Source organism: Pavona decussata, unplaced genomic scaffold (genome assembly GCF_977016875.1).
Source record: "Pavona decussata unplaced genomic scaffold, jaPavDecu1.1 SCAFFOLD_36, whole genome shotgun sequence".
NCBI lineage: Eukaryota > Metazoa > Cnidaria > Anthozoa > Scleractinia > Agariciidae > Pavona > Pavona decussata.
The window spans coordinates 482,501-549,394 of NW_028145458.1; the positions used below are offsets into that span (position 1 = coordinate 482,501).

Genomic DNA, 66,894 nt, shown 5'->3' on the forward strand with positions numbered 1-66,894 from the left:
CTCTTGTTCTTGTTCTTATGTGAATGTAAATACAACAAATAAAAATTCTTAACACTCGCATGGCTCGCATGGCTCGCACGGCTCACACCTTAATTGGCTCGCATGGCTCGCTGACTCGCAGATTTTTATCACTTGCTGGATAGTTAGCACTATCCAGCGAGCGCGGGATAAAATTATCCGCTCTATTATTTTTGTTTAGATTCCATCCACTGGATAAGGATTTGTCGGCTGGATAACGTTATCCACCCTTTGTACAACTGGGAAGAGGATTCAAGAAGAATATGAATACTTACCGGAACCTACGGCAACAAAAACTCCAGTTGTCTCAAATATCTGTAATGAATCGTCCTTATCAAGCCCCTTCTCAGCTTTTGGCCATCTTTTTCCCGCCTTTGCCATGTCCTGACATTGCTTCGGGAACTCTGCATCTAGTGTTTCCACCCCTACTCCAGCCCACACCAAGCTTCGATCGATGGTTTGGGCAAATTGTCATGGTACTACATTTGACTGGCTTTGAAAACTTTCCAACTCGACACAAGATAAGGTCGAGTTCATCTACAGGACCGGAGAACTTATGGGCGGATAAATGAGTATCAATACTTTTAGTACAAGAGACTAACGGAATGATTTCGCTTGAGCTTTTCTTGCCATGACCACAGATCGCCTAGAGTCCATTGGCAAGAATTTTAAAAGAACAATACGCCTCCATGATTTACACTACACTACTTGTAAACAAAGTTTTTCTCACCATTAATTAACGATCACGTGAATGCCCATAAACATTAGAAACGGAATATATATTATGTTATGTAATATTTTGTACATGAAAGATGATAAAATCGTATTTTTGTATTTTGACAAACTTCTATTGGAAATAATTACGTCGATATTTTAAAAGTAGAACGGTAGAAAAGAATATGCAAATTCAGACCTTGTCCATTTCAATCAGTCACTTAGTCTGATTCACCCTGCTATAAACATTCTTATAAACAAGCAGTCTTATGCTATTTTGCCCGGCCAACCTCCTTAAGAATATTGTAATTCTTCGTGCTAACTTATATCAAGAGATTTTAATAGATACTCGAGGACGAATTTTATGAAAGCGGGAAACCGGAAGTGATGACCATTTAGGACATTTTGTCTCGCAATTATTATGGCACAAATACAATACAATACAATTCAATACAATACAATAAAAATAAAACTAACCTTAATTGAAAAAATTGTTACAATCTTCTGACCAGTTGTTTTGAAACTGGAATAAGAAACTCCAAATGGGAAAGATTTCGCCTTGGGAGTTGTAAGCAAAAAATTATGCTCGTATTAAATCGATGCTAATTATGTAAAAGTGATTGCGAGAAAAATTGCAGTTTTTAGCCAACTGTGAGTGTCAACAGCGCCATAAAAACTCATTTACCAAGGGATTTCTTTTGATAAACTTCAAGCCCTATGTTTTAGCATAAACCACAGTAAAATTCAAGTCAATCTGTTGTATCGGTCCGGGTGAAACTTTCGATTGTTTATACGGTACTTTTTGACTCATGAAAACCCCGTCTTTTTGAAAAATCTACCAGAAATTAAGAGTTTATTGTAAAAGCCTGAACATCTCCCTGAGATACAAAGAGATATCATACCTGAAGATACTAAAATCAAAAAGATTAAATACAGCTTATTCGATTTTCTAGAGATCGACAAACTTGCATAATTTTAAGCTATCAAATTAGCATATTTACCCTCTCTGCAGAAATGTCAATTTCTCCCCAACGAAATAAATATTTTTCAAAACAAACTGCACAGGGGTTCTTCTAACATGATAGGGTATTAAACTTGAAAGTATGAGCGAAATCGATTTTTTGACCGTTGCCACAAGTATTTGATGTTGTCTGGTTTTTACTAACATTCGCTCTTAAATGAAATAAAATTTGGTAATTTTTAACAAGTCTTGATCTCTTAGGCTTAACACTCCGTGTATTCGTGATTTTTCGGCCAAAAAAAGTTAATGAGTACAAAAAGTGAAGCAATTAAACAAACAGTTTACAAAGGATTGACATTCGTATCTTCATCATGCCACGCCTTTTATTCTTGGTTTAGCACCTATATAGCTCGGTAGCGCTCACGCAAAGTCATTGTGCGTAGGTATACAGGAAAGAAATGCATACAAATTTCACTTTTCATTGCACACTTTAAATAGCAAGCGAACGTCCTCGAATGGGCTGTCCTAAACTTTTATCATTGATAATGGTCATAGTTTAGTATCTGCTTCACAAACTCAGTATATTGTTACAAGGATCTTGTACGGCGTATAGCAAAAAAAGTACTGAATTTTCATCCTACCAGCTTATATGGCTCAAATATGGCTAAGACACATATGCGTCAAATGAGTCACTGATTGTTAATTGATGAGTAGAAATTGAAATGTTAAAAATAGTAAACACGTGAGTCTGATATTGTTTCAAGTTGACCTATTTGCTTGAACCCTTGTTGCAACCTTTATTCCTCACTGTTGCCTGGTAAAGCCACCTGTGACAATACAATGCTACTTTTGTAGGGAAGACACTCTTTTTGAAAACAAAAATTCAGAAACTATCGTCCCCTGTCAGCCATTATTTAAACCAACTTTTTTTTAAATAACACGTCACTGATCGCAGAATGCTTTCTGTCGCCATGTTCCTTTTTTCGACATCACGCGTCATCGCCAGATGTCCAACAAGGAGTGAAAGATCGGTCAGTCTCAGTCCCTTAAATTTATTGAATTTACATAGAATAACAGCTTATAGGAATATCAATTTTAAAGCTGTAATGGTCATAGTCACTGTTTTTTGTCTCTTGTCCGTCAGACTTGCTAGTCTACTTTCTTCTTGCCAATGGATTTTGGATCGTCCGAAAGTGAAATTTATTCGTCTTACAGTTTATTAAAGATGTTATTTCAATGATATGTCCGACTTTTGTCAATCCATAATAACAATGTGTTTTAAAACAAGACTATTACGAACTGGGTTCAATTCAGTTTTGAAATGAGCGTTAATTGTTTACTATAAATGGCATGACGTTTACTTACATTATAATTTTTTTGCGAAAATTAAGCCGAAATTCACGCAATGGTTTTTTTCTTCTTTTTGATATAAGTGGTGCAGATGCATGTAAATGCCATCAAAATTTTGACGGAATGCCCGGCTTTTAGTTTTTCTTTTTTTTTCCACGTATAACTTACGACACCTTCGGTAAAATAATTGCGTTTCCCTACGTATCAACCTTAGTTTGATTTCAGTTTGTTTCAAGGTTCAATAATATTAATTAATATTTAATTTGCCAAGTATGTTGTTCCTTGGCTGGTTAAGCCTGTATCTGCTGAGCAATCACGCTAAAGGCTGGTTTCCATATGATCGCTAATCGCAGATCGCAGATCGCAATAAGGTCTGCGATCACGATCGCAGACGATCGCAGAAGATAGAACCATGCTCTATCTCCTGCGATCGTCTGCGATCGTGATCTCAGGATCGCAGACGATCGCAGAAGTATGTTTCCATATGATCGCAGACGATCGCAGACCTCATTGCGATCTGCGATCTGCGATCCGCGATCATATGGAAACCAGCCTTATCTTCTGCGATCGTGATCGCAGGATCGCAGACGATCGCAGAAGTATGTTTCCATATGACCGCAGACGATCGCAGACGGTCGCAGACGATCGCAGACCTTATTGCGATCTGCAATAAGCGATCCGCGATCATATGGAAACCAGCCTTAAGTGGCAGGCATTTGTACCGCTCTACAGTGAAGATCAATAAGTTGCAAGACCTTGCAAACACGTACTTCCACCTGATAAAATATCAAGCTTACCTCGTTATATCTTATACCGTATTTCAAAATTTCACTCATTGACTCATGACTCACAAATTATTAACTTATTACACTCTTTTAAATGCTTTGTTCTCCTCTTATGGAGCCAGGCTAGAGACGTGTAGAGGGATTTTCCTTTTTGAATCTGTTCTTGCATAATTCCCAGAATGAAAATTGAGATGAAAGTGATTGAACGCTATGTGACGTAAAAAAATGTGTGTCATCCCTTTCCTGGGGTGACACACATTTTGATAACAAAAATGTATAAAGTATAGAACCCTTTGCCACGTCCCGTCGCCATTAAATATACATTTGATATTTTTTTCAATAATACATGACGTCAACCGTGAAAAGCTCTCAGTCGCCATCTTTCCTGTTTTCTGCATCGCGCGTTAGCGCCAGATTTTAACAAGGAGTGGAAGATCGTTCAGTGTTAGCCCCAGCACTTTACTCATCTCATCCAAAATAACAACATGTAGGATTATTTTTAGATGCTGTAATTGCCGCAGTCATTACGTTTCCCTGTTGTTTATTCAGCAGACTAGTATTCATGTTTTGATCGTCCGAAAGTGAGATTCATTCCTGGAAAACAATTTACATTTTGCCCCTATCCAATGTTAATTTGCATATGACGCATTTCAAGAAAAAAATTGGGACTCAACATTAGCGAAGGAGAACGGAGAAGTGGGTTGGGATCGTATGGCGTGGAATTCAAATCCAGATAAATATGACGACAGCAAAATTACAGGAGGCTTATTTATGTCGAAGTTTTATTCGAACGCTCTTGTTTCCATTTGATATTGCTTGTGTAGCGAAATTTATACGTCAACAATGAAGTTTCGTTTTCCTTGGTTTTTGTTTTTCTCTTTTCATCTGTCAAAAATAATCACGTTTTGTTTAAGAAAATAATTGCTGACTATACACTGACGACCTTGCCGGATTGGTCAAGAGGTAGAGCCCAGACAGAGAATAACCCACCGTTCCTACCGGTAGTAGGTTGAGCTTGGGGCCAATCACCCCTTCTTGTAAAAAGTAACAGATTACGGAAACCTTAAATTCTCGAATCAATGAGTGTTATCTCGGGAGTAGTACGACGACTTGCCAAACTCCAGAAGATGAATACATCAAATGGGGCGACGGTGGCATGACGGGTACACGCCCAATTCGAAAGGAAGCCTGTACTCTGATCAAGTCATTTGCTAACCCCAAAAAGATGCTCCGCATAGGAAATTGGAATGTTAGGACAATGTACAGCGTGGGAAAAACAGCCCAAGTAGAAGACGCTGAAAAATGATCGGGCATATACTAAGGATGAAGGCAAATGAGAACCCAAGAATAGCTCTAACCTGGACACCAGAAGGAAAACGTAGGAGAGGTAGACCCAGAGAGACATGGAGAAGAACAGTTGAGAAGGAAAGAGGAGAACTTGGGTTCAATGGATGGACGGAAGCAAGTAACTGTGCCAGAAACCGTGACACTTGGAGAGAAAGAACGCAAGGCCCCATTTCCCTTAAAGAGAAAAGGACCAAATGATGATGATGATGATACACTGACGAAAAACTGCAGCTCGTGAATAACGAAATTGGTTTTCTGCAACAAAACCTGACAATTGACACTATCATCATCTTCCATAATTAATATGAGTTTCCTTTAAGACTACAAAATTGGAATTGAATGCTTTTTTTTTCAGAAAAAAATTGATTGACAATAATTCTGGGGCTATACACCCTCTCAGACCAGTCTAAAATGATCTTGTGAAATTAACTTTATTTAGAGTTTCCTCTTTAAGGCTGTAATTAGATATTCCTGTAAACGTTCCGAGTCGATTCAGAATTTCGGAAGTCTCGGCCTACAATAAAAATTGTAAGATCGAAATTTGATTGCAAGTTCTTTAGACAAACCCCTTCAAGCTTGTTTTCTGTTAGCCTCAGGAACCCAGAAAAGAATTTTTGGCAGTTGATCAATTAGTATTTAGGATAGAATAAATTGCCTTAGAGTGAAAAAAATGTGGCTTGCCGTTACCAGTCTTTCACGTCACATTTGAGGTTTTCGACGTGCGTTTTCAACGTGGCTAGGTATATTTTCACGTATGTCATTTACCTGGAAGCATATAAGCGTATAACTCTTGTTTTACCTCACGTAACGGTACAAAAATCTTGTGGAGCAAGTCTTTATCCATTAACAGAGGCACAAATTCGGGCGAAACGCTAAATTTGATAAATCCTATTGGATCTTGAAAACAAGTGCCATTCATGACTGCTGATTCAAAATGGCGGCCGTAAATTTGCAAGAAGAATTAAATCAAATTAAGTTTGAACGTCGAACCGCAAACGGGTAACCGCAAACCGCGGTTAGAAGTTCTCCGTAAACTCGGATCTAAAACTCTCTACTTGAAAAAAGGACGCAAAGAGCAAAACACCCGAGCAAAGCACTTATCGCGCACACGCCATCACGGAATTAGCCAGCTTTGTAAAACTCAAAGAGTTTAGGGGAAAGATATCTTTTCGTTCTCCTGCCTTTCTCCAAAGCGCTTAAAGGTTTTGAAGGAATAACAACAACTGATGCATAAAATCAACATAAAAATTATTTGATTCGTAGGACTTTTAGCCCGAACTCCCAGCATTTATGGCGCAGAGTCAAATCAAAGCTGCAAGTGAAAATGACGTCGCACCAGCTAGTGAGGAGACGTTGGATTTTGATGATGACACTTTAAGAGGTGAGAAGAAAAGTTTGATACTTTTACAAGAAGACATCAACAGATAAAACACCAAAATTTGGATATCCACCACCCCCCCTCCCTCCGACTAGTGTGGCGTACTATACATGCGGCGTGCTAATGCCGCCATCTTGGATCATGAACATCGAGGAAGGCTGGAGCGACTCGTCCCTGTTTACCGAGTTTTGTGAATTAAAAGCGCGTGCAAGAATTTATCCAAGGGTCAATTTAATAAAACTTCAACAATTGCAGTTTAAAGCTAGGCCGTTCGTTTTACACAGACGCACTGAAAGAAACTCAATGAAACGTATCGTTCAGCTCTTCTAATGTTTATTAGCTTGTTTTTGTTTTTAATTTCCACTTATCCATTTTTGCAGTTTAAATAACAGATTTTTTACTATCATTATTGAGTTCATTTTATGCATAAGCATGTAATGTCAAGGGCCTGAGATTTTTAGTTACAAGTTTTGAGTCAAAATTGGTCATTGGCATGCGCTGCAGCCTATCTACTAATACATTATCTTTTTAATTGCTTCATTTTAGCAATAGCAGAGGTTTACAAAAATGAGGGTAATGACAGTTACAGACAGAATGATTTCAACAACGCCATCTACTTCTACACGGAAGGAATTAAAGTAAACTGTAAGAATGAGGAACTGAAAGCCAAACTATACAGCAACAGGGCGCAGGGATATTTTTATTTGGGTGAGAACTTGTTCTTAACTTAAATTGGCTTATCAAAATATCAAAGGGTTTCCCGGGTTCAAGTCCCGCTTTGACCGCTAGCTGGAGTTGTTTCTCGGTAGTCCCGAGTTCAACTCCTCGGCCGCGCTTGTAAATAGCCAGCTGGTCTGCCTCCTGCCAGTTGGGATTTTTGACCATGTTATTTTCAATTTAAATGATACCTTTGTGAAGTTTAATGCTCGGCCCCACTAGCACTTGTGCTATAAACACTGCCGAGGGTAAATAAAAGTTATTTACTTATTTATTTATTTATTTATTTTTTTATTTTATTTTATATTTATCGAACCCGCATTTATATGCCAGCTTTCTCCTTATGCTTTATTCTTTCACAGGGAACTATACTGATTCCTTGAGTGATGCAAAAGCTGCCACCTCCTTACAGCCGTCTCGCGTGAAAGCGATCTTAACAGGTGCGAGTTAATAAAAATGGATATATTATTAGGATGGAGATAATTTTACAGTGACGTACTTCAACTGAACTACACAGCTAAATGGTAGATCTGTTTAAAAAATACGTTTTCTAGTTTTCTATGCAGATTAAGTACAGTCCATGTCATATAAAAGGACATATTAAAAGGATCAATACAAATGATTTGACCTCAACTTCCACAATTCCCAATTTTATCAGCGATAAGGCCATCGCCTTTTTCCTCCGTTTCCCGCCGTTGCACATTAAAAGTTTAAGAGAGCGTCCGCGTAAGAATCACAATGGAAGTCCATTTTTGTGAAAACTTAGTGTGTTACTTCACTGACTTATTTAAAACTGTTTCTGCGTATGAATTTTCGGGATGGGAATAGGTTAACTTGCAACATAACCTTGCCAATTTGGATAATGAGATTCCTAGTGCGGATGTCTCATATCTCAGTTATTGCTTTATCAAATAAGGAAAAATGATGCCGAGCTTACATTATTCTCTTTTATTAGGAGCAAATGCATGCTTTCAGCTGAATCAGTTTGAGGAAGCCATCACGTGGTGTGAAAAGGGATTAACAGTATCCTTGACTACAGATGCTTCCATAGAAAAGATTTGTCCTGTTCACACTTTACGATAGTCCGTCATTCTTGCTTTTGTGTGCGTACCTTTTTGTTCAAATCTCATTTAAAAAAGTAAATTCTTTAGTTTTTTCATGATAATTTCAATTTTGGCGTTGCTCTTAAATTTACCATGAACAAAATAAAGGAAGAAACAGAAAAGAAAAACAGGCAAAGAATTAACACACAAGTTCCATGAGAACTTTCCTCCAGTTGAAAGGATTTATAAGCTTTTGATAATTTTTGCAACCGGCGTGTTAAAATCTTGACGGATGGAAGATTGACAAGAATAACCAGAAATTGGTGGAACTAAGGAGGAGATCCGTCAATGAAAGGAACGAGCTAAAAGATACAGGCGGAGGGGAAGACGCAGGTGAATATAGTGTCTTATAAGCTATTAGGGAAACACGGGACATTGATAAAGACACATTAAGATGAAAGGAAGTTTTCAGTTTTTTGAAAGACTCGCGTACCAAACTAGAAAGAGTTGCAATAACTTTAAGCTTTCTCTGTGTAACAGAGAAACGTCTTAGGTAAAAAATAATTTCATAACCAAGACAGGCTATAATTTAAATATTTCTCCAGCCAGATTTTGGTGCTAAAATTTTTATGAAAATCACGTTCTATTAGAATATGAAAGGGAACCTTTGGGTGAATGCATCTGAATGGCCCGATTGCCATTGAAGTACGTATTGACGTTGGTGGCGTGAATGTCGCGCGAGCAGAGACTTATGCGAGGAGACATGGTTAAAGGAACGGTTTGTCTAAAACAATTCAACAAAACCCAAAATTAACAAATCCGCAGCCTAAAGGGGCATTACAATAACCAGACATTTCTTAAATGAACATTTCTATAGCTAGACGACATTCGTTTTCAGGCGTATTCGTCTCACTGAATTATCACTTTATATCATTTTTGGACAAGATGTCTTGCTGGTGACAAAAAACTTTGGTACGAAATTGTTCAAAATGCTTTTGTTCGTCACTTGTGATCATAAGTTATTGTGCAAGTCTTATTCGCCAAAAATGGGAATGGGGAGGGAGGGGAGGGAGAATTACCAGTATATATCATGGCTTTGAGTCTATTGAGTTCCCATTCTTTACGTCTCAAAATGAGAGAAAGAGCAGCATATTGAACTAAACTTGCTGACGGGAATTTAAGCTACTCTGAAAAAGATATTTGTTTGATGCTAGCCTTACATCTCGAAAAACAATATCCACTTATTGTTCAATTTGATATTTGTTCAAAGTACCGGGATCTTTATAAGGTAATGGAAGTATGTGTGAAATAATAATTATTTACAACTCATCAATACTTACAGAGCAAAAGCGATACAATTACAAAAGCATTTCTTTAATATTTTTCAAATTAAAAACAAAAGGATGATAGAATTCAAAAACGATAATTACAGATTTCGAGGGCATTGTATTTTTAAATTTTATAATAATCTCTTTATTAACATATCTCAAGCAAATTGCTATTTACAAGTTAAAAGTAGAAAAAAGAACTATTAAAACCTATTAACAATAAATTTCGATTAAAAAAGAGACTACTTTCAAGTATATTTTTTAACGAAAAACAAAAGGTCATAAAGTTACAATACTATCCTTATTTGTAATAAAAAATCATATGATCATACTCTGACTAAACAATATTTCGAAGTAAAACTAAGGTCCTTAAGGAAAAACAACTCTTTTTAAAACTATATGCGGATAATATTCGGTCACTGGAAAGAACAACAACTAAAATTACGAAAATTAAGAAAAGAAAAAAATCTAAGAAATTCTAGCGGTGACATTCTCAAATCTAATGTCTGTGTCCTGAAGGGGTACATTTCTTCTTCTTCTTCCTCTGGAAACCCTAAGGCAAAGGATAGCAAAGGATACTGGTGCTGGCGTAGTCCTCTCCCTTGTTAACGGCGAGTAGTTCAGCAAGTTTGTTGTGGTATCTCTTAAATTCCTCGGCCATTCCACCTGTGGTAGTAAAGACAAGTAGCGTGAAGGTGCCTTGCTCCACCTCCATCACTCTGCTTGCATATTGGCGCTTTTTTTTATTCTAGTGTTGCCTGTAGATTTCCTTGGGACTTAGATCTCTGTAAGAAACTGCATTATCGTGACAAACCCTGACATCGAAGAATGCAGTCCTTTGTCTCTCCCAGTAGCCGATAGTGCTAATATCTAAACGCGCATCCGGAGCTCTGTTGGCGCCTCTGTTCAAAGTCTCTCCAGTGATTTCCTGAAGGACCGGCTCTATTTCCACATCATTACACACCACGCTCAACATCTCTGCTTCCAAGTCGCGAAGCTTATTATGGCGCTGTATTATGAATCCGCCCCGCCGGCATACCATTGCACGATCAACGTTGATCTGGTCCCCGCACCCACAGACGTTCGGTGTGTCGGTGATTTCCCATTTATATCTTAACTTGATCGCATCCCTGAATTCTCTCTTATTTAGGTTGAAGTTCAGGTCTTTGATGGGAATTGCTGTCAACCAGTTCGATGCTCCCTTCTCTGGGCTAGCTCAACCGCTCGTTTGGTTCTTGTCGGCAGAGAGGTCTTCACCTGTTCTAACCTGTCATCCATGATTTGCACTCATCCTTCTCCTTATGCACGCTTAGTTGCAGTGTTCATATTTCCGACGCATCCGGCATCTGATGCACTTGTTCCACAATTTGCCTCACTAGGGGACCTGTGACACTGACTGAAAACTCATATTCTTTGATTGAGGCCCTGGCTGGATCTATAAGCCCAAGCCCTCCCATGCGCACAGGAAGCGCAAGGAGTTCGCGCTCGGCTTCGGTTATTGCGCGGTCCGTAATACCTGGTATGAGGGCTTCGGTTATCGCGCGCACTAAGGGCTCTAACAAGTCTGCAATATTGGACAGTGTCCTCAAGAAATACGTCCATCTCTGCCGTAGCCCAAATGTGAACGCTGCATAGCTCGCCTGAGGTTGTGATATGGCGTACTCTGCAAGTTTGGTGACCTGGTTTACCCAGTCTTCTACCTTCTCGCCGACGTATTCTTCAAGATATGACTTCGACCCAAGAGCTGCACCTAGATGCTTGTGGCCCTCAGTTGTGATCTTAATCGCTGTGTCGCCGTTTAGTGATCAACCAGCACTTTTTTGTATTAGGGAAGTACCCTAACGCCGGACCACTCTCTGGTAGCTCGTCCCACCATTTTCGACAATCTTTCAGCAAACCACTTCCCGTTGCGTCGTCAGCAAACCAACACTGTTTAGCTGCGCTTGTGACGTGTAGACGCGTTATCAGTGGCTGGAGACTTATGGCGTACATGCTCATAGCGAGAGGGTCTCCCTGTGTGGTGTCCTCTACTGATTTAAGTCCTTGGTCGCCTATAATAAAGAGTCTCGCAGGCTGTCTGTTGGTGTTAATCGCATGAGTTGCTGTGGTTGGACACAGCAGTCTGGTATTGTGCAGCGCAGCAGCTCTGTTCAGGGCATTAAAGGCATTAGAGGCGTCAACAAGAAGAACAGCGTCCGTTTCATCGGCGTGAAGATATTGTGCATTGCATGAATGGCAGCCTCACTCCCACTTTTATGGCCTGCGCACACCTGCAGCGAGCCGCTTGCGTCGACGACATCGGGTTTTGTTACTCTCATCACGCACTTTCCGATTATCCTCCGTATAACTTCAGCAATCTCAATCGGACGGACTGCGCCCTCTCCCTTGTCAAGTGGGATCAGACGATTGACTAATATTGCCTCGATACTAAGAGGGTCAATGTATTCCGTGCACAGCCGTCTGGTCATTCTAGCTACAGCTTTGCACAGGTCTGACCCAGATTTCTTGAAAGATTTGCACGCAAGCATTCTCCTAAAGCCATTGGCGTCTACATCTGAAAATCCTCCGGAGCCTTTAGTCCTTAAAGCAGCATCGTGAACCATCTCCCCGTTGATCTGGTAGTACATTGTATCTGGAACGTCTTCGATTGGTCCAAAGAGTAGTGAACCTAGGTGGGCTTCCTGTGCCACAGGGTGTTTTTCCCTAAGTTGTCTCATGACGTCGTCACTTAAGGGCAGCATACCTCCGCCGTCGTCATCGCTGAGGTATCGCAAGGCTGAATTGATTTGACCTGTCATGACGAGGTCTGCAAAGGCTTTTGCTTTATTAGGTGGATCAGCTCTAAGGGAATTGATGAGACGCCCTTGGATCATCCACCCTTCACGCACTAAGACATGGATTTCGCCCTCTCACGACAATGCCAGTCCTTTAGCCAAACACTCTTGGTGCTCTTTTGCCTTAGATTTCTGGCTCGGTTTTTTTGGAGCCCAACTGCGAGGAGGACAATAGCTGCTTTAAGAACAATGTGTTGCATTTCTGACCCATTGTTCCAATCGTTTATGTGCTGTGTTAATTTATCAATGAAATCTTTTCCTGTTTTCCCATAGGGGACAAGAAAAGTGTTCTTCCGCCATTTTGTGGTCTCGTTATAAGCATTGTCAATGGTTGACGTGACGACTATTATTGTTCTTCCATCACTATGTCAGCCCCAAATAAATGAAGATGGTGTGTTCATGGCTTTGTATTCCGGCAAGTCCCTGGCATACTGCCCGACGCATTTTCAAAAGTTCAATGATCACGCTTCTCTGTCGGCCCCTGTGGGAGTTGTGCTGCAGATGTATGTAAATCTAGTATCGACTGATTATGATTTTGGCTTCGCTGATCACCACTGTTTTGATTTCAATTGTCATGAAGCCCACCGCAAGAAATCATATTATTCGCAATATTAGACGCGGACTGAGTTGTGTCCAAAGCAGACTCGTTCATGCCAGCCACTATCGAAACATTTACGCTAATATCGATTAAACCCTCCTGATTCTTTTCCAGCCGTGAAGCTTGATCTCGCAGATTTTGCCCTTTAAAACCAAGATGTTCATATCCTTTCTCGTCCAATAGTTCCTTCATAATCTCGATATAACCTTTCTGCCTGCCATTGATATTACACGGTGCATTATCAGATGTAGACAAAGCCTATGCATGTCGTTTACACTCTAGAACGCCCCTGTTCATTTGTTCCGTCCATTTTACCTTTGGTTTCCTCGACATTGTGTCATCTGCTAACGCTCTGGTGGAATTTTCCCGTAGTTTCGTGGTTTAAAAGCATTTAAATCCCGAAAAAGACTCCCAGTTGCGACTATTAGTAGTGTTGACAATTATGTCCTTCCAATTTGGAGCGGAGGATGAAAGTAAAACGTAAAATAAATCTTAAGATTCTTAGAAGAAGACCGAAGACCAGTACGTCTGTCCGCCATCGCCAATCATGCATTGTATTACTTTCTTTGTCATTCCATAATAATAATAATAATAATAATAATAATAATAATAATAGGGAATAAGAGTGTGTTTAAAATCGGTTAAAAAAGTGTGTTTTGAATTTTGACTTGAGATTCAAAGTTTATCTAGAGTATCTTATTCTCTAGAAAACAGTAGATTTTGGCAAAATGCTTCTAGCTCTGAAGGAACTACCAAAGGTACGCTGTTGTTCGCGTATCTTTTTGTTTTTATAGACAAAAACGGTATCCTCGAAAGAACCGGGATTGGCCTATGGGCAATTATTTGAATTGAAAATAATTTGGTAGTTTATGAGTACAAAATGTATCAGAAAACCAGAGTGAAAGATCCTGGAAATATGCGTAATTCAACCTTCTAGTTCCTAGGAATAGCATAATTAAGCACTCTACAGAGGCTCTTGTGTAACGCAGGTTATGAAGTACCCACTAGTAGCCACAAAGAATACCTACGTTTTCTAAATTAGCTTCTCACTTAATTAAAACACACTTAAGGGTCGTTTACAAGATAGGTAAAACACGGTACGTTCCCGTTAAAAAGTGGTACGGTACCCATAACTTTTGTAAAGAAATACCCTTGAAACAGCATTATCACTATTCAAAGGGTCCGTACCATATTTTCACGAAGGGAAGCAGTAATTGGGAAAACTATCTACAGCCTGTATGATTTATTAAAATATGAGCGGCATCTACCAGTGGGCTTGTAGCACCACTAGAACATGTAGCTCTCAAAAGTACTCAATACGTCCTTGTGCTTTCCGTACATAGGTCTTTCCATGGAAGTTACTGAAACAAATCCCTTACTGGGAAGGTTCTAGACACGATAATATCTATGGTCTCCCAAGTTTTATAGGGGTGTTTTACGGTATAGACTTCATTTGATTCTTCCATTGTTAAATTCCCGGTATATTAAGTTAAGTGTATATAGACTCCCATAGCTCACATATCTAAAACATTTCAAGCGAGACTTCCCAAGTTTATCAAGAAATACCTGCAGACTATAACAGTCTGCATAACTTTTACTGGACTCAAATATTTTAAGCTAAAAAGTGGACATCATTTGCTCCTCTTCGAGTTTTATTTCGGGATTTCGATGATGAGCGCATATAAACAGTCAATCATACGAGCAGAGAGTGAAATGCCCATATGAAAAGCCTTTAAAACGTGTTCCTAAAATAAGTATTGTCCTCTATGTACATTTTTACAGACATCGCAACAGTCTTACATAAAATGATGGGTAAAAGAGATTCAGTAGAGGATAGATTCAGAGAAGAAAGGGCTAATGGCAAACTCGTCATCGCACATGGAAGAATGGGCAACTTCCAAAATGCCATAGAGTACCATGAAAGGCGTCTGAAAATAGCAAAAAAGTAGGCGATAGATCCGGAGAAGGAGGCGCATATGGCAACCTTGGCAACGCCTATCTGAGACTGGGCAACTTCCAAAAGGCCATAGAGTACCATGAAAGGCATCTGAAAATAGCAAGAGAAGTAGGCGATAGATCCGGAGAAGGTGTGGCCTATGGCAACCTTGGCAACGCCTGTCTGAGTCTGGGCACCTTCCAAAAGGCCATAGAGTACTACGAAAAGGATCTGAAAATAGCAAAAGAAGTAGGCGATAGAGCCCGAGAAAGTGTGACCTATGGCAACTTTGGCAACGCCTATTTGAGTCTAGGCAACTTCCAAAAGGCCATAGAGTACTACGAAAAGCATCTGAAAATAGCAAAAGAAGTAGGCGATAGAGCCGGAGAAGGAGGCGCATATGGCAACCTTGGCAACGCCTATTTGAGTCTGGGCAACTTCCAAAAGGCCATAGAGTACTACGAAAAGTATCTGAAAATAGCAAAAGAAGTACGCGATAGAGCCGGAGAACGAAAGGCCTATGGCAACCTTGGCAACGCCTGTCTGAGTCTGGGCAACTTCCAAAAGGCCATAGAGTACTACGAAAAGGATCTGAAAATAGCAAAAGAAGTAGGCGATAGAGCCCGAGAAAGTGTGACCTATGGCAACTTTGGCAACGCCTATTTGAGTCTAGGCAACTTCCAAAAGGCCATAGAGTACTACGAAAAGCATCTGAAAATAGCAAAAGAAGTAGGCGATAGAGCCGGAGAAGGACAGACCTATGGCAACCTTGGCAACGCCTATTTGAATCTGGGTCACTTCCAAAAGGCCAAGGAGTACTTCGAAAAGCATCTGAAAATAGCAAAAGAAGTGGGCGATAGATCCGGAGAAGGAAAGGCCTATGGCAACCTTGGCAACGCCTGTCTGAGTCTGGGCAACTTCCAAAAGGCCATAGAGCACCATGACAAGTATCTGAAAATAGCAAAAGAAGGAGGCGATAGATCTGGAGAAGGAAAGGCCTAAGGCAGCCTTGGCAACGCCTATCGGAATCTGGGCAACTTCCAAAAGACCATAGAGTACTACGAAAAGCATCTGAAAATAGCAAAAGAAGTAGGCGATAGATCCGGAGAAGGTGTGGCCTATGGCAACCTTGGCAACGCCTATTTGAGTCTGGGCAACTTCCAAAAGGCCATAGAGTACCATGAAAGGCATCTGAAAATAGCAAAAGAAGTAGGCGATAGATCCGGAGAAGGTGTGGCCTATGGCAACCTTGGCAACGCCTATTTGAGTCTGGGCAACTTCCAAAAGGCCATACAGTACTACGAAAAGCATCTGAAAATAGCAAAAGAAGTAGGCGATAGATCCGGAGAAGGAGGCGCATATGGCAACCTTGGCAACGCCTATTTGAGTCTGGGCAACTTCCAAAAGGCCATAGAGTACCATGAAAGGCATCTGAAAATAGCAAAAGAAGTAGGCGATAGATCCGGAGAAGGGAAGGCCTACGGCAACCTTGGCAACGCCTATTTTAGTCTAGGCAACTTCCAAAAGGCCATAGAGTACCACGAAGAGGATCTGAAAATAGCAAAAGAAGTAGGCGATAGAGCGGGAGAAGGACAGACCTATGGCAACCTTGGCAACGCCTATTTGAATCTGGGCAACTTCCAAAAGGCCAAGGAGTACTTCGAAAAGCATCTGAAAATAGCAAAAGAAGTGGGCGATAGATCCGGAGAAGGAAAGGCCTATGGCAACCTTGGAAACGCCTGTCTGAGTCTGGGCAACTTCCAAAAGGCCATAGAGTACTACGAAAAGGATCTGAAAATAGCAAAAGAAGTAGGCGATAGAGCCCGAGAAAGTGTGACCTATGGCAACTTTGGCAACGCCTATCTGAGTCTAGGCAACTTCCAAAAGGCCATAGAGTACTACGAAAAGCATCTGAAAATAGCAAAAGAAGTAGGCGATAGAGCCGGAGAAGGACAGACCTATGGCAACCTTGGCAACGCCTATTTGAATCTGGGTCACTTCCAAAAGGCCAAGGAGTACTTCGAAAAGCATCTGAAAATAGCAAAAGAAGTGGGCGATAGATCCGGAGAAGGAAAGGCCTATGGCAACCTTGGCAACGCCTGTCTGAGTCTGGGCAACTTCCAAAAGGCCATAGAGCACCATGACAAGTATCTGAAAATAGCAAAAGAAGGAGGCGATAGATCTGGAGAAAGAAAGGCCTATGGCAGCCTTGGCAACGCCTATCGGAATCTGGGCAACTTCCAAAAGACCATAGAGTACAACGAAAAGCATCTGAAAATAGCAAAAGAAGTGGGCGATAGATCCGGAGAAGGTGTGGCCTATGGCAACCTTGGCAACGCCTATTTGAGTCTGGGCAACTTCCAAAAGGCCATAGAGTACCACGAAGAGGATCTGAAAATAGCAAAAGAAGTAAGCGATAGAGCCGGAGAATGAAAGGCCTATGGCAACCTTGGCAACGCCTATTTGAGTCTGGGCAACTTCCAAAAGGCTATAGAGTACTACGAAAAGCATCTGAAAATAGCAAAAGAAGTAGGCGATAGATCCGGAGAAGGTGTGGCATATGGCAACCTTGGCAACGCCTATTTGAGTCTGGGCAACTTCCAAAAGGCCATAGAGTACCATGAAAGGCATCTGAAAATAGCAAAAGAAGTACGCGATAGAGCCGGAGAAGGGAAGGCCTACGGCAACCTTGGCAACGCCTATTTGAGTCTGAGCAACTTCCAAAAGGCCATAGAGTACCACGAAGAGGATCTGAAAATAGCAAAAGAAGTAGGCGATAGAGCCGGAGAAGGACAGACCTATGGCAACCTTGGCAACGCCTATCTGAGTCTGGGCAACTTCCAAAAGGCCATAGAGTACCATAAAAAGCATCTGAAAATAGCAAAAGAAGTGGGCGATAGATCTGGAGAAGGAAAGGCCTATGGCAGCCTTGGCAACGCTTATCAGAGTCTGGGCAACTTCCAAAAGGCCATAGAGTACCACGAAGAGGATCTGAAAATAGCAAAAGAAGTAAGCGATAGAGCCGGAGAAGGAAAGGCCTATGGCAACCTTGGCAACGCCTGTTTGAGTCTGAAAATAGCAAAAGAAGTAGGCGATAGAGCCCGAGAAAGTGTGACCTATGGCAACTTTGGCAACGCCTATTTGAGTCTAGGCAACTTCCAAAAGGCCATAGAGTACTACGAAAAGCATCTGAAAATAGCAAAAGAAGTAGGCGATAGAGCCGGAGAAGGAGGCGCATATGGCAACCTTGGCAACGCCTATTTGAGTCTGGGCAACTTCCAAAAGGCCATAGAGTACTACGAAAAGTATCTGAAAATAGCAAAAGAAGTACGCGATAGAGCCGGAGAACGAAAGGCCTATGGCAACCTTGGCAACGCCTGTCTGAGTCTGGGCAACTTCCAAAAGGCCATAGAGTACTACGAAAAGGATCTGAAAATAGCAAAAGAAGTACGCGATAGAGCCCGAGAAAGTGTGACCTATGGCAACTTTGGCAGCGCCTATTTGAGTCTAGGCAACTTCCAAAAGGCCATAGAGTACTACGAAAAGCATCTGAAAATAGCAAAAGAAGTAGGCGATAGATCTGGAGAAGGTGTGGCCTATGGCAACCTTGGCAACGCCTATTTGAGTCTGGGCAACTTCCAAAAGGCCATAGAGTACCACGAAAGGCATCTGAATATAGCAAAAGAAGTAGGCGATAGATCCGGAGAAGGTGTGGCCTATGGCAACCTTGGCAACGCCTATTTGAGTCTGGGCAACTTCCAAAAGGCCATAGAGTACCATGAAAGGCATCTGAAAATAGCAAAAGAAGTACGCGATAGAGCCGGAGAAGGGAAGGGCTACGGCAACCTTGGCAACGCCTATTTGAGTCTGAGCAACTTCCAAAAGGCCATAGAGTACCACGAAGAGGATCTGAAAATAGCAAAAGAAGTAGGCGATAGAGCCGGAGAAGGACAGACCTATGGCAACCTTGGCAACGCCTATCTGAGTCTGGGCAACTTCCAAAAGGCCATAGAGTACCATAAAAAGCATCTGAAAATAGCAAAAGAAGTGGGCGATAGATCTGGAGAAGGAAAGGCCTATGGCAGCCTTGGCAACGCTTATCAGAGTCTGGGCAACTTCCAAAAGGCCATAGAGTACCAAGAAAAGAATCTGAGAATAGCAAAAGAAGTCTTCGAAAGATCAGTGGAAGGAAAAGCCTATAGCCACCTTGGCGTCACTTATCACAGCCTTGGCACCTTCCAAAAGGCCATAGAGTACCATGAAAAGAACCTGACAATAGCAAAAGAAGTAGGCGATAGATCCGTAGAAGGATGGGCCTATTTTTCAATCGGAAAGGCTTATTTGCGCCTGGGAAACGCCTCTAATAGTAAAGAGTATTATGAAAAATCTCTGAAAATAGCAAAAGAACTAGGCCATAGATGCGGAGAAGGTGTGTCCTATTGCAATCTCGGCAACCTTTACCAATGCCTGGGAGAGTTTCAGGAAGCTTTCAAATGTCATCAAGCTGGTGTATATGTACTTGATATTGTCAGAACTACCATTACTTCTGAAGATTCTTTAAAAATAAGTTTTAGAGACCTACATCGTGTTGCTTACAGTGGTCTTTGGCAAAGCCTTTTGAAGCTGGGAAGAATCCGCGAGGCCTTGTGTGCTGCTGAGCAAGGTCGAGCACAGGCTTTGGCTGACACCTTAAAAAAACAGTACGGTTTAAAAACGTCTTCGCCAGCGTCACTTGAAGCTAAAGAGTTAATTTCTTATATCTCAAACAAGTTATCATCAAGAACGGTGTTCTTGGGGCACACGAAAAACAAAATCATTTTCTGGGTTATCAGCAAGGAAAGCAAGGTTGAGTTTCGAGAAAAGGAATTGGAACAGGGAAGAGGGCACGTTGATGCAGTCACTTTCTTGTTGAATACTACTCTGAAAGAAATTGGAGTTGGAGTCCGGGTTAGATGTGAGAATCGTTCACTCGATGAGCTAAATGATGATGATGTTGATGACAATGAAGAGGACGAGGATAAAGAAGGAGAACCATCACAATGCACCATCAATGCGTTACAACCATTATATGATGCAATTCTTGGCCCCATTGCAGACTTGTGTCAGGGTAACAAATTGATCATTGTCCCCGATGGTCCCCTTTGCCTGGCTCCATTCTCGGCACTTAGCACATCTATCCACATCCATACCGTACCTTCGTTGACCACTTTAAGACTGATCACAGATTGCCCCGAGGAATGCAAGAGTGTGGAGGAGGCACTGCTTGTCGGAGATCCATATCTAGGTGATGTCAAGTATCCAAAGTACAGGCAATTACCAGGTGCCAAAGGGGAAGTAGAGATGATAGGAGAAATTCTAAAGATCTCACCACTTACGGGAACAGAGGCAACCAAAGACGAGGTGTTAAAACGAATTACTTCAGCCGCTCTGGTTCATATCGCAGCTCATGGACGAAAGGAAACGGGAGAAATTGCTTTGGCACCAAATCCCGGATGGGAAAGGCATTACGATGGAAGTTCAAGATCCAAAGCAAAGAACACGGGTCCTAAGGAAGAGGACTATATCTTGAAAATGTCGGATGTCCAAGCTGTTAAACTGCGAGCAAAACTGGTAGTGCTCAGTTGCTGTCATAGTGGCAGAGGAGAGATTAAGTCCGAGGGTGTTGTCGGAATTGCTCGGGCTTTCTTGGCTGCTGGGGCTCGTTCTGTTGTGGCTTCACTTTGGGCAATTTCAGACCAGGCAACTATGAAGTTCATGAGGAGTTTCTACCAACATCTTGGAGACGGTAAAACCGCCAGTATGGCTCTTCACCAGGCTATGAAGTGTCTACGAGAGTCAAAGCAGTTCTATGCTGTGATGCACTGGGCTCCTTTTGTGCTGATTGGTGATGACATCCACTTGAATTTGGACGCAAAAAAGCAAAGCACTGAAATGATGCTTGAAAAAAGTAAGTTTTCCTTTTCCAAATTATGTGGTTGTTGGTGTTGGTGTTTTGTGAAAAACTTCATCTTGTTTAATATTTTGTTGTGTAATTATACACCTCCGGGACAAGTGGTTGTAACTAAAGTCTTCAAAAGCAACGTTGTATAGCGGGCGGGTGTTTTACAAAGAAAAAGTGGTGAAGTGCAAAACAAAGAAAGCCAGATTTAGCACAGGAAATGGCAATCCCACCTCCAACCAAAAATAAAAAAGACTGCTTCAGTAGACGAAGAAGTCTGTAAAAACATTCCCAGAACAGACGTTTCTGTGATTTGGCTACCACAGAGAAGTAGAATCGGTTGCAACTATTTCTGTTGATTGTTTAAAACTATGACTTTACTTTTCTTCCCCTGTGGGTGTCTAAAAGTAATCAACACTAAGAGATATCAAAATACTAATTACTTCCCATGTCTACAAGAATAAAAGTCAGAATAATCCATTTTTTTCTTTGGATTTCTTAGCCTTCATATTTTCCCCGCACCAAAATCTAAAGTAGTAAAGTTAACATTACAATTTCGTGAAGTCCTTGAAAAAAAGCTAGAAATACCAGTTAGAGCACACATTTCTGCCAATAACATCGCATAGGTAAATAGTGATTTTTTGGCTTGGTTGATGTATTTCATTTCTTCTCTCTTGCAGACGCTGAATAATCGATTCAAGAGAATATCTACAACTCAGTGAACCAAACGTTGCCAACATACATTTCCCCTTGTTCTGGGAATTGATTTAATCTCTTTCTAAAAATCTGCAATGTTGCAAAAAGGTCGTGCCATGCATAGTTTCTGAAATCCTTATTTGATTAAACCGCTACTTTTTTCCTAGAGATAATGCGAGGAAATAAGATCGAGGAACATCTTTTAACAAAGTTTCTTATCTATTATCTATACGCCTATAACATTGTTCACATACAGCAAAACAGTTGTTAGAATTTTCTATGTGATCATAATTCTCATTTATAAAGATACACATAGACACTGAATCCAGAACAGAGGCTAACCAAGGCCAGTTAGATACTAAGTAACAAATAAAATTGTCTCCTACACAGCAGTTACTTTAGTATTCACCAGCACTTCTCCCCACTAACGACTGCTCAAGCACTCACACACGAAACACGTATCCTCTCAATTGCTGGCCAATTGCTGTTCTGGTTACGTTTTTCAGACCTGGCACATGTTAAATTCTACGCCGGGAGACTCATTTGTGGTTATTTGCCTTTAGTGGCATATTGTTAGACTCGGGTTTGGTGCATCAGTTTTAAGCGCACCATTGTGAAATTCACGTGTATACCAAGGCTTCTGTGGACGGGCTTATTCGATTTGACTTGAGAAACAGTAGTTTGTAGTCAGTTTTGGCTCATAATTTGGGATAAATAGCTTTTTTCGTGTAATTCTCTGCTTCGGTGCAAAATATTCTTCTTCTAAAGGGAATTCCAGCATTTGGCAGGGAATAACAACGTAAATTGAAAGTGGTAGTGAACATACATAAATGTTGCTTTGTTGTTGGTTCACCAAGCCTGCTGTTAAATCAGCTGGGATGAAATTAGTAGAATGGACCATCACTGAAGATAAATAACCTAGGCAGCTGCAAGAAAAGGAACAGGAACGCAGCACTAGAAACCGTGGTTTGTTGCGTTTGCCTCTTGAAAAAACATCGAAATAGCAGGGAAGCTTCAGATACAGCGGTGTACACACGTTTGAAAGCCTTTCTAATAATACAAGGACTGTTGATATTGTTAATGAATTGGACGCTAAATATTTTTTTGGTACTTTTCTTTGTACAGTTGGAGCTCTATTAAGCGGCCACCCTATTAAGCGGACTTTAAGAACTGGCCGCTTAATAGAGGTTGGCCGTTTAATAGAGGTACCTGATATAAATTGGGTAGAAATAGCATTCAACGTAATTTTATTGCCTCTATATAGCAAAACTCTCGTTGAAAAGTGAACATAAGTGAAGATAAATGCAAAAAACATTGAAACAAAACATTAAGTGCCCTGTATTTGCGCATTTCAAGTTTTAGCTCTTACACATAGAGCATGTGGTCGATAAGTACAGTATTTTCTAGTATTGAGTATGTACAGAAAAATATGCAAATCTATGTAACAATACCCCAAGTTTTTTAGGCCTTTTTGGCATCAACAGTCTGTAAAAAATTTTGGCTCAAAATATTTCACGGACGATTTATTTAAAGTAATACGACACTGCTGTTTGCCGTTGTGGAGCTCGGAGTTGTAACAAGGAGATAAAGTCATTTGCCTTTTCGATAGATAGGGCAAGGTCCTGGCAGGGCGCAGAAAAGAATGGGCGGTGAAACGCGCACTCGGCTCTTGAGCGATGTGTGATGCAGAGTGGGACTGGGACGAGCGCGCTCGAGAGCGCTCAAGTTCAAAAAAATGGCGGCGATGGAGTTCAATAGGTGATGAAGAAAACGGATTACTACAAGAGAACGGTACAAGATTTGAACTTACTTTCAATTTAAATATTATGCCAATTTGAGTTTGAAGCTGTAGGTGATAACGATCGGGTTACACTTGTTAAACAAGCAACAATTTTATATGAAATAAATTTCGCTTCTTCGAAGAATGGTGTTGTTGACTCTTGGGCGCGAAGAGACAAATGCTTATTACCAGCGATCTGAGGCAGCTTGAGGCATAAGATTTAAAATAGACATAGAACAACTTTAGCTCGTTCAGCTCCGTTAATTTCGTTTTGAGCTTTTTTGAACTTTTTGAGTTAGAAACCATAGAACTCAGTGCATCCTCTACGCGTAGTTTATTTAGGTAAGAAACTTCAAATAGAGTAGCTGTCCTCGTCGAGGTCAGTGGCTCGAAACATCGTGCATCGTGTTATCGCAACTTTTTGAAAGGAATAGAAAGTTTTTCTTTGTAACAGTTGTCAAGTTAAGTTAAAAAGTTGTTGTCAAGTTCACGTGTGGTTATGGCTTCAGGAATGAAAATAATTTTATTATCACCTGTGAGCCCCAGTGTGCGGTCTTTAAACAAGAGAATGGCAGTTTTTTCATCACCACAGCATTTAAAAAATTGTGACGAGTCTGGACGAACATCGCCATCATGCTCTACTCCACGGGGCCTTGACAGTGTGGACAGAAATGTTGTTGACGAAAGATTAATTATCAGCTTCAGTTGACAAGCCGAGCAGATCAAGGAAAAGGCTTTTTTATTCATCACAGTCCGCCGGCTCGTCTGTGGTATTTGGCTGCATTCAAATTGATACTCCAGTTGATACTCCCTCGTGTGCTACACCGGTAAAAGCAAGTTCAGTTGATGTCACAAATACAAGAGAACATGAAGCAATTTGTTCCAACACGAAACCACCAGTAGATAACAGACAGAAACCAAAGTCAGATCTTACCTGGGTAAGGTACCTCACGTGTTCAAAGTGACACACCCCTCACTGCAGATGAGCTACTGTTATATGCAGTAATGACTATTAGTGACCATTGTGACCACTCAGAAGAAAAATACGATAACATCGTACAGGTTATCTATCAGGTTCTTGGAGTCCAATATAACAGCCAAAGTGTGAAGAATTATTCCTATTTCTATTTCAGTGACTATCGTACAAAGTTAGAACAAGCACTGCATTTCATAGCTTGGCAGACCATGTTTGACCTCGAGGTAATGACTATTATTTTCTCTATATATAAAAATCTATGGCATACTTATCTTCCATGAATATGAATGCCATGGGGGTGGGGGGGGGGGGGGTGTTGTGAGGGATTCTGTGGGTGAGAAGGCAGCATTCAATAAACATCATAATACATAACACCATCCCTTTATTGTCTTTTGGTGGCCCGTAACTAAATTGACAATTCAACCTACCCTTTTGTGTAACACAAGCACAACTAAGGGACCCCTTCTTAGGGGACCCCCCAATGGCAACCTCTCTCATATTGACTACACTATGGAGCCCCACGCCCTCACTTCCTCCCCTCCCCCAACTTACTTGTCTAAAAAGTACCGCTTGCCACTCTGGGCCTCACTTCAGGTACCAATGGGACTGAATACAGGGGATTCTGCTTAATGAGCTTTAGAATTATTACTTATAATTTCTTTTACAATTTTCAGGTGACAATTGCAGCTACCAATGAACTACTATGTTTCATTGGGACCCAAGAGTTTATAAATGAATAAGGGGAACTGTTTTTAATCCTTCAGAAACTAAATCAGGACTTTGTAGAGTCATTTTTCTTGTGTCAAAGGCAAAGGTGTGGAGGTACACAAAATATGACAGCCTTTGTATATGGCTACAATGTGAATGGCTACACAACCTTTCAAGCTACCAAGGCCTTGGCCAACAAGCAAACCAATGTCTATGAATTGGAGGAGTGTACGTATGTCATATTTCAATGAGGAGCTACAGCTTCCTCAAAGATTAAGCAAAGATGGTATATTTGACATGGTGGAATGGATTGTTGACATATGAAGAATATAAGACAATATTGATATCAAAGTCCCAAAGCCCGTATAACAAAGGTAATGGGAGTGATTGTGCCACAGTATGGTAGTGTACACAAATACATATTTTATTTGCATTATTATGTTTAGTGCCCTAAGTGGTAAAATGAATCTGAAAGCACAATTATCACTGTACAACAGTTACCCTATCCTAAGAGCTACTGAGGAAAGCTACCGTCCTCTTTCAAACAGGACCCTCGTGTGAACAGAAGGGTGCCCTCGGACCACATTCAGCGTCCATTTAGAATAGGTGTCTTCTTGTGGAAGATTAAAAATGCAGTGTTCGTGTGTGGCTGGGACCATTGCTGAGTTGTCCTGTAGGGTATGCATATGCACATCTAGGAGGTGTCCCTTAGTAGAGGTTCAACTGTAGTTCAGATTTAAATTTAAACACAACAAAGATTTATAAAAGTATCTAAAAGGAAAATGTTTACAATCAACAACAGTAAAATACCAACAATTTACAGTGCAATTTGAACTCAAGAAATGTGCTTGGTTTGCTGTTTCTTATAAATACATTCATTTGTATAGCTGCCAACTTTTACAAATGCAAATTCTATCCTGGGAGTTCCAGGAGTTTCCGAAGATGTCGTAAGATCTCACCATCTTTAATCGCTGTCCCTTGATTTTTTCGACGGATTTATAACACATACGTACAACATCATTCACCACTCCTACAAACTTGTGCAGGCTCTCATCCAAAACTCTGCCACTCTGGTCTGAATCCTGACTGCCTATTTTAAGGAAGGATTTCACTGGCTGATCTTGACTCGCTTTCTTCATGACTTAACGACAATCTTTGGAGAACAGATAAAATGTCCTTTACCTCCACATGTTCAGCTTCTTTCACCAAAACTGTTTCAATGATTTCACGGTCTAGATCGTCGTCGTCGAGGCTAAGAAGGATCAGAAGATCTTCCTCCTCGACGGCCGCCATCTTTTTTCACAATTCCAGAAGAGCGCGCTCGCCCCAGTCCCACTCCGCATCACACATCGCTCAAGAGACAAGTGCGCGTTTCACCGCCCATTCTTTTCTGCGCCCTGGTCCTGGTAACCGTGAAACTGGGCAAAGTGTCGGAGTTGATCGGTGTCATTAAAGTGGAGATTAAATTGCAGTTCTTGTTGATATCAGTTATCACCTTCATATTATCTGTCACCATTTCGCTTGAAAAGGTAATTTGCTGGCCGCTTAATAGAGGTAAAAAAATAACAATAAATGCTAAACTTGCAACAGCAAAAAAGGTGGCCGTTGAATAGAGGTATCGAATCAGCACTTTACTGACAAATAATTCGGGAATTCGGAAAGTGGCCGCTTAATGGAGGGTGGCCGCTTAATAGAGGTTTGACTGTATAATAGTAATGCTATTATTTTAATTTCCTATGAAACTAGCTTACATAATTAGGTACACACCAATAGGTATTGCAGCCTATGCAAATAAAAAATCTATCCCTCGGATTCTCAAAGTGTTAGTGTAGTAGGCACATTTAGTCCTTACCTTTCGGTTAGCAGAAGACAACCAAAATCACAGCGAGCTGTAGATAAGAAATCCTAGTTTGCTTAGAAGCAAATAAATTTCACTTTTTTTCCAGCAATTTATATTTGTGAAATCGAAAAAAAGTTCTTTGATCAGAGCAATTTAAAGTTCAATTGCTAATTAGTTAATTAATCGTCTTCTTTTATTTTATTATTGCTGTATTATTGTCAACGTCATTTATTACAGTTTTTTCTCTAATGAAACCCAATTCATTTAAATACAAATACAAATAAACTGTTGTTGTTGATAGTGACCAGTAAAGAAGCCTCTTGCTGTAGCCAGGGTGGGTAACTCTCCTCTTTTCAATTGAAACATTGGGGTAGCAAAAAGGAGACGGCAAGCAAACAGTTCATATGGAGGTGATATATATCTTATTGACCAAGCACGAGGGCCGTACTAGGAGAATATCGGCACCAGGTCTTGACAGATTCTCCCAGCACGGTTCTAAGCGAGTTTGGTCAATAAGAGATTTATTACACAACTGAAAATAATTTATATGTTATAAATACAGCATTGTGTCCAAAAAAAGAGCCGGTACTAGTTAGAAATGTACAAACTTAATTCAATCTTCGTCGTCGCCTACCAACAAGTGTTTCCGCGCGACTGAAAAGGATTTTTTAAACCAAAAGTTAGGATTAGCCATTACAGTGCAGGAATCAGTTTGACTTACTTTCAATTGAACCAATCAGATAATACTTTTAGCAAAAAATTTATCAAGCGTGACAGGAACTGTCAAAACCGTCAAAAAAGCCAACTTGCCTTTTTCATTCAACTCACTTCTCTCGAAAGAAAATAGCTTTGATTCTACGAAAATCTTTCAAAAGGGAAAGAAATAGTTTAACAAAGTGGACTGGTTTAATGCTTTGTGGTTTTTAACACTTGGAAAATTAACGTCTTTAATGAGCCGCTTGTTTGGCATGTCGAAACTCAAGTAAATAGTAAAATCGTCGTTGCAAGGTTGATCGGTAGGAAGAAGCAGTCAACAAAAACGAAAGGGTGAGTTAGAAATATACAAACTTAATTCAATCTTCGTCGACGCTTTCACTGATGAGCCTTCCTGGTAACTTAAATAGAACTAGTTTATCAACAGTTTTAACCGGCCCTGTCATGAACTGGAATGTGCAGCCCTTTATGTATGAACTTATCACTTATATTAGCATCAACGAAGACGACCAGCTGAGACGGCTTCAAGAGCGTATGAGCTTGACGAGTAACCTGACCAGCTGACGACGGAGGCCACAACGTTCTGAATTTTTAAAACTGAAGGAAAATTGACGTAATCGTAGGAATCATAAAAACTGATATCGCTGGAGCTTCCAGTTGTTGACTCGTTTCTTCCACGAACGAAACTGGGACTACAATAAAGCATTCAAACGTTACTTTAATGGTATTTTATAATAAAGTTATACGATGCTTACATAAAGAATAGATAATGAAAAGGGAGTAATAACTTATTGTTGCCGCAATAATTTTTCCAATTTTCAGTTTGATGTAGTACAGAGTTCTGTGAAAGTGGTTTTAAAATATCACTCAAAACAAGGAAAGCTAGAGGGGGCACTTATATCTGGGGGGCTTATAATCGGATGCATTTTTTGGTTTACAGGTAGATGGCCCTATAACCAGGGGGGGCTTATAAGCAGCCGTTTACGGTATGTGGCACATGGAGCAAAAAGAAAGTAGCGCGACTTGCTAAACCACGATTTTACTCGTGGACTGGCTCCGTGAGCTTCGGCTCGTCCACGTTTTAATAATGCAAATTTAACCAAGTTTAGACGTTGTTAAGGAAAAGTTCCCGTGTCTGAACCGCGATTTATCCTATAACCAGCTCTAGCCTAGGATTTGTTTTAAATAGCCGTCTTTTAAGGTTGAAAATTTAACAATTATTCACCAAAGTGGAGGTGAATAGATTAGTGGTGGATATTTACCTCGCCGCTCCGCGGCTCGGTAAATATCCATCACTTTCACCGACACTGAGGTGAATAATTGTTTTAGTATACCACACAAGCTGAATAAGAAGTGGACCAAAAATTACTTTATTTTTGACAATACACCGACAAATGGTGGGAAATTTTAAAATCTCGCGCGCCGCGCGTTAAGCGATTTCTTATTGTAGAAAGTTCCTATTGCTTTCTTGTTGACAAATAGAACTTCTGGAGGCACTTGTTTAAGTTGCTACGTGTCCTTTCTTCGATTTTTGTGTGAAATTTGTCCTGTTGTTGAAACCGTGCTACAAAACATTAGATGTTTCATTGTTTACATTGCAATTATAGTGCTCCATAGTTTCGTAAACAATGCATTTTTATTTTTATTTTTCGCCTTAGAATATGAGGTTTGAAAGATTAAATAACTTACCATGTAATGCCGTCAAACCAAACTTTGTTGCCATATTTTTGTATTTTTTTGTATTTTTTGTAATAGTCGTCTCTTTCGTCGAAATATTTTCCTCTTAAGTGACCGTGGCGAAACAGGAAGTCATCTTGTTTCTCTTTGGCTGCAGTACTTGGCTAATCACCTCCGAGGTAGCCAATCAGCGCATGCGAAAAGCACTATTCACTTGTGTGGTATATACTAACATACGATATTTCCCATTCTTCTTTGGGCGCAGCAAAACTCGCGAAATGACCTCACTTTCTTCATGACTGTACAAGTTGTTCGTTGACCAGTGTACTCGTGCATTGCAACACAGGTTTGACTGGTCTCAGCAGATCATAAGTAATGGCTCCTAGCTGAACACCAATCAACAGGTTTTTACCCGAGCTTCTTGACTGCCGTTGAGGCTGTTTCTGGGGCTGGCTAATGTCGTGGTGATTTTTTTGTATCCGCCCCTCTGCTCAACAGAGCCTCTGCCCGGCCCAAAAAAGGAAGTAGTCTTATATGTCCTGAAGTTCCTTGAAAAGTCTGGCCACTAGCATGGGGTCTTTTTTCGTTTAAATGTTTCTTTAGAAGTCACTTGACTGGCTTCTGACAAATCTTTGACTGACTGATGTCTCCGTTAAACAAAGTTCTCCATCTGGGACTAATTTAATGTGGGGCATCACTTAAAAGTAAAATTTTGTCAGAGAGCCAGGGAGTTTCAACTGCATCTGTGGTGGCGAACGGTTTTTGGCCTCTGCCAGCCTTCATATAAATATCATCCAAAATTCTGGTAACTATAGTTATACCCTTTAAGGACGGTGTCTACTAATAAAGAAGTATTATTGTGAGGTTTATGACTATGCGGCGAAAGCAGATCTTAGCAAGGGCCATTGGAATCCAAAAAGAAAATTGGAAGTAACCAAGTGATCTAAAAAAGAGCAAAGCTGATTCACGGTCAGGGAAGTATTTTCCAATATTTCGAAAGGCACGGCATTTCTTCTCTAGGGTATGTTTATTTTTAGAGATAATTAAGCAACAATTAGTCTAAAAAACAGTAAGATATTTAACAATTATCCTGCGAAATCGCGCGGAATATCGCCTGATACTTAGCCGACGAGGCCGTAGGCCGAATTGGCTAAAATCAGGCGATATTCCGCAAGATTGAGCAGGACAATTGTTTTATTATTCAACACATTGATAACAAAGCACAGGTTTATAGCAGAAAAACTGGATGTGATCCTTATTTGCCAAAAAAATTAACTTGTTACATTTTCCCGCGCGCGGACCGCCTTGAATGAAAGCGGCAGCTTTGTTCAAGTTTGAATGAAATCGAGAGCGTTTTGCATCAAATTAAAAAATTGAATACTCGTCCGCTCCGGCAAAATTTTCCACAAATATGTAGCCTCAAAAGCTAAAACCAAACTGTATTTTGAAGCTGCCAAGGATTTGTTGGTCAGCCGCGCCGAGCTGAACAGACTGGAAAAGCTTTTCAACGATTTCTCGGGTGAGTGTTTCTTTGTTTACTACGCAAGCAATTTCACGATCTTTGACAAACGCATCTAGTGCCTTGTTCCTTGCAAGAACTCTGGATCTTTTATGAAACTAAACGGTTTTTTCAAGCGGCTCTGATGCTTCTTAGAATAATTACTTTGTACTCCGTCGACTCCGCTGGTCTATCGTTTTGTCTGCCAGAAAGCTAAAATTTCTCGAGGCACTTCAGTGCGCTCCATCTCTTCCAGAGGAGTCGAGATCTCTGTTTAACGGTTGCAAGAACGAATCTAAGGAAATACATGTACTGTTTGTAATTTCTGATGATACATGTGTAAGCGTAACAAAGATTACGAATTAACAACGGTTGTACGTTTGGCGTGAATAATAGTACGTTACTATATTTGTGTTTAGTCTATCGATATACGGCGTAAAAGACGTTTCCGGGTCAAAAGGTCATGCATACTTTGATAACTGAGTAAAACGGCACCTGAAAAAACTTAAAATGAATATGAAAACCAAACGCAACCACTATTATTAAGGGGCTATGAAGTCGATTTACGTCGAGTGTTTTCAAGGAAAAGTTGCTTTATTTTGGTGGCCTTGAAACTGGGTTAGCTGACCGGAAACTGGGCAACTTAATAGTTTTGCGAAAAACGAAATCATTTCTTTAATATTTGGCGAAGGCCGTCAACCTTTGGAGGTTTTAAAGGTAGGTTAATCACCTGTCTTTGAAAGGAAACTGAGACATTTTCCATTCAAAGATAAGAAGTTATAGCGTTTTCAAACTAAAGTGGCCGCCAGAAACTCAACATACTGTACTGACATGACTTGCAGATGTAGTAGGCTCTTCAACCTTTTCCCTCTTTTTGGATAGCTACTTCCCCTTGCGAATTTGTTTTTCAACTGTTATGTCATCAGCTGATCATACACAGTGAGGGTGAAAGGCAGAATGAGTCTAGTTTGCGGAAGGCGCCTTCCGACGTGTGGATGGCATAATTATGCGAAATATGAGATATGCAGAAGAAATTAAAGACATAAATTAATTGAAGAGTGCGTCCTGTTTACGCAACAAATTTTATAAGAGCAGGAGCTTTTCTAATGTTGCAAACTCTAGCCGAATATTAAACAACTAAATAAATTAACAGATCAAGAGATTAGAAAATAAGAGCCTGGGATAAAACATGTCTGATCGTTGGTTCAGAAGAAGTGAGGGAGAAGAAATCGATAAGTACTGTATAGTTTTCGCTTTTTGTGCAGAATACTCGCTGCCACGTTCTTTTTGTCAGCTAGAATAATATTGTAATTTACTCATACGGTCGAACCTCCCGGGAGGTTCGACTGTATGAGTACCGGTAAATTGCAATATTATTCTAGCTGACAAAAAGAACGTGGCAGCGAGCATTCTGCACAAAAAAACAATAGCAGACTGGAGGAACACTGGAGAAATAACATTCTAAGGCCCAAAGCTATTATGTTAGAGATTTTGGATTTAAACTGACGGTCATTTTATCGGAGTCTGTGAACATGATTTAATGCATCAGTCAATTCCAACAGTGCCCATCCCCCCCCCCCCCCGGGCGACCCCCGGAAATTAGGATTTTTTTAAAATAAACCGGCAAATGCCCCATCGCCAGGACAAAATGGTTGTTCAAATGCCCCGAGGTGGTAGCTCAAACATGTCCAAAATGTTTTAATTTCTTCGTTTCTCGTCTTACTTTCAGTAAAATCTAAGCTAATTCAGGCCAAATTAAGTCCTAGCTGGGTCTTGTTTCCCGTAGTTAGTCAGGGGCACCCAACGGTAAATTATCTGTTCGGGAGGCCCTTAATCCCCTACAATTTTCTAGAGGGAATTTTCACCACGAACTTTCGTGATATGGGAAATTTAAGGCCTAGTGTTTTCGGATCGATGAAAATGTTGTTCTGGTACCGAAAAAAGGTCAGCTAAGATTTTCGGAAAGGAAATAAGACCTAAGGTTTTCGGGAAATGGACAAAAATCAGAAAAATGCCCTACTAATTTTGAAAAGACTCAAGTTCCCCTAGAATGACCGAACAGATAAAAATATTATAGCGCTGCCTAAAATGAACCTGTAGAGCTTTAAAGCCACTCCAGATCGCCTAAAATAACGTTTCAAAGGATCTGAGAGAAAATTGTCGTTGGGTGCCCCTGGTTACCGCAAAAATAGGTCATTCTACAGCTCTAGCGTCCCATTTTATGTCCTATCTAGACGTATTCAATAAGAAACTTACTGTATTTGCAGACGAAATTGTTATTAAGGAAGCGAAAATGCTGTGGGGTGAAAAGAAGAGATGGTCAAATGCCCTGGGGTAATTGGGTGGAAGGCTAATGCCCGACCCTCGGGATGGACGGTGTGGAAAAATGCCCCACTATTGCCCGGGGGGGATGGGCACAGCTGGAATTGACTGATGCATAACGGTTACATAATGTAACGAATAAGTAATTTGTAATTAACTAATGGTGAAAATATGTTCTACTTTTTCTCACCTTACATTTTCGTCAAGCTACGTACGCAAATAGCTGTTGAGCTGCTGAGCTAGCTAGCTTCAAAACGGTGATTAATACATGATATGTCAGCGCGTCAGGTATCGAACTAAACATATTTTAATGTCTTTCAGTGCCAGACTTCCCAGACTAACTTCAAAATTAAAAGCGAAAAAGCCCTAGAACAAAAAAAAAGCAGATGGCAAGTATGGTGTCTAATTATCCACAGTCTGCGCCAATTTTCCCGCTTGAACATACAGGGTATGAGAATTGATCCTCTACCGAGAGTTTTAAAGATAAATATTCATTATTAATCTCGTACCCCGATCTCAGTCGTCGGTTCGGGAATGTCGAAATGTGAGATCTGGTAAAGTTCGATACAACGCCATTTCTGGTTGGTTACCAGAATTAAGAATGCCTCATTCTAATCTGCTCTGTGATTGGCTCTTTCCTTCTGTGTTTGGTTTTCGCTCAGTTCGGGGAAGAAACAAAAACACGGAAAAGTTTTCGCTCCGATTAAGATTGTCATGCGACGTTTTAGTACATACATGCCCTTTGTGTGGGGAGAGAACAGTGAGAAATTGTTTTTTCGGAAGACAACAGCGACTTTAGCCGAAAAGAGTTTGCAGTAACGTTCAAACGGCCTTGCCAAATTACACAAGTTTCCAACACGATGGATATAAGCTTGCTTACTTTTGGGGATAAAATGGAGGTAAGTCATATATATATATATTTTTTTGTATTTCTTGACAAAAAATGATTTTTTTTAAAATGATTATTTATTTAGTAAACGCAAATTAATTTCCCCAAAATACTTTACCTTGAGTTCCTGAACACGCGCGCCGCATTTGCTAGCATATTTTCAGTTTTTGTCTTCTGCTAAAAGACTATTTTCCTTCTATAAATTGAACTGGACTTTGAGTAAGAGACTTCATAATATAATATTAGTCCTTTCAGACCAGTGTGCTTATTCCTTCAAGATCCATACAACATCTCTCATAGGACTTTGGAGAAATTGATAGAGTGTCCACACAATATTATTATTCAACTTTGGTGAGATCAATATCCCTCCCACCCCTCAGCTAAGAGAAAAATGTCCGACTTATGACCGCCAAAATAATAGTAATGAAACCCGTACTACAACAGAGAACACCTTGTCTGAACCGATTAGGGCCCTTTATGTAAGTGTAGTTAGTTTAATTTTATCCCCTCTCTCCCACCTACTGAGTTAAAAAAAATTTGGATCCAAAATATAAAACTAGCCTTCCTCTAAAATAAAAATGGGGACATTGGTTTACATGTCTGCACCACCTAATGTTTTGCAGGTCTATGCTTGTGATAGGCTTTAGAAAAGAAGTAGTTTTAAAAGGAGGACATGCCTCTTTGGATTTGACATCACTTATAGTTTTTAGAATCTTTTTGCCAAAATAATTTGTTCTTTTCTTCAAGATAGGGGAATTTCTCCATTATTTTATCATTAGTATGGAGTCCTTGAAGTACTAAACACACTTCATTTACTACTTCCATTGTTAATCCTTAGCACATTCTCTGATACAAATAATTATCACTGGCCTCAGTTTCTCCTTTATTTCTTGTTAACTCTGCCTTAATTTCTTCCACCTGATTTCTAGGGAGAAGCAAGTTCCTAAAGTTCCTATCAGTGATGTGAATATCTTCAAGGGCTAAAACAGCTGGACACAGCTCAACACATAATTAAGAGCAATGACAGTCATTTCGGACAACAGATATCACAACAGCTGCATTTCTCACACAAAAGCCAAAACCAAAGTGGTTATAAGCAAAAATTTTCCCCTGCACAGATTTCTGGGGTATTTACACTAATCTGTCATGATGGGTTGCATTTCTTCAATATTTGCACCAATATGATTGTTGTTAAAGTAAAGTTTTGATGTAGCAGGCTTCCCATCTCTTCCACTTTCTTGGAAAAAACTTTCCATAGTTTGCGGAAGACCGAAATGAATAAATTATTATCCTTCCAACACAATGAGAATCAAACCCCATTCCCAAAGATTGTGGCAAATAATATTCATTGTCAGTCTGTAGAGAATGAGACTGAGCCAAAAGTGCATTTTGAGGAATTTGGGGAGTAAGGTAGAACTGGTGATCCCCAAGCTTTCCACCCAAAAAGGCACCCCCAACTCCACACAGTACTAATGATGAGTAAACAATAGGCTGACAGGCTTAATTTTTGACATTGGTGGTGATAAGTTCATCTGCTATGGGTGAAAATATGTAATCAAACTGGTCAACATTACTTTGTGTTAAGATAGGAGGGCCTTTGTAGTACTCCATAAATCTTTCATATTCAAACTTTGTATGATTGTAGTTTGGTTGTTTTTCTGTTGCTGTTGTTGTCATGACAACAATCTTCGCTGTAGGGAATACTGAGGAAAGTGTTCCTCGTTTGCTGTACTCTGAAGTTGTGCCCCCTGAACAAAGATGCAATTAATTAAGAAAAAACTGTAGTCATTCACTGGGATGTTGTTATTCTTTCCATTAGAATAAGACAATATAATTACCAGAAAATGGATAATGAGAAGGCTGAATAAAAAGGGATTCTCAAGTAACTAAGCCCTTTTTGACGCATGGGGTGGTGGAAGGACGAAGCATAAAAGAATCTGCGATAATCACCAACAATATGACTCTGTATTTATTAGCTTTTAACCTTTAAGCCTCAGTGTCAACATACAGTTTCTCCTTACTGGTCTCTACATGTCCATTTTTCATAGTAGCATTATAGGGAGGTTGTTGAAATATCAAGAAATTTCACCACTGGTGATCTCATGACCTCTCCTTGATTGTGTATTGATAAATATTAGGAGAAATTTTGATACTGATCACTACTGGGGCTTTAAGGTTCAAGGTTCACTGTTCTGATATTTTTTGTGTACTTGTGTGAAAAGTCCTTGAACATAATTTTGTGTTGCTGGTCTTAATATTAAGAAAAGTTAGGACCTGACATGGGTGCAAATATCAATACAAGAAAATTTTTTTTGCTCAAGGAATTGGCATCAACAAGGAATTTTCATCCAAGACAGACACTGTTTTCAAAGTTTCTTTTCCCCACCACTTCTCTGCAGAGGATTTGTGTCTGACAGTTTGATTAAATGTTGTTTCCTGGCTATGGAAGGCCATGGTTAAGGAATACTTAGGAATTCATGGTTACTGAAGATCAGCTTACTGTGAAAGCTGTTGTTTTGCTGCAGAAATGGGTGACAGTTCATTAGAACACACAGACATGCACAGGAAAACAAATAGTGGAAATATATTTTTTTATTTGTTTTCTATTTATCTGCCATTTGTTATTTTTATGAGCCCAAAAGACCTTCACACCTTCCTATTATTATTGTTATTATTTTTTTTTGCTAAAATCAAGGATCCCATCAGAGGTGAGTGTCCAAGCACCAAGATAGCTGCTTTGGACATAAAGAACCTTGTACTATTCTTAGTGTATCATCCTCTATGCATGTACAAATAATGCAATGCTCAGTACAACAATGATTATTTAAGCAGCTCATTGTGCCTTGCAAATCAAATGCAGATAATGACCTTTGTTCTTCATATCAAGAGTCAAATATTATTAGACTTGTGTATTTAGTGGTTCTAATTTTCGAGTCTGTGGACTCCTATGTGTAAAATTATAACCTTTATTAACTTGTCATCAAAGAAGCAGTCGAGGGGGCATGTCCCCTAAACTTAACATAAATTTCAGGTGAAAACTTTTCAAGTGTTATGTGATAAAGGTGAATCAAGAACCACTGAAATGGAAAGCTCATCACTACCAAATAAAACTCTAATGGGAAACTCATAGGGACTTGCTCTGTTTGCTCACATGTTGCAAGTAACCAAACATTCTTCAGATCCCAAATCCAGATGTGGTACCTCCATTTCCCAAAAGAAATTCAAACTTCCATTTTTGAGAAAAAAACCCCCTTTAAAACAGCAAGGGTGTACTCGGTATTTTAATGTTGGACATAATTGGGCGCCTACCATTTACACGGACCGGTCTTTCTGGTTTGCTGGTATATAACCAAGACAGTAGCATGGTGTTAGGGCTAGGATGGTTCATGGTTCATTTATTTCACACTATTTACACAACATTAACATAGAAAGAAAAGTATTACAACAAATGATTACAAGATAAAAATAAATACAGTACAAATTATAAAATGTGTGTGGTGGTCAAAGTAGCAAAGGCTTTCTAGCTGACCACCACCTACTTTTAAGTAAACAAAGAAATGACACTGAGCTTTATTGAGATATTAGAAAATGTAGGAAATGTTTGTAGAGCCTAGGATGTACAAGAGAGAATTACATTTGTGTAAATTAAGGTATGTTCGAGATATACTGAACCGAGCAAGAAATCTAAACAGGACAAGCTTAATAAAAGAAGAACAAAACAATAAATAAATAAAAACAAAAAAAAGCAAAAAAACAACATACAATGCGAAATTTAACACCAAGATGCCAATCAGTAACTCTATTGTGCCTCATCTACAACAACGACCACAAAATTTTTCTGATAAAGCTTCGACAACAAAAACTCTCTGCACTGTCTGTTGCTACCTTTACCTTGGGGTGCACAAAAATTATGTGACATTTCCCTGCCTGTAAATTACAGTATCTTCAATACAGTTACCATCTAAGGCGAAAACTGGTACAGCTTACTCCGGTTGACTTAAGTCGTTTTAATTGATCGTCGATAAGCACGTTGATCTTGAGTGGAGAAAGCACAATTACGATGGATTTGTTCTTGGAACAGTTTTCATTACAAAGATGGTCTAGATGGTCACAAAGGGTAGGAACTAATCTTAGTAAAAAAGTGATTTACCGCGCTTGTTGATTGCAATCTCTCCTGTTGCCTTTTTCGTTTTGGTTTAAGTTTCAAGTTTTGTTGTCCTCTCGACCGAAGAACGTTCCGAAGAGCACCCTCGAAAGCGAACACCTCACCTGGAATGATCACAGTTACGAGCCGGCGGCCATTCAGCACGGTGGACAAAGGATGATGGGCAGGCCCGTATTACGGGCCTCAAATCGAACTTTACCAGATCTCCCCTCCGCCTGACCGTGGGAGATCTGGGTACGAGATTAATTCATTATTTGCCCTCGGTAAAGGATCATTTTTTTTTGTTCTGATAAGACTTCACGCTGACACGTTCTTTTTGTCAACCGAAGTCGCAAGGAGAAAAGTAAGTGAGCATTGGATTTAAAGGGCCTTTGTCACGATAACGCGGCATGTGCGATCTTGATAGACAACAATTTTTTTTAACCAATAGGAAATCGTAATAATCAACACTGCGCGGCAGCGCTAATCGCAGGCAGTCTGAAGTTTTCACGTGCGTTCTAAAACCTCTTTGTTTGGCCTTTAACCTTTTGTATTTGTAAGATATTTATGTTTTACAATGTTTTACAATGTCCTCTCGAGGACATCGATTTTCTCGACGATATTCAAATAAAAATACAAAATATGCGATTTCAATCCCTCACAAATGACCAAACAGTTCCTCGATATCATTATTTTCACTTCTTCAAGCCTCACAAGGTGGATGGAAAAAGATTTTCCTCGCAGATGCCTACTTTGAAAACTGTTCCGTCGGATCAGAAATCAAATCGCCGCACATGCGCAGAAGAGTGTCAAATGCCCTTTAATTTACCACGGATTTACTCATAGCATGTCTTTCCCAGGCTTCTCTTTTCTAATCCTCGATCTGTTGTCTAGTTGTTTAATAATTGTATTCGGCTGGAGTCCACAGCATCAAAAAAGCTGGAACTCTTAGAAAATTAGCGCGAAAACAGAACGCACACTCTTCAGTTAAATTATTGCCCGCATATCTCGTGTTTTGCATAATTATGCTATTCCGCAGGTCATGCCACATGCCATTCCGCAAACTCATTCCCCCATTTACCCTCACCGGATCGGACATCATGTACGTCAACGCGTACAACAGTGAGACTTCCGTCTGCAGTTAACATGGCGGTGCTCTCACGGTCTTTTGAAGGGTGAGAAACTGGATTAAATTCTTGTTCTGTTGATGACAATTCTAATGGTTTTTTTTGTCGGCTCTGTACACGCTTTTGCTTGCACTCACGGCGCAGTGTTTAGATGATTGATGCAAAGGTAGATTAGCGGAAGGGAAAGATTCTTCAGACTTTCTTCACTAAACGCAACGCTGTAATGATGTTCACTACGCATTTGCTATCTCTCACGGGATCTCGAATATGTCAATGACGAGTTAGAATTCATTGCTCTACTTCAATTAGGAATAGTTCACCACAATGCCCCCTTGCAACAATGGAAAAAAGGAAATTTCAAAGTTGTGTTTAGGCCTGAGTTAGATTTTGAGCATTATTCTCGCGTGTAAATTTTTTGGAGGGATTGGATTTTTGAGGATAAGGTTTACCTTTTAACACTTCTTCTCCTCTAGTCCCAGCTATGATCATCGTATATGTTCTTTATTTGAACACAACTGTTTAAATGTTTAAGCTAACATAACATGCTTGTACAATGCTTGTTTAACTCAACTTTAATTTGTCTTAAAATTAACTGGTACGACGAAAGCTCTTACATCCTTGGACTAGGACTCTTAAGCATAGTTTTCCATTGCTTTGAAACAGTATTCTTTCGAACTCGTCCTTCAAACTGCGTTTGTTGAGTTCAGTAACATAAAGTAGATTCTTCTTTTAATAAAATCTGTCATACGCACGTTCCGGAAGCAAGTCTTCATCTCGGCGAAGGAGCCGTCCAGTAACCTGGCAATTCCCTAAGCAATTTATTTGATTTTGGTGACATTCATCAAAACAGGCCTGCAACCGTTTTGGGGATTTGTAGCAGTTTTTCGTACAAAACCTTTTGGTGTCTGAACATTGATCTCTACAACTGATGCCGGCAGTGGTGGGCCTTGGTGACATCACCATCAGTAGAACAGATATTGTCAGGATTAACACCGAGAATTTAACCGAGGCCATCTACAACAGTAAATGAAAACATATTACATTGATGTTACAGATAACATATATAAAAAAAAATAAATAATTTTAATATCGTCGCGCATTTGTGCCACCCAAGAGAATTCAAATGAGCTACGATTCTGCAATTTAGAACGCTTATCTTGAAACCATAAATTGCTTTGACCGAGAATGATGCCATGTGAATGTTTACAAAGTGTAAATAGAAAGTATTTAAAAATAAACACGTATGCCGATTTAAGACTGCCTATGATACCAAAAAATAGTCGTACAACGTGAAGGGACTTCAACTCAGAATTGGTCAGACGAAACCTAACATCTGTACACTGATCTTCGCTTTTAAAAAAGACGGGTCATACTACCCGTTAGAAGAGAGTTTTTGGACTGACATTAGGTAATCGTAAATACAACTGAATCGTCCTTGGTGATAACTGAATATTTTGTATTCTTACCTTTTGTAAAGCGATCGTCCTTTCAAACAACTGGGTAACGTCTACCACTCAAGCGTCCGATATGTTTTTACAGCAGTTTGCTCACGATTTATATGCTTATCAGTGAAACGTAATTAATGCAAACGACGCGTTCGAAGAACCAGCTGCTCTGGTAATTGATTATATCACAAGCCTCGCTGTAAAAAAATTGAGGTCTTTCCTTCCTTCAAATGAAAGCGGCTGGGCTTTTCACAAGCAAAATTCTTTAGAGGTATAAAACAACAGGATAAGGCTGAGAAACAGAACAACTATTTACTTAGTCAAATACTGTTTTATTACTCTCTGGAAGTCGCCTTAACAGCGAGCTAAAATAAATTAACAATTCTATTAGGAACCATTGATCTTATTCAATTACAATTTAGACCCACGCCGGAGGCAAAACAGGGTTATAAAAAGGTTTTCTAATGTTTTAAAGGCATTTCTGGCAATAAATGAGTCATTTATCCTTTCCAATGAGAGAACTATTAATCACCATTTTTAACCCTTAAAGGGTTATTTTATTTCGAACCTGTCGACTGTCATTTAGCTGTGCGGTCGAACAACAGGTGAACAAAGACAAGCTGGCTTCCGAAAAATTCTACTTACTAAAAAAAAGAACTTAAACGGATCTTTGTAGACAGGTTAAGCGTAATGCTTTCCAAGAGACCCAAAATTATAAAACTTAAAAGCGTATATTGTTCGTTTGAAGAACCGTGAAGTAAAATATATTTTGAAAAGCGATTTTCTTTGTACGTCCGTGGGCGTCAAATGAGGACGTTGTTTCTCTTCAGTGAAGTTCTCCACGCGGAAAAAGTGTACGTATTAAAATATTTCGTACGTGCCAATTCTACCGAATGGGACTTCGCGATCATACCCATCCATGCATTAAATGTGTTTGCGTGCGATAGCGGATTTTTTTTTTTTTTTTCAATCACAAAAAAGTGCGATGGCGGAATAGTAGATGTTAAGAAATGGAAAATTATTCATCGAAGAGTCATTTCAATTTATATTCAAAAGGTCGCACATTCAAGTTCGTTCAGTGAACATGTCTTGTGTGTCTACTGGAGTACTTCAACCAGCACTTTCAAATTAAAAAACGTTCGATAATGCAATGGCATAAAAGATTGCTAGTTTCTAAAGTTCACTTTGTAGTTGATTTATTTACAAGAGACAGTTGTGCGGGATATCGGTAGCATTACCATTTTACACTCGTTCAAAAAGCGTTTGTCAGTCCCAACTTAATTAAACATTCGGCTGCAGACAGAGCACGTGTTTGCCGTGCTGCTTTGGTCAAAGAAATTGCAGAAATTAGTTGCTTGGTCCAGACAAATAGAGTTTCATTTAAGACTTTTTCTTTAACCTCAAAAGGCCTTCTCAAACATTATGCCAGCTTCTATTGTGTAGCGTTAGGTCATTAACTTTTCCACCTCCACCAAGACGGGTTGTTGACTGTCATATTTCATTCATTTCCTCTATCATAGCGCACGCGCAACAGTGCGGCTTTGGGAACCACTTGATGGCCTCTTGTTTTCATTTGAATTGAAAAACTTCTTACCGCAAAAAAGCTTTTACATTGATATTGCTTTCTTTAGAATGGCTGGGATAAGATGTGTCGGACAGTTTCAATTCTGATCCTTCGATCTCTATTAATTTAAGGCCATCGTAAGACGAGAATACCCGATCTTGTTACTCAGCCAAAGACGCCATAACAGATCGCCGTGTAAATGTACTTTCTATTCCGGCCTTTGTTATGGTTTTAAATGAATGGTTCCATAGCATTTGAAAGGGAGCCTCGTTAATTATTTTAACCTTAAATAACCAATGAACATTCATGGCCTAAAGATACGTTCGTAGCAAAATACAAAATTTAACTGCTATGACCAAAAATACCAGTAAACCTGTATCGCTATAATTTGAAAAAAAATTTATGTTGCGTTTGACAATATATTTTATGGGCTGAAAATTAAAGGAGTCAATATCAGCTGACTGTCTTTATTTTTGACATGTGTTACTATTTTCCTTTCATCCAGTGTTTTAGCAATTGCAGCTCATAATTAAGTCCTTGTTTAAATGTATTGAAAGTTTCATTCGTGTTCATGTTGACTTGCAGGTAATTCCTTGCGTTGACTTACGTTTAGATTCGGTCAACAATATTCACAAAGTTTCAGGAAAGAGCGTCAGCAATATTTCGCACGATCTCTTCACGAAAGAAAATAGTTTTTGACAAGCCTTAAATTATACTTTCTAAATTTCAGCGAAAGATAAAGAAAATTTTCTTTCATTGATTATATCGGTTATAAATAATGGTATTGTAAATGCGTATACATAAATTCAATATATTATCATTTTTTCGAGCTTTGTTTTCTTAATGCTCACCTGCGTGAACACGTATCCTGTTTTTGAATTAATTCTGCAATACACTGTTACGAACGGTATTACAACGTGTAGTGGTTACTGCGAATAAAACGAGGGTTTTGGTTGCACTGAGGCGTACAAATAAAATGTGTAAGAGCTCATAAATGCAAAAACACCAGTCGCCAACATGTCCTGTTTTTCGTTAAGTTTCGTTAACATATAGAACCGAATTAATACCAAAAGAGCATAATAACTTAAAATTACTTTTATATGGTTTTTGATTTAACAGCAAAAAAAAAAAAACAACAACAACTAAAACGTAAAGAAAGCAAACCTAAAAAATATTTGGAATAAGAATAGCTGATCCTAGGTTAAAAATAGAGGTGTTTAGTAAGGACAACCACCTAGACGATATCTTGCACACAGCAAGTCATGTTTTTATTTATTTTTAAAAGAATGTTTAACATGGGCTCAACTTTCAGTATATTTAGAAAACTAATTAAAAATAAATAGGTGTCGGCGCCCTCAACCTTACAATCTTGTGCCGAACCCTGTCCCCTACCTACGCGTTACGATGAATCAATACCGCGACATAATTTGGCATGTTGTATCCTGACGGGCCGTTTGTTGATCAAACTGGTGAGATATCAGATATTTACCGGTCCACAGGAATTATCGAGCTAAACATCTTCCGCTATCCACCGAAAATGGGGTATGTACTTTTTCCGCAACTGAGATATGACTTGAATTAGCGAAAATTCACGCCGCGCCGTAGAAACGATCCTAATAAAACCTTTTGTCTAAAATAGAGGGCAGAAATACAAATATACGCAATTGACTTAAATTTTCAGTTAATTAATTGATCGTAAATAACATTGTGGCCCTTTCATTATTTCTGAGAGTTGGTTGCCAACGTGAAAGGAAAAGTAATCGAAAAAAAGAAATTCACCAGCGTCATCAGTTTACTATCACAGCCTGTGATGTAATGGGGCTGTGTGGACAAGGAACAAAAACGGAGTTTAAGCCCTTGTCCTCTTTATCAGTAACATCCATTTCCTCTTCAACCAATTCAAGTTAATTTCATTGAAGAAAAATGAGTAGTTATCGCGATCAGCATAAACTAGAAAAGTTGCTTTGATCTAACTGATTGTGTGCGGAACCTCAGTCTTCAAAAGATTCGGTAGTTCCGATTTATGGCCATCAAGAGGAAATCAAATCGAGCTGGTTTGCTTTGATTCGTCCATTTAAAAAAGGCCCGAATAGCTATTGTCACTGAAGAATCAGTATTAATTTGAGAGCGAAATAAGCTGGCCACTCCACTCTACGACCAACGCAGTTGTAAAAGTTTCGTTTTCTCCTCAGAGTCACTTTCGGTGTTGATATTAATGTTTGCACGGAAACTGTGAAATGTACAATAAAAAATTTTCCCTTTTCTTGCGTTTTCAGGAACTGATTCTCGTTCATTTTTATTGCCCAATCACAAATTGATTGCACCGTCGGTAACTTTGGCGCCTAAGACGCGTCAATTTTATTGATCTCTTGGGATTGGGTGGTAGATTAAAAAACTTCATTCATGAAGCCTACAGTTCCAAGAACCTTTTTTGTATCTTTTAAACTAGTGGAAGATGAAACAAACAACAAACCTCAAAACAAAATCGTCGAAAATGTTTCGGATAGAACAAAAGAAGTAAAAATATGGCTCTAGAGCGGAAAGACGCGGATGATTGTTGAGTTCTGACCTGCAAATCGGCGGCGAAGCAAAAGAGATTGAGATATAGATAAGTTTTACCAGAGCTGAAATGAACCCGTGTTCCGGTGGATTATTTTGAGAAAATTGTTAACTGGAATAAATGTAAGTCGTACTATGTTTGAAATTTTTGTCTTTCAACCTGTTATTCTCCGAATAAAGTGCTTCTTGTTCAGACATTTAAGCTTCGTTTTTGTGATCTACCTAATAACCCTAATTCAAAGACGACAGACGTATACAACTGACCGGCGTCAATTTGTTAAATTATAAAAAGTTCTCAGGTAACAGAATCGAAACCAACAAACACGGCGTACCAAGTTTGTCTTTGTTCTATAAGCCCATCCAAGTGGATTTTCTGAGTTCGTTTGTTGCTTTTGTTCTTATTGGCGAGTAATCATTTCAAGGCCATTAATTGAGAATCGCCCTTTTTGTTATAAAATAACAATTATTCGACGAGCGCTTGTTGGAAGTGCATGAGGACAAGCGTAAGTATAATAATTGTGTAATAAAAAACAATCAACAAAAACTAATAGATTTCATGATTTTTTTCGGTGTTAAATAATAATAAAATAAACTAAGCGTATAAAAGCAATATATAACATACTATGTGAAAATATCCTTCGCCGGCGAGGACTCGAACCTCGCAGACAAGGTACAGGTAATGGCTACAGTGCCTATACCAAGGTATACCTGTGGTGTAATATTGCAAGGTAAATGCTACGTATACACCACAGTCAAACCACAAGCGGGTGAAATATCACGGCTATTTTCTAATTGCATCGTTGAGATCGCGGGGTCGCTCACTCAATCCGGAGAATCTGATTTCAAGGATCGACTAACAAAGAGATCTGAATATTCGAACTAACAAATAGTAAGGAACATTCTAGCTAAGTGAACCAGCCATATTTACTAATAGCTCGCGAGCGTTTGTGAGGCAGCACATTGCTCTTTACAGTAGCGGAAAAAATCCAAAATTTGTCGGATGTAAGATCAGAAACATGCGTAGTTGGTTGGTTCTTTATGACGCCTAGCCTGCGACGACGTCACTCAAACTTGCACGTAGAAAGAGATCTGACAGAGTTAGATCTCCAGTAGACGAAAGTGAGTTTTACCAAAAAAAAAACTAAATTGCTTGTTTTTATTTTCTAGGTGTCTTTATTTGCTCGTGGAAGTGCAGTCGAACCGTGTTTTAAACGACACGGTGCTAAGCGGTTAAAACCCCGAAAATTACGTCCCTTATATCCTGTCGATTCCCGAATGGAGGTGAGAAGATATCGATCAGGTCCTACTTAATGGAGATGGGCTTCTTTGCTCAGTGCAGTCGGGAGTAGTGAAGTACAGGAAAAGATACTTTTATTCTGAGTAAACTGTTGAATTGCTGGTTGCTGGTCTCGGAAGAAAACTGAGAAAGGTGTGATGTAAGACAGCTTTGTGTCTGAAGCGATTTCAGTCGTCCACAGAGGCAAAACAATCACATTTTTCTTCGCTCATTGAGGCAAAAAATTTGACGGTTGAGCCAAAATCTCTGCCCAGTGAGGTAAAAAAGTTGAACTTTGAGTCATATTGTCCTTTATCCATCGAGGCGAAAGAAAAGCTTGCAACCATTGCTCGTTGAAGCTAACCATTCAACATTTTCCTTATTATACGAAATTAACTCGTGTTAATTAAGGTATTCGAAATTAACGCGAATTGAAGGGAAAATTACTTCCCCAGTAAAGGAGATTAACGCGAAAGGGCTGAAAGGAGTGCTAAAAATTCAAAATGAGGGAAATTAACGCGACTTACGCAAAGAAAAAGAATTTGTTCAAACCAAAGAGGAACACATTTATTTCAACACTAAGTGTAAAAATCCAAAATGTAAACAATGTTCGTGGAATTGTCCCTAAACCTAGGGGTTAAGCAAAGCAATGTGGCGACTTCGAGCATTCATCACAGTGTCCATGTTACCGGCGGCTTTTACCGGTTTTTGGAGTGTATCGAGAATTTGGAGCGAAAACAATGGAAATTAAGGTCGCAAACATTAACGCGCCACTTAATGACGCGGAAATTAACGTTGACAGAAATTAACGCGCTTGGAGTCTTCGTCCTCTCGAGAACATCCTTGTTGGATACTCTATTCTGCCTGGATGTACTCGAAGGCAAAGTCAAAAGGCAACGCAGATGAAAATGCGAGGTTTTTTACAGCAAATAATATTCATTTTATTGTTGGAGTATTGTTCAGTGGCCATCATAAAATGGATAAAATGTATTAGATGGAGTTCATTTTATCTGCTGGATACAAACGATTGATCCAATGGATAAAGTTATCCGCTCTTTGAATAACCGAAACCTGTTCTTTACAATGTTTAATTTACGCAAAACTCCGAGAACTCTGTCTCAGGATCCAATGGATACCGCATAAAAATTGAGCAAACGTAAAAAATGGCGCACAACGACGAACGTTCTTTAACTTTCCGAATTATTTTTGTCGTCTCTCCTTAAGGACAATTTGGTAACAAAAAAACCACCATACATGGCTTTGTATTTACTGCTTTTTACAATAATTGTTGCTTAATTTTCTCTAAAAAATACCACGCTATCCCCAATTTTCTTTCTGGATATGAGCACATTCTAAGACCTGCTATTCCCGCATAGTCATAACCTGTGCAAAAAATACTACTGTATTAGGAGGTACCGTCCTTATTCAGTGAAGCTAATCAATCTCTCATGTCGCTAATTCGGTAGTCGGATTAATATTAATATTAATATTACATCATTGCTTTATGGAAATAGTGATAGATAAAACTATTTCGAGTACGGATGGTGTGGAGGCGCCATGTAGTAAAAGAGTGCTGACTCCTTAAATTGACTTCGCACTCATTCTTGGGAGGCAGTAAGCTATACAGCTTGTGCGAGGGATTAGACAGGATGGAATTAAAAAGATTATCACATAAGAACTCGCGGCGTTCGTGTAAGGGAACTAGACCGGTCAAAAGAAGCGCCTCATTGTACGAAAAATCAGGATAGATAATACGCAAAGCTCGCCTTTGACAACTCTCAAGACTGATCTACTGAAAGGTATTGCGGGAGGCTATGATGATAAACAGGGCATGCGTATTCAGTGACAGGCCTAATACAAGTCAAATAGAAGAGCAAAAGTTCCTCCGACTTGACTTGTGCACGCTTAAGCTGACGCAAAAAATACAGGCGCTTGTTTACTTTCTGTACAACCTCGGATACGTGATTATTCCACGTAAGATCGCAAGATATCTGCAAACCTAAGATCATTGCTTGCTCTACACACTCTAAGTCCTGACCATTAACCTTAATTGGATCAAAGTTCTTTCTAGAGTGACTGAATGTTATACGCAGTTCCTTGCACTTGGTTTCATTTAGTTGGAACTTATTAGCAGAAGCTTGCGTCGCGAGTTCGTCAACCGCTTGTTGGACTTTGCTGACCTCAGACTTCATGACTGTTTCAGAAATAGTGGAGTCATCGACATATTTCCACATGTCTGTACCCGGGATGACAGGACAGGACAGGACAGAAAGTCCACTATCCAGTCAATTATTCCGCTTGGGAGATCGTATGAAATGAGCTTCTGAACTAGGATCTGGTGGTCAATAAGGTCAAACGCCTTGCGGAAGTCAAACAGGATGGTTCTGACAGTTGCACCGTTCCCATCCGTAGCACTAAGCTATGAGTGGACCATGCTTATTAGTGCCTGTGTCGTACTGGAACCTGGCACAGTCCCAACCTGCCGTACATCCACTTTCGCCAAAACAGCAGGCTTGAGGAAACTCTCCACGACGAAATCTTCAGCAACCTTAGAAAGCACGGGAGTCAGGGATATTGGACGTAGATGTTTGTTTACATCGTATATTGGATTCTGCTTTGGTACGGGAGTGATGTTAGCGTCCTTCCAAGCCTGAGGCAACCGTGCTTCCTTAAACGAACAGTTAAGGATATCAGACACAGACAGTGCTAGCAAATCCGCATTCGCTTTAAGAAGCCAACCGGGAATTCCGTCCGGACCGGTCGCCTTAGTTGGATGTAAGGCAGATAGCTTCTTTAAAACAGAGAATTCTGATACCTGGAAAGCACTCTCCTGGTCAGAGTTGGTGGAGGTGTTAGGTGAAAGGGGGGTGAAGACGCGCATAGGAGCCAAGAACGCCTGGTTGATAGTGTTAGCAACGTCTATCGTGCTTGGAGGCGAACCTCTCTGACCACAATCAATATGTTGGTAGAGAGAAGCTGGATTAGCGCCTCTTGAAGCTGCGTCTGACGTACCACTGAGCTTCTTTACCTCACGCCACCAAACTGCGGGTTTACAGTCCTTCATATGTTCAACCTTGGAGTTATAGAACTTTGCGCAGCATGCTTTCATCTCAAGATTAACGCGATTTCGTAGGGCGCGGTACTGCTCCTGGTCGCCTTGAGCGAGGGCCTTTTGGCGGCTGTGAATGAGACCCTTCAATTGTTGATTGACCCAGGGCGGCTCGTTTGTTTGTACCGACTTAGACTTCAGGGTGAGGAGAATGTCCATTCCGGTCTTAACTATGGTCTCCAGCATTTCCACTTTGCCCTCTCAAGAATCTTTACTATCGATAAGTGTCTTAACGTCCACATTTTCGAGATACGTGCGCATAGCCATACGCATTGTAGGCCGTAAGTCTCTCGATTTCACGGTGAGTTTAGTTCTTGGTTGTTGGGAACGCGAGAGCGGCTGAACCTCCACAGAAATATGATCGGACAAACCGAGAGCAGGGCGCTGGATCGGAGGGGCATAGAACTCCTTCACATTTGTTAACACCGGATCTAAGGTATTTCTGCCGCGGGTTGGAAAGGTAACGATTTGCTTCAAATTAAAGCCGTTCCTAAGGCGCGAAGATTTCTTTAACAGAGTTTTATTGAAGTCACAAATTATCCCGCAGCCAGGGAAGTGAGCCTCAACCAAAGATAAACAGTTATACAAATAATCCAGCATAGGCGAATCCGCGGCGCTCGGAGAATGATAAACAACTCCAACAATAATGCTGGTAATGCCCCTTGGGAGAGGCGAAGGCCGTATTTGAGTCCAAATAACTTCAAACTTCCTATCCATAATGTCCTCAATGATCTTGAATTGGATAGACTCTTTAATGTACAGACACACTCCCCCATGCGCTGCTTCAGTTCGATCTCACGTTATAGCCAGAAATAGCGACAATATTATTGTCAATGAGCAATCATCTGTAAATTTTTTGGCAGTACCAATGAGGTTGAACACTTACATAATTCGCATCTGCGCCTCGGCCTGTTGTTATTCATATTTTCAGTTTCATAGCGGCCTAGGAATTTTTATTTCGTCTATTTGTAAAGCACTTTTCATCATATTTATGTTAAAAGGCGCTATAGTAAGTTTATAAATTATTAGTCGCAGAAAAAAATCCCCACCCTCCTTTCCCTTTCATTGCCAGCAATGAGATTCCTAATAATAGATGTAATTTTTTCAGTCAGTGACACACGATACACAGGCAAACTCGGAAAAAAATCCCAGGATGGCCTTCCTTAGTTCAGTAGCTAAGTGGTAGGTTCGACTTCTGTTGGAAGAACTTGGGCTTCTTTTTTGACACTGACTGAATGACATGCATCTATCATTTATCACCAGGCTTAAAACATAACATCACAATAAGGCCCACCTACACACAGTCACTTCCTTATTCTCTGTACAAGGGCGCGCCAAACAACGAAAAAGCCATCTCGGGAGTCTATGAGACTATTGAGTCAAGAAAAATATCCCGCTGCACACGCATTTGTTGACATAACGCTTTGTAAAGAGCGCGGCCGTGCTTTGATTAGAGGCCTATTGTTAACTTTACCACGCGTTGGGATTTACTTCGCGAATTCAACCGTTTGATTGACAGCAGTCGAAATCTGCAAAGGGACTCGAGTATTCCCAAAGCAAAATCTGCTGGCCAATCACAGACGTCCAGTTCTGGATGTGAAAATTATTACTCCGCGCGTTGGGAAACTGAGCAATGCAAGTACATGTCGCGAAAGACAATAGCATTCTGGAAGATGTATAGCATTCTTGAAAATTTTCCGTTTGTTTTTCTAAAAACCAGCTGGCCACTCAACTTCCCGCCGAAGCAGGGTTAACTTGAGTACGTACGTAGGTAGGGACGGTCGCACACGGGTTAACAATTTCTGTTAGCTATGGGGCTCCGCGCGCGCCTCCGCTATTGATTGAAGTTGACTATTTAGACAATAGGGGAAATGTCCAGTTACTATCTCACACGTTATTTCGTTTAATATTTTGCTATACGATTAGCAAAATTCGCACAACTTTCACAACCATCGAGAATGAAAAACAAAATCAATCGTGGTCCTCTCGTACATGTTGGTGTTGGCTACTTGCTTCCAATTCTGATTCGATCACTGCGCCGTTTGAGTTTGAGTTTGTTGTGATTGGGCAGAATAATTTCTTTGATTTTGGTTCTCTGACACTGAATTGAAAACCGCTTTCAGTATATCCCCGTTATCATGTTAGTCTTACGTAAATCATTTTATGGTTTTCATAAACGGTGGTGCGGGATATTACCCTTCATTCCATACCTTCAAATGGTTTGTTATTCTGGGGTATAACTTTGTGATCCTTGTAATTTTGAAAGGAAAAGGATCTTTCCCTCATTAAGGAAGGGCTGAGGGATCATTACCCCTTAGTAGCCATACCGTTACTCTGTACATAGTATAAACACTGTACGTAGGTTTTCTTCATTTATTCCTTATCCCTCTGATGTCTTCACAATACAGGGCCATGGTTCTCCAACATTGCTCATTGATAAAGTACCAGTGACCTGTAACCAGTGCCATTTCCTGACAAAGTTTCATTCTTCAGTTAATTTACTTTACATTGAAGTATTTCAAGAACAGTTCATGCCCTGGTCTTTGTTACACATCATATATATTACGGTTTTTTAAATCATTTCTGTCATCAGTATCACGTGGTAGTCCTCTTTTATACCCGGGACATTTTCCAAAGCAGCCTTGTGCTTTAGGATCACAATCATATTGTATACATGCAAAATTGTAACAACTGTTCACACATAAGGAATACTCCAAGACGCAGTAGCCTACACAGTCAGGAGCACAGTCCGCAGTTTGCGAAAGGAAAACAGCAACAATGAATCCAATAAAGAGGAAGTTCGCCATCTAGAATTGTAAAAGTACATTATTGGCTCTGACCAAAGAAGATCCAGTAATAGCCGTACTTGGAAGTAGAATATAATGAAACATATAAACAATAGCCTCCATTTGGCGCGAAAATATGCTCAGATATTTGTCCGCGGACATTATCTGTTCCGAGAAGCGAACAGTTTTCCGAGAGAGAAGCTCGAGGAAAACTGTGAGCTTCGAGGAGCAGATAACGTCCAAGGACAAATATCTGAGCATATTTTTAAAGCCAAATGGAGGCTACTGTGGTTATTATCCTTCAAATTTATTTCGCAACATGTAGCAACGAGCTCGAGTATTTGAACATTTCGTTTAAGAACAGTTTACCGTCAAAAACGTTTAGAGCGTATGTTGTTTTCTGTCACAAAAGCAAACCGTTCACCTTCTTGACATTAACTTTAATTGTAAACAAGACGCGCCTTGAAGTTTTTGAAATTGAGGAATATCACTTGGGGAACATCATCGGATATTGCCCAGTTTTAGCTGGGGTATATTCGGTCACGTGAGGCGTTTAGACCAATCGCGCGCGAGCGAAAATATTTGATGGATTATAATTAACAATTATTCCACGAGCACGCGTTGGATATGAGATGATAGATAGCCAACGAGGCGCGTAGCGCCGAGTTGGCTATAATCATCTCATATCCAACAAGCGCAAGTGGAATAATTGTTTTATTAAAAACAACCGAGAAATATTGCTAGATCTTACTGATTTCGCTGTGCAAGAACGACCAGAAGGCAATTTAATGGTCGCCATTTCTCGGCCATGGTATAATTGCTCATATACCATGGCCGCTAAGCCAATCAAATCCCTCGAATTGCATTATACAATGATGCAGTTTTTAATAACATGTGTTTTTCAGTAAACTGCGAGTGAAATTCATTCAGATTAGCACGTAAAAGAGCATCGTAATAACATGTAATATAATAATTCATTCACCGATTAGCACATGAAAGAGCAACCCAGTTAATATACGCAAATTAGGCAGTTGCCAAAGGAAAGTCTTATAATAGAAAGACAGCATCTGTGCAGATTTATAAAAAGGTCGTTCTGTTGATATATCTAAATTTTGGGATGGCGGCCTAATTGACTGCCCACCTTGCAACTTGGAGGTCCGGTGAGCGCACTTCCAAAATTGTTTCTTTGAGGTTAGCGAAGTGAAAAGATAGTGTAATATATCAACCTTGAACCGCCAACTTGATTTTCTGGTAATATATTAAACCGCAGAAAACCATCAAAAATTGACTCAAAAGTATTTTGTGTAGCTGGCGGTATTGTCCGCGCGAGATTTTAAAGTTTTTGCGCGGAGCCGCTATTAGCGGAGTAAGCCATGACAACGAGCGGCAGAATCCGCGAGAAGATATTTCAAATTGCCTCTTTCCCATAACCCCTAGCGTCCTCGCTGCTCGTTCGCCCAGCTGATTCGCCCATCTCCCCACCAGCTACACGACGCTAACTCAAAGGTAATTAAAAACAATCAAGAAACACCAAAATAGTGGGAAAACGTAAAGTTATGATATGAGCGTAAGCTTAAAATTTCAAAATGGAAAAAGTTGTACTATGTATGCTAATTTCCCCATGGCAGCGGTTGCCATGGGAAAATCAGCACACATAGTAACGGAGGTAGTATTTCACCAAATTGTTGCCAGACAATGTTAGGAAATTCACAACAAGTTGAAATGGATTTGTACAGAAGACAAGTTAATGGTAATGCAAACATGTCAATTGAAGGTGTTCGTGATCATCAATAAACCACACTTGACCAAACATTATCATTTCACAGAGTGCAACACACAAACGTCCGCCTCAAATCCAAAATAGTTTCTGAGAACTCCGAACCAGTATGTATCAAACGGTGCTGCACGGAACACCCAACGGATCGTTCAGCGCTGTGAAATGTTTTCTCAGAAAGCTCTTTTGAGAGTTATTTCAGATGGTTGAATTGAATTGTGATTAAAATACAAGGAAATTTCTAACTTTCAACATTTCACCTCCACCAAAACCTCGATTGCGATCGATCCTCGATCACGCGAGAGAAAACCGTGGCAGTGGGAGGCTGAAAAGGTGCGGTCGAGCAATTATTTCGCTCGTAAATTCGCTTTACCATTTAAAAATAATAACGACTGTGGGCAAACATCTCTTTTGTCCTTCAATTAAAATACACGTTTTTGAAGCTGGAAATTGAAAGAAATAGTCCAAAGAACACTCAACTGCCGCAAAAGAGGATATTAGGATTTTGAGATGAACTGCACGATTAAACTGAAGTGCGGACTTCACACGGATTCAAGAATGGGAAACACTACATTACGGTTAATCGCGTTGTTTTCAGTACGGTACATGCAGTAAAATAAAACCTCTGAATCTGAAAACATAAGGAGAGAAGGAGTTCGCTTACAGAATGCTTTGATTAAGTCTACTTTTTCAGTTGCAATAAAACTCTAAATAGCAGTGAGGCAGACCCACACTCTGGCTTCGCCTCGGTTAAAAAGTAGTTCGGAGTAATTTACATAATTTGAGTTTTAAAACAAATTGTTTAAAAACTTCTTTCTCAACCACTAAAGAATTAACCGAAATATACTTACGTTTTCTTACTCCAAACATACAATTAAACTCTTTCCTATGCAAAACGTTGGTATCTCCTCCTGGAAGATGTGTTCATCTGTGATCTGTGAGTTGTTGTTTAACGTCTTTTAACGTAAGGCGATTGCGTTATGCAAATGTACGTCTAGTACTTTCCCATAACTATCGACCCGCAAACTAAAACAACATTTTCTTTATGTTAATATCCATAAGTGTCTCGAGTTTATTCAGTTTTACTCTAGAATGATTAAGTCTTTAGGATCAATTGTCATAGAAGCCTTCTGTTACCAATATGAGGTCATCACACGCATGCCCACACAAACACATCTGCTATTCAACAATCACTGAATGAATTCATGAACAATATGCTTTACAAAACTACTACAGGCGTCAAAATTAGTCGTTTTTACTCATTGCTCATCCTTTGCCGCGTAACGTTTCAAAGAAAAGAAACACAGAACGTTAATACGACAAAAGAGGTTACAGAGCAACTTTTAATAGCACTGTTATTGGTTCGATTGGTGATTAAACTGACAACCAAAAAGAGTGTGTTTACATTTATAAGAGATAATGAGGCGCCTTTCGAAAACAAAGTGGTCATATGAGTGGTAGCATTCAATAATGGACAGCTGCTACTTGCTTTTTCATTTATTTTAAGAACAAGACCACATAAAGAGACGTTATGAACTAAATGAACCTGTTGTTATTTGCTTTTGAAAAACTCGCACTACTTGGGTCGAATGGCTGTTTGCCAGGGATAACTTCTCTCTTAGTAAGTCAATTGTGCGGTTGTCGGAGGGAAAGGAGAAAAAAACTTTTTCTGAAAATAACATGACACATAAACTTGGATAACGCTCACCATTCATAGAAATTCGTGATAACTCAATTGGGATGAAAAGTTTTGTGTTCTAGGCAGCATTACCGACTCGAAAACAACAACTTTACGAGAAACACGGGAACATATCATAGTGTGGAAAAGTTTCAACAACTTTACACCGGCTGCGTGACGGCCTCTTTCTCTCAATGCGAATTCGTCGGCAAGCTTTGTTGCGGAATAAAATTGATTCCAAGAAGTAAAATGCTTTTTGGCATTTTTAGAAACTGTTTGCCTGCACGACAAATGTTGCGTGTTCTGGCGACCCTTGTGAAGACCAATTGAGCATTGACAAGATAAGCGATTACTAGCGTGTATAGGAGACGCGGCTTTTCAAATAACCTGCGGCGTTGCCAGCGCGTGGCTGCGCGTGCGAAACTCGCACGTGCAGCCTCCCGTCAGTCATTCAATAAGATGACCCACATGTCGCTTGTACAAGAGTGGTTTTTTATACACGCTCGTTGGCGCCGAGACGTTTTCGAAAACTCGCGTGCACTGAGTACAGGCAAAAAATCGTTTGTTTAGCTGGGGCTTAAAGAACTTTTCGCTGGAGACGTTTCATGTTAACTCTTACATTTAGTCCGTCAATAAAATCCATGAAGACAAAAAATAACCTCACCGCACGCGTTTAGTTATCCTTCAAACACTTCATCAATCAAGCCACGTAATGAACAAAAATAACAAATTCTAGTATTACTGTTACTTTTATGAGGTGGGTACTATTTACACTGTGCGTAACTCGAAAATGTAAGCAACATTTTACCCCCTTTTTTATATCCAGTGGTCTCGCATATGATGATATTTTTGAGGGAATTTGATTGGCTGAAACAATGTTTTTATGCTCTGGCTTTTTCTCAAAGGAGCCATAAATATTCCTAGACGGAAGGATTTATAAATGACAACAAAGCCAAATATATGCTTTGTCTTTGTTAAAATTACACAATAAATTCTAACTGAAAAGGTTGCGTGCTTCCCGCAATAAAAGTTGGGGTAATGGAAGCCATTAAGCATGCACTACAGCCGTAGTTTTTATTAGAGTTAATTCGTCATTTCAAGTTTTTCATCTTTAAGTCCTTAAAAGGTAAGCGATCGGCTCATTTAAGACATTCATGATTTATTTAACGCTGTTGTCAGCTGTAACACACCTGACTTTTAATAAATTTTACAATTTGCTTTGTGTGAACTGGAGCTTTTTCGATATAAGTAAAATTACCAAACGTTAAAGTTGGTAAAGTGGTCAGGATTCAAAAACTGAACGTAATGAATTGACATAAATAAAACTTGAAATACATCAATGCATTTATTGAAATGAAAAAGAATAATGGTCAGAAACGACGTGTAATTCATATAGGCTTTTAAGTTTGATGTAAATAAATAATTCATTTGCATTTCACAATCCTTGTGTCCAGTCCTCCCTCTATTAGAATGCCCGGTTACTGAGCTTCGTGATTGTAAGCACATTGTTCGTTGCATCTTGGCGATCAAAACCTCCATCAAAAAACATCCAGTTGAATGAAAATGTACCTGTAAAAAGTATCAAAGAAACATGTATCACATATTCAAGCCGGATATACAGGCCTTTTTTAAACAGTTTTAAAGGTAAAAATTGTAGTTTCATTTTGTTGAATATTAAAATGGTCAAACGATCGATCGATGGCTTTACGAAACGTTAGAGCAAAACTTTGAACCAGTCTTTCTCATGAAGCTTCATAACCTAACTTTAGTTTATTCGAAAAAAAAAAAACATTTTTTTTACAAAATTTGAGCTTTAAATCTCGTGGTGCGGCTTATCTGCGAGTACTGCTTATAGGTCGATGTTTACGGTATTAAAGAATACTAATTTGACTTGAAATAATTAAAAACTACCGCTGAACTTAATTCCCAAAACAGCATTCACTGCGTCAAGACTGCGGTTAAATTAAAAGAAATTAAACTGACGAACTGGCATGTGATAACTCCCCAGTTACCACGTGCACACAGCACATCACATCTGCGAGGGCGGCGATTCAAATTTCAAAAGGAGAGCAATGATTTCATGAAACGCAAGTGAAAAGGAATCTCGTTTTCTGTCATTTTATCCGAAGCGGATTCACTGCCAGTCCGCCAGTCTCGAAGTCCAATAAATAAACACCCCTGACGTTTAATGGAGGCGTCTGGTTTATTCGGAGCAAGTGATAATTGATCATTCGTAGGCGTTACTATCGATGGTTTTGCTCCTTTGAAATTGAGTAAATAAATGAACTTATGAAAAAACGTGCTACCCTGAGATATTATTACCTTGCGGTTCATTTTTATCTTCGGTAGTTGTTGTTTTATAAAGTACCTATACATTGAGATATTATTACCTTTACAGTTTATTTTTATCAGTGCTAGTTGTTGTTTAATAAATTATTATAAACACGTCTACAACAGTAATAACCCTTAAATAGTTACGTAGAAATGGACACAAAACAGTATATGTTTCAAACGCTCTTTGCGAAATCTTAAGGCCAAAATTAGTTGTGTTGTTAATTTATCCTATTTTTCCCAAACACCCACGGCTGGTTAACACGAGCGTGAATCCTAAACGAATGCTTGGTTTTACTGATTCAAAAGAGTCGAGAGCGAATCAAGAAATCGTGGGTTGTATGTGAATTACCGATACTGAGCAGTGGATTTACGCTATTGGAAGAGCACGGTAACGTGGGAAACAAGACAATAAATTAGTCGAATGAAAAGCGTTCTTTGATTCTGTGGGGATTAAGAGTGCCGATTTGGAAGATGAGGCTTCTGCAGCTTTCTGTGTTACCATGATGTAGAGAAATGCCATAGACTGCCATGTGTTTGTGAGAATGGTTAGGCAGCCGGTTAAGGTTTGGAGCGACTGCGCTTTGGATACATAAGTCTCGTAGATGTTCGCAAAATCGGCCGCCTTCTCTCCTTCCTGTCTCACCAATATGTATAACTTTTTTTATAAAGTACATTTTATGTAATACGTAAATAACATTAGCGGGAACGCACGTAAAACGATCACTGAGTTTATTAGATCGCTTGGGTCACGAAATTTTGTCGACTTTGTGAATGAAAGGGTAAGCGTTGGTAATTAGAGAGCAACCTCGCTCACAGGACCTCTCTTCTTCACGTCCCAGGATGGGGGGGGGGAGAGAGAGAGAGAGAGAGAGAGAGAGAGAGAGAGAGAGAGAGAGAGAGAGAGAGAGAGAGAGAGAGAGAGAGAGAGAGAGAGAGATTAGGTCTGGTCACGTGTCTCCCAGAATATGGGAGATAACAAATAAGTGACTGGAGGGAGGGGCGATTGAGTGTATGTTTGCCTATACTAAGTGTATCGAGGATAGGAAAATATGCCCTAGTCAAGATAAACGTCCGATTCGCGCGTCTCTGTCAATGGTCACGTCAAGAAACCTCTAAAAGGTATATAGAGCGAGAGAATCAGTGAATGTGAGCTGTTTTCGACTTTCTAGATCAGTTGTAGATACCAGTCATTAGCGAAAGCTTTACAGCAAAGGGATTCGACAACTTCTGGACGGTAGCCGAGGAACTTTACGGCAACGCACTTACGAAGTGAATCAATTTTTGCCACATCTACTTCAAGTTGTAGGCCATGCGGGCGAAGACTGAATAATTTTAGAGTCTCCAAGTCCACAATCTATAACGTCAGGCTTCATTTGAATTAGAGGCCTAGCGGTGTATTGAGGAGTCGCCTTACGCGCCGCATACATGTACACCCAAAAGTTTGAAGTTAAGGCAAGAGTCAGACGTGGCCGGAAATGTGCCTAGGGGTGGCAGTCGCCGCAGACTAAATTGGAACAAACGTTAGTCCGAGACCATTACTATCTGTTTTCTTTTTCGTTCTTGTATTGCATCAATTACTTTGAAAGGTGTTTCTTTGCTCATCGAATGATCTGTGAAAAATTTGCCGTATACTAAGTCATGCTGTACATCCTCCTTCTTAAAGTGGTTTGCTTACGTGCTGTTTCCTGTGTATTGGTTGTTGTTGCAGAATGACCTTCTAGAACGATTAGAGATCGGCCCGATTACCCAAAATGTTGCATAAAATAAACTACCCTTCGATCAGACATGAGTTCATTTTCTGCGATTATTCATATTTCCACAAAATGATGACAATTATCTCAGCCGTTCAGGAAACCAGCACATGACTATGGTTGTTTCACAAGTTGAAAAGGAATTCATCGAGGTGGCCCGAAGAAGTATACAGTCGCTTCTTCGACAGAGAAATTACAACGCCTTAGCTCTTTAGATTTTGTGGAGATTGTAGAAGAAATGAAATTGCCGTGTCCTACAACCTTTAACATCTTGGCTGCAATGATTCAGTTCAGCTTACAACGAAAACAAGAGGGCAGTTCCTATGGCAGTTATTTACAGTATCATAATGTTCAAAAGATGTCAGGAGATGAGCCGGGTTCAAACGTATTGCCTGCAGAGAGAAATGCTCGGCAAGATGGAATGTTGCGACTAGCATAGTGTTTAACTGTGTATCTTCTAGCCACCTTCCTGATAACAGGCCGCTGAAAAATCTTGCCACTTGTGATTTAAATGAGTTGACCAGTGTAGGACATAAAGAGACAAGAGAGCTTTTAGAAAGTTTTCTTGGCCCAAGAATGCTATTGTCTTTCGCGACATGTACTTACAGCGCCCAGTTTTTCAACGCGCGGCATAATAACTTGCATATCCAGAACTAGTCGGTTGTGATTGGTCAATAAATTCAGCTTTGGGAATACCCGAGTCTCTTCAAGATTTCTGCTGCTGTCAATCAAACGCTTGAATGCGTGAGGTGAAATCCCAAGACGCAATGTAGATAACAAAGGCGCTCTGGTTAAAGGCGGGCCGTGAATCGAACAAAAGCACTTATTCAACAAGTTCACGTGCAGCGATATCTTTTAATTTGTCCCGATGGACTACCAATGGTCAAAACGTTATCCAAAGTTTTACATAGAATAAGGGTGCTAGTTTGAGTGTAAAAACTTTATGACTAATCGTAGGATACACTACCACTACAGCTTTTCGGGATCGCGATCGCGAAATGTTTTCGGGAGTTTTGAAAAACGCACGCCAAGGCTGAGTCGTTTGTAGCTGCGTAGCTGGCGGTTTTGTTTGGGACCACGCGAGCGAAAAGGCAAGCCGCGAGGAGAATTGAGCTTTACTGCTTGTTCGCACGCTCCCCAACAAAACTGCCAGCTGATTAGTGACTGAACTGAAGAAAAAAGATAATACATCGCGGGAGCTTGCTCATTCGTGCTTTGGGCAAGGTTTTGGAGTGTTAAAAAAGTGAATTAGCTGTTTCTCTTTACAGGGTAAAGGAAAAGTCAAATAGATTAAATCAGTAACGTAATTTTCTTTGAAACCGGCCGATCACTTGCCAGAAGAACTCATCTCCGCATTTGAGAACAGATCTGTCGATCCGCTTCGCGCCGAGGAATGCAGAGAAAGACCCGCTCTACTATTTGAGAAGGGCTTAAAATCGCCGCTGGCCTGCAACGAGACGATTACCATGCGGCACGATGTACTGCGAGCGATCTTTCCTGGTTTGCCGTCAGATCTCCGAGGGACTCCATACTTCGGTGGTGAAGAGGAGCTGATAAGCGCGGATCTTGGCTCTTCTCTAAAGAAATGTCTGACAGTAACAGGCGGTGGTTGTCGCGTGGTCACTCCCGTCAAATAAACGAAATGTTATAAACATGAGAGGTTGGAAGCACTTTTATTTCGATAAAACACTGCCAATCGATAAACGGATCAATCGTTTTAACTAACTTGAGTGCCGCTAGCAAAATCAGTGCATTATGATTTTTTTAAAAAAAATCTTTACAAGATTTTATTTAGAACCATCTGTAGTAAATAAAACACCAAATTTCATAACGTGGTCAACCCATTATGTGTATCATCACACCTCAATTTCAATGGTTAATTGGGCTGCCACACGCACTATTGTTTATGGAGGCGGAGCTTAGCATGCATTAATATTCACGCGGGGGTTTCAAACGAGGTCGAAAACGTCCCGCGAGATTAACGTAGTGGAAAAAGGACAGAGCGCATTGAAGTACTTTCAGAATTTGACGAAAAACCAGAACTTCTAAACGACGAAATCGTATAAAAATTTCTGTGAGGTTTCCTTAAGTGTCAGGCTAACATATCCATATGCTGACACACTAACAGAATGATTTGCTAAAAAAACATCCAGCCTCGAAAGCGACTTCCTATACTGAGAAGCCGCTAAAATAGTCTATTTTCAAAGTGAAATAGCCATAAGTTCCAGAAGGACTACCAAGTCAACAATGGTTAAATATTTTTTATTAATGTCTCTTCTACAAAAGCCATATGCTGACACTAATAATTTTTCGGTAGTTTGGACGAAAACGTGAAAGATGTGAGCCAGCCTGGACAGTATGCGCCATTTTCTCTTTGTTTTAATTACGGTTCGCTGATTATCTTTTCAAATTTAGCGCTCGGAGGGCGCTTTAGGGTCCTGGATGTACATGTGTCGCTTCATTCTGGGCGTTGGGAAAAATTTTATGTGAACAGTTTCCGGCATTTGATTTTCTAAAGCACATTGTACCTGAACATTCACCTTACCAGTTCTCATGAAAGATGAAAAGAATTATGCTGATGTTGTCGATGTTCTGAATCAACTGGAGGACTGGGTCAAGGGAATCTATGCTAAGACTGTACTGTGCGTTTTACCACCAACAGCTGCCCCATCGAGACCTGACCAGCCTGTGTCACACATACCACTTGTGCGACAAGCTGAAGATCCTTTGGCAAACGTGACAATTCCATGCTTTGGAGATCAGCTCACAAGAGTGAGACTTGCAGGAGCAAAAGATCTTAGATCTGGGAGCCACACCCCTAAAGACAGACTGGATTACATATATCCTTTTCGAGAGTAGCTTTCCTATAAAGGTAACTTATTTTAGTAATCATTTCTTTTTTAGCACCAACCTTACTCCAAGGGTTTCTCCTCTTCCAATCCCTTCAAGCTCCAAGGGACAAGAAGAAGAGCGCCCTGGAAATGAGTCTAAAAAGGATTTCTTAAAAAGTCTCTTTCCTTTAGCAACCAAATATCTCCTTCCCTTCCTTCCTTGCACGGTGCTGAATCATCGTCTTTTGAGACAAGCCCTTGCGATAAAAACCAGACATCCATGTTTCAGACAAATGTTTTCGATGCCAGGTTCCCACAAAGCCATCAATGAGAGACGGAGATAGGTTCTTTGCATTGGGTAAAGGTCTTGCAATGCGGAAAATTTCATAATGGCTTTCCTGGTAAGTTTTGACAACCATTGTTATGCAGACCTGTGCTTATGACAATAGCTCTTCGACCCAAGACGCGCCATTTTCAAACGCAACTCCAACAGCTAGTTTTCAAACTCAAAAGGCGAATGGTTCCTGTTGACCTATTTTCAAAGTTGAAACGGGTTTTGTTTCAGAAAAGACCCATCTTTTATTTGCCGTGCGTGAAAATTTGAAAGGCCGTTTGGATTGTCAGAAAATCGCTTCTGAAAACGGCCCCCATACAGAAAATGGCCTATTTTTGTCCATTTTTAAACGTAAAAAGCGAATCCTTACACCTTCTATATCCACTTACTTTTCGGCTTAAATTGAAGATACAACCTTCTTCTTCAAAAAGCCGCGCGTGAAAGTTAAATTTCTAACTCCAGGAAATCCGAAAAGTAAGTTTTATCAACCCTAGTGGGCTAATTTGGGGTCTTTCTTCTCCTATTCAGGCCATTTCACGGCACGCACGCATTCGAATTTGCCGCTTCACCGGTTACGAATAATTAATGATGTCCAGGCATTCTGCGCGATGCAATGCGTTTCCTTGAAGAAAGCGACTTCAAATTAATGAAACAAGCTAACTCGTTCTCATTCGCCCCTCTCGTAAGAAAATGGGACTGATGAGATTAGGAGGAAAGACGCCAGTGTCCCTCGCTTTTCTCTTTCCTATCAGAACCTTCACTTCTTACGAATCAACAATATTAGGTATGTTTTTCAGGTGATACATGCACCATAATGGAAAAGGTGCTGTTTCTTCCCATTTAAATGGGGCAATATCATATTTTCATTTGCAGAATTTTAAAACACAACATTACAACGCCAACGGGTCTGGCCAACGGAAGCCTCAAATCTAGCTGGATGAAGGGCATGATAGAAAGCTCTGGTGGTAAACAGGGGAGAACTCGTTCTGCCATGATTTTTATTTTTATTTACTAGATATTGAAATGATTACTGAAACGCTATAGACAGGGTAGGTACATTGCCTTTGAACCCATATGAGACAAAAAGTAACAACACGTTTTAAAACTGCATTCCAGTGATTTGTTGATTTGCCCCTCTCAAACGGACAAATGAACCGCATTGGAGTCAAGCAATGTAAATGGTGAGAAACCATTGGACGATAAGCAAGTGGATAGTTTTAGCGCCAGCGGTACTGGAAGTGACCCTAAAGAGATCGTAGATGATTCACTTGTGACAAGATTAAGCATAATTTAGCCTACAAGAGTTGGAAGAATGAGACGATTCAAAAGGCCCCAAGATAGACTTTATGAAATCTGTGATGTGATAACTGTAAATGATGATTAGACTGCTGAATGCTGCCACCAAGCAGATAACAAACACATGACTGAGAAAGTTGATATGTTCCTTTCGTTTGACATGTCACAGATGGGGCACTGAGAATGAAATTCTAGTCACTTCATCATACTTTTTGGGTTGAAGGAGGTCTGCACGGGTTTGATGAAAGGCTGACGGAGACGGAGCCTACAGTTTAGTTCTACAGGAGAAGACTGGAGGACATGTAGCACCAAGTCTAAGCAAAACTCTGTGGTAAGAGTAGTGTACGTTACCCACTCAGTTATCCGTGTTTCCAAAGACCTCCAAATGATTTAAAGTTTTTGTAGGTTAGCAAGAACGTCCCTTGATACATGTAGACATGTTCTTATCCATGATCCGTAACAGACTGAAAAAATAACCCTACACTGTTTTCTTTGTTGTTGTTGTTGTTGTTGTTGTTGTTGTTGTTGTTTTGTTTCGTTGTGTGCGTGTGTTTGTTTTTGTTGTTGTTTTTAGACAGTGTTACTTAGTATTGTAGTATGGTTTAGTAGTGTCACTTCCATTTACCCATTTCAGTCCTGAACAAAATTGTTTACCTCTTCTAATTCCTTTCATTCCTTTCACTGCATCTCCGTCTTTTAAAACAGGGGTAGAAACACCTAAATACTCTTAACGTGCTCGCGCTTTAATTACAAAGTTTTTTCAGTCATATAAACAGGAGGCCTTACTACTGAGTAGTTAATAAATATCGGATATACTGTACACTTTCCTCGTGACATTGCAAGACATCCCAGGACTTTCTACTTAGAGTTTGATATTGTCACGAGATAAAAGATAAGTGTTACCCTTAACTACACATGAAACACATAAGAATGACCAATATAGCTGCACTGTGTAAGCTATTCTAAGCAACGTTCAGAAATTTACGCAAATGGACATCTAAAAATAATGGCAAAGTTTCGTTTAAAAAAAAACCTGTAATAGTGCAATAAGTTTAATGAAAGTAACTTTTGAAACTAATGCTGAGGGGGGATTAAGATAGTTTGTACCTTGAAAAAGCGAACAATCTGGCGCTTTAAAAACTAAAGTTTTTCACCCAGCATCGGTTGAGTGCCATTGCAACAAGTGTTCGAACAAGGGAGGCGAAACAAGCGAATCAAACACGCTCGATTGTTTTGCAATGTTTGTCGATTTAGGCCTGGGTACGATACTCGTCCCAGTTTGGCTTTACTGATTTATCACTTTTCTCATCATTTCTTCACTTCCTGCTTCTTTGTTCGTAAGCCTTCTAACCTTTGTGACATTTCACAAATCTCAGTTATCTCACTGACGAACTGACACTTCATGGGAATGGAGTCACAAGCCAACGGAGTGTTTTCATTGTGGCCATGTTGGAGGAGCGAAACAATATAATGATTTTTCCTTTGAGGAAAATATTATTCTGAAGCTAATATCTTTTATTGTTTGTACAGGAGCAAGATTTTTTTATTTTTCACTGAAGAAATAATAATAATAATAATAATAATAATAATCTTTATTGAGGATACCAACGTGGTTTACAGAAGGGTCCGATGAAGAAGTGCTAAAATTGCATTTCATAACCTCCAGAATTCAAAATTTGTCGAAGGAGCGTGCCCCCAGACCCCACTGGACGCTCGCGCCGCAATATTGTGTATTTGGGACTTCGAAGTATCTTGGTAACGTTTTTCTTTCTTTCTGTTCAGAATTACAAATGTGACCAACAGTCTCTACCAAACGTAATTGGTACTCACGGACAAGGCTTAGGAATAAACTTGGTTATGGTATAGTGAGTGCAATGTACCATAAAATATTTTCGTTCGATTTTTCCGTCTAGCACACTTGTCCGGCTGCCCGTAGTAGTAAGGATTAAGTTTCTGGTAACAGCACTTAACGAAACATTTGTTTTCTTTCTGAACTTTGAAAAAGTTCGCAAAACTGGCTGATTCAATTTTGTCTTCTAAGATTTTCGAGCGCAAACGTGTTTTCCCACCATTGTTCTTCTGCAGTCGTCTGTAAACACCGTATCAACCTGTTTCTGGTGAATATTTCGTGTGAAATATACTTTATAAATGCTTTTAATTTTCCGGCGTCGCAAACTCTGTATTGACGCGTGTTCCCAGCACACATTTCGTTCTGCCGCTAGGAAAAATACGCAAAAACACATGAAATCAATTGTAATTTCAAGACCTGAATTTATTTTAACCGCGACATATACAAGATAATGCCGTCAGTAACTGTTCCCTTTTCACCACCATTCTTAACAGGTTACTTCGGTCAATTTGAGTCAGTCAGTAGAACAACATGATAATTTACCAAAGTTGATTCAGTAAGCGCTCATGTGTAAACACAGCATTATTCTCAAAAACCCGTATACCGTCCTTGCGACCGGAAGGCTGATGAGAGGAAGATGTATTCGCATCTCTGTAACTATAAAAGCTACGCAGTGAATCATTTATTAACCATTGTTTTGTCAAGATGGAATTATATTAGAACTTTGCTCCTCTGCGAGTTGTTGGATGCTGCAAACAAAAAAGATCTTTGCGTGGCCCACTCACTAACGACAGAGATCAATAATGAATATAAACTCGTCAGGTTTGGTTTAATTTGATAGATGGCGGGTTAAGCCGGAAACACTTCTCCAGCTGTTTTGTTTCCGTGATTTTGATTCAAACACGAAGGCGATCTTTTAATTAAAGATACCGAAGGTAGAAAGAATGAATTAACCCGTCCATTTTACGGTGCCATTTTGTTGAGGTCTCG

The 66,894-nt window shown here is 39.9% G+C and overlaps 1 protein-coding gene, 3 long non-coding RNA genes and 2 pseudogenes across 4 annotated transcripts in view; 3 read left to right on the plus strand and 3 right to left on the minus strand.

Moving 5' to 3' along the window:
- Window positions 1-8,735, plus strand: part of LOC146484207 (hsp70/Hsp90 co-chaperone CNS1 homolog) — a 12,727-nt gene extending 3,992 nt beyond the window's left edge. Inside the window, exons 3-6 of the mRNA XM_085104966.1 lie at window positions 7,100-7,261; window positions 7,633-7,710; window positions 8,226-8,293; window positions 8,613-8,735. Of these exons, the coding sequence (XP_084961092.1) occupies window positions 7,100-7,261; window positions 7,633-7,710; window positions 8,226-8,293; window positions 8,613-8,726 (422 nt within the window). The 3' untranslated portion in view covers window positions 8,727-8,735. The remainder of the gene's footprint in view (window positions 1-7,099; window positions 7,262-7,632; window positions 7,711-8,225; window positions 8,294-8,612) is intronic.
- A 1,374-nt stretch (window positions 8,736-10,109) lies between these two features.
- LOC146484208 (uncharacterized) lies at window positions 10,110-13,383 on the minus strand (annotated as a pseudogene).
- Window positions 13,384-14,881: 1,498 nt separating this feature from the next.
- Window positions 14,882-21,387, plus strand: LOC146484209 (uncharacterized; annotated as a pseudogene).
- Window positions 21,388-33,660: 12,273 nt separating this feature from the next.
- LOC146484210 (uncharacterized) lies at window positions 33,661-35,933 on the plus strand. Its single transcript, XR_014863659.1, has 2 exons — window positions 33,661-34,057; window positions 34,977-35,933. It is a non-coding gene; the product is annotated as an uncharacterized LOC146484210 (long non-coding RNA).
- A 3,865-nt stretch (window positions 35,934-39,798) lies between these two features.
- Window positions 39,799-40,921, minus strand: LOC146484211 (uncharacterized). The gene is made up of 2 exons (XR_014863660.1): window positions 40,785-40,921; window positions 39,799-40,332 (listed from the first exon to the last, which is right to left on the minus strand). It is a non-coding gene; the product is annotated as an uncharacterized LOC146484211 (long non-coding RNA).
- Window positions 40,922-51,630: 10,709 nt separating this feature from the next.
- Window positions 51,631-54,823, minus strand: LOC146484212 (uncharacterized). Its single transcript, XR_014863661.1, has 2 exons — window positions 54,683-54,823; window positions 51,631-52,078 (listed from the first exon to the last, which is right to left on the minus strand). It is a non-coding gene; the product is annotated as an uncharacterized LOC146484212 (long non-coding RNA).
- Window positions 54,824-66,894: the final 12,071 nt, after the last annotated feature.